The following is a 72,089-nucleotide window of genomic DNA, read 5'->3' on the forward strand; positions in this document are numbered from 1 at the left end:
ATGTAAATTGCGATAAATTAAATGTTAATCAGTTAGCTGGGAACAGTTAGCTAGGAACAGTTAGCGTGAAATCTTAACAATATTTCAATTAGTTAATCTGTTTGTTTCTAACAAATTTTATTATATCCAATGTTTTCTTCATTATGCCACTTGTTGGATTCTGATAGGTCAAAATCCAAATATGATATTTGAATGGAAATGGTTATTCTGTGGTGAACGGATACGTATATCGGTAGTTGTATGTAGGATAGTAAATGACCGTTGAATCGGATTCGAAGTATGTACAGTGTAACTTATTAATGTGAAATCTAAATATTCCTCGGGTACTACCTACCCGTTAAAATATTTTTCATCATTAACAGTTTGTACGAAAGAAGTTTTAATTACAATCTTTATGAAAATATACTTGCATATATATTTTCTTCGGATGTAATTATGATTTTAATGAGTCAATAGGATATTAAACTCATTTAATTTATTGTTAATACTAGATTACATAATCTCTAAAACTTTAGAAATTACATAATCGCCATGTCGAACGAAGATAAATGAGGTAGAACGATATGTAAAGCGAAGATAATCGATGTAAAACGATATGTAGAACGGAGATAAAGTAGATAGATCGATACGTAAAACAATGATTAGGCTCGAGGTACAGAATGAGATGTTGAAGCAGGTGATGTTGAAACTTGGGTTGTTGGTGGTACTGGTGTTGATGTTGGTGCCGATGATGTTGATGGAGCTGTTAAGTTTTGCACCATATTCTCCAAAACTACTACTCGAGCGCGAAGTTCGTTGACTTCTTCTACTAACCCTGGCCGATTATTAGTGTGAGATGGAGGTTGGATATCTTCTCTAGTTCCGTTAATGGTAGCCTCAAGACGAAAAATTCTTGCAACGAGGGTATAAACAGTATTGCGAACAGGTTCGCCGGTGAGCGGGTCGAGTACTCCGACATTAGGCGGTAGATTCGGCTCATGATATGGAGTACCTTCTTCATTTCTCCATAGAGTAAGTATTTTGCGAACCCATCCCCACTTTCTAAAGAATTCACGGTAGTTGATCGGTTGGTGCGCTCCCGTCACACTATCTTCGGAGTCAGAGGAACTTTGCCGATTCGTGGAGGCCATCGTACGCGATTACAAAAAGATTTTTGGTATGAAAAGCTTAGTGAGAGCAATGAGAGTTGGATGGTATACTCAATGCATAATATGCATAAATATATATAGTACCAGGATCCCTTAAATTACGGAGAAATTTACGGGAAATATTAGGCAAAGTTTACCGTAATAGATACGCTAGGATATGAATTTGTCTATACACTATCAATTCAGTAAATGCAATAAGACGTGTCTAGACTTAAGCAGGCAATTCCTAAAGATGATAAGCAGATAGTTTCCGACTAGGAATGATAAGCAAAACTTTTTGTCATGCAGACACGGTCAAAGTCCAGACTCACTAATGTATCCTAACAACTACCAGTTAGACACACTAATGCAAGGCCTAGTTCACTAAGACCACCGCTCTGATACCACCTGTGAGGACCCGTCCTTATCCCCCTGGACGAAATCTTCAACATTTGGTTCCATTGCGATGATCGACTCCAAGTAATGTCTTTAGTATGAGCTAATGCACAGCGGAAGACTTAATTCGTACCTGAGAATGAACATGCTTTAAAATGTCAACATAACGTTGGTGAGATATATAGGTTTGATGCTAGCAGCGTTATAACTATGGACCACAAGATTTCATATATAAACATTTTAATAAAAATATTCTAAGTGGTTGAGCACTTGGTAACCATACTTAACATTTAATCACGTCGCATATTCCCTTTATTATGAAATCTTACTACACCGTACCAAGTGTAGTTACGAAACGAAGTACTGTGCAACCGTTGAATACTGGTCGTCCAGTCCGGTTGGGGTTGTCAGGCCCGATAGATCTATCAACAGGATTCGCGTTTACAATACCGCTGTAAATATTAGTTACCAAGCTACAGGGAAGTATGCCAGTGGTACAACTCAACGTAGAATTTATTTTTTTTGATCACTTGTGTCCATAACGAAAATCATTTATAAAAACAGCGCATGTATTCTCAGCCCAAAAATATTTAGAGTTTAAAAGGGACTATATACTCACCTAATGTATTTTGTAGTAAAAATACATATAACACCATTGGTAACTTATAAGGTTGGCCTTCGATTCACGAACCTATATCATTTATATATATATTAACACATATGGTAGTAATCGAACAAATTTAGATATTATTATTAATTGTTATTTTATTATCTCGTATGTTTTATTAAATAAACTATATTTATTTTTATATACATCAAGTAGAAAATTAATATAATATAGTTTTATTAAGTATATTTTTTATATATAACTAACTTTTATTCTAATAATAATGATAATACTAGTGGTAAAAATGATATTGCTAATTTTAATAAAATTGATATCTTTAATGATAATAATATAATAATAATTTTAATAAATAAATAAAATGATACTTTTAATAATAATATTATTTAAATAAAATGATAAACTTATTAATAATGATAATTTCAATAATAATAATAATAATAATAATAATAATAATAATAATAATAATAATAATAATAATAATAATAATAATAATAATAATAATAATAGATAAAGAAAAATGGTTATACCCTTTAATAGGCCTCCTAAAAAGATTTGCCCGCGACGGGACTCGAACCCGTGACCTCCTGCTCACACCCAAACACACCAATCAATTGAGCTAGTGTGTCTTTCTATTTTATTTCATTAACTAACTGAATATAATCCGTAGTTCTTTATTATCAAGACTACACATATTTAATTCGGCCCAACATCAATTTCATAAGCCCAACAGGAAATCTAGAATTCGACCCACATAAGTCATTTGGCCTGCTGTTAAATGAAAAGGGGGCAAAAAGGCGCAGCAGACTGGAATCGAACCTAGGACCTTTCACTAAGCATCACACCAAAGAAACCACTCGACCAAGCTTGTTTTTCTGAAATAACTCACCACTTTAATCTATTAAACCCGTATTCGGCTTGTGTTGGCCCAACTTCATAAATCCTACGGCCCACTCTTTAAAATCTATCTAGCAAAATCCATAAAAACTTTTGTGGCCTGAATGCTTTTGGTTAACATCAAAAAAAAGTAAACTGAGGTGCACGTTTAACACTTTATTTTTAAAAAAAAAAAATTATATAATAACAATAGTGGCAAGTGACGGCTTTTGTGGTTTTCCTTCGGATTAATACAGCAAAAAAAATTTACATAAACTAAATAGTTGGTGTTGGGTTCGGTGTAAGATAGAAAACAAATAATAGGAGCTGTAACTACAATTATAGAATCAACATAACGGTTTTAATAAGGTTGTTTGTAGTTCAAGGGTGGTGGTTTATGGTGGTTTGTAGGGTGGTAGTCGTGAGTGGTGGTTAAAGAAGGTGGTGTTGTTCGTGATAGAAAAGAACCCCAAAAAAAAAATAGGAGTGTTCGGTTTAGATGTCGAGATGGTTGGTTCACGAAGGTTGTAGAGGGTGATGACCAAACAAGGAAGGTGATGATCAATGAAGAAGGTGGTAAATGGTGGTTTTTCGGATAAGAGAAAAGAGAGATAAGGATGGTTCACGATGATAGATATTGTGTTTAATGATCGAAACATACTCGACGTTTTTTTTGTGTGGTTGTGGGTGATGGATGACCGTGGGTGTGCCCAAGAGATCGAGAGAGAGAGGGAAGAGATCGAGAGAGAGAGAGGGGAGGATGATGGTTGCTCTCTTCTTCTATATGCAGGTAAAGTATATATATATACAAATTATAATTATAATATTAATATTAATTAATAATAATAATAATAATAGACTAAATCAACTTTTACTCATGTGGAAAAAAAAAACAGTATAGACTCTCGTGATATTCCTTTGTATTTTTCCTAAGACAGTTTTCACGGAGCGTGTCCATTGCTAAACAGTTAGTGTATAAATGTGTTCCTAAAAATCCCAAACTTTTAGATTAATTATATTTAATCATTTCACTCATTAACTGGTAGAAACCTGATCAAAAATGGTTCGTTAATTATTTATTGTCTGTTCCAAATAACGTGTACGGAGTACTAAAACTTAAACTAAAAAATAAAAATAAAAAATATTTTTATCAAACCTATAATTTTCGTGATCAAATTACACTCCAACTTTTATTTTTAATCTTTCATGAACATGTACAATATTTATATTAAAGCTAACAAAACATCAACTGAGTGTTACCGACGTTTACCAATTAAGCTCAAAATCATTTATCTTTAATATACGCTCTTTCTTTTAAAAAGTTTAAGTAACTAATTGTGTTGATTATATCTCTTTTTTTTTTAAAAATAAATATAATATTATATATTTACAAGTATTAACATAAATATCTATATATATATTTAATAACATAATCGTATTTTACATATTTATTTCCTACCATTAAATCATATAATATTTCAATTAATATTCTAAATTATTATTATTTATATACATTTAATTTTATATGTATTTATTTACAAATTGTTGTTCGTGAATCGTCGGGCTTGGTCAAGAGGGTAACTAATTATCCAGATATAGATTTCAGACTTTCTAAACTCAACATTAGGGTTTTTGCTTATCGTGTCGGAAACGTATATAGATTAGGGTTTAAATTTGGTCGGAAATTTCCGGGTCATTACACTATTAGACATTAACTAATCAAACATAATATCTCTAGGTTGAGATCTCCGTGTTCAACATTCCGATCATATAACTTGCGTGGAATATCTATCTGTTATTAAGGTGAACTTCATAGCCCCACTTTTTAACTTTCTCTATTTACTTATTTTTAAACTTTGGGGTGAGACACATGCTTGCTTTCAAACTGTTTTACGCTTAGACACAAGTACATGAAAACTTTATTTTGATTAGTTCAAACTGTGCTAACATACTTTGATTCATGCTAAATCCCTACCATGATATCATTAGTTGCTACGTATAAAGGCAAGCTTAGTTATTGTGAATAGCTCTATGGAGAGTGACGTCTCTATCCGGATGACCGTTGGTCAATGGATACATAATAATGATGCACAACACGAACCTAATGTGTATAGGGTAACTTATGGTTAGTATCGATATCATATACACCAGCACTACTACCGAACTGATTAAACTCTATAACTAAATCTTGTGGTCTAAAAACTTGTTATAATTATTAAACCTATGTTGTTCACTCAACCATTTTTGGTTGACACTTTAAGCATGTTTTGTCTCAGGTGAAGATTGCTAAAGATTATTTGCTATTTGGACTTTGCTGCTTTTGGAGTCCGCATATATACATTCATATTATTGCATTGGAACTTAAAGTATACAATTGTAATGACTTAGTACATTCCGCTGCTTTAGTGCATTGGTTATCAAACAAAACATCTCATATAGAGTCGTTCTCGTTTCTACATACTTGTGTTGTGATATTGTGAAGTCATATTTCCCCGGCCCAATTTGGGGGGTATGACAGGATGTTACAATACCTACTCCTTAAAAGAAATTTCGTCCCGAAATTTAAGTAGGCGTAGTAGTCGTTGTTTCTTCCTCGAGAGCTTGCGTTTCTAAATCCGCGAATAAATAGGGATACTTTCTTTGCATTTGATCTTGTCTTTCCCAAGTAAACTCGGGTCCCCTTTTGGCATTCCAACGAATTTTAACAATCGGAATTCTACTTTGTTTTAGCGTCTTGACGGAGGTGTCCACAATTTCAACCGGTTCCTCCACAAAATGAAGTTTGTCATCAATAGTAAACTCCTCGAGAGGGACGACGACGTCGGGTTCGGCAAGACACTTCTTCAAGTTTGATACATGAAAGGTAGGATGAACGGAGCTCAGTTGAGGCGGAAGATCTAAACTATAAGCAACGGTTCCAACACGCTCCAAGATTTCGAAAGGACCAATATACCGCAGATTTAGCTTCCTGCGTTTCCCGAAATGGATTACACCTTTTCAAGGCACGACTTTTAACATTACGTGGTCACTGACTTGAAATTCGAGGTCGTTGAGTCTTTTGTCGGTATAGCTCTTTTGACGATTACGGGCCGTCCTAAGCCTATCTCGGATTTGAACGATCTTCTCAGTTGTTTCATGAATGAGTTTGGGTCCGGTGATTTGTGTGTCACCTACTTCGGCCCAACAAAGAGGTGAACGACATTTGCGGCCATATATTGCTTCGAATGGTGTGGCGTTAATACTCACGTGATAACTATTGTTGTAGGAGAATTAGGCAAGAGGAAAGTGCTTGTCCCAAGCTTTTCCGAAATCGATTACGCAAGCTCGTAGCATGTCTTCCAAGGTTTGAATTGTGCGTTCACTTTACCTGTCGGTTTGCGGATGGTATGCGGTGCTCATGTCTAATCGCGTTCCCAACGCTTCTTGTAAAGTACGCCAAAAACTAGAAACAAAACGGCCATCTCGGTCGGAAATAATCGATAATGGTACACCGTGACGGGCTACGATCTCTTTCATGTAAAGTTGTGCAAGTTTCTCCATTTTTTCGGTTTCCTTCATGGCTAGGAAGTGGGCGGATTTGGTGAGACGATCTACAATAACCCAAATAGTATCATAACCACTCGCCGTTCTTGGTAGTTTTGTGATAAAATCCATCGTTATTCTCTCCCACTTCCATTGTGGGATTTTGGGTTGTTGATGTAGTCCGGACGGTCTTTGGTGTTCGGCTTTGACTTTAGAGTAAGTTAGGCACTTTCCAACATAAGTAGCAACGCCCCTTTTAATGTTCGGCCACCAATATTGTTCCTTCAGGTCGTGGTACATCTTATTAGCACCGGGGTTAATTGAATACCTTGACTTATGGGCTTCGTCTAGAATAAGGCTTGGCAAGTCCCCATAACTAGGCACCCAAATTCTTCCAGCGAAATATCAGATTCCGGTCTCCTTTACTTCGAATCGATAGGTGAGGACGTTCAAGCGTTCAAGAGAGATGTTTTCATCCTTGAGAGCCTCGTCTTGGGCTACACGAATTTGATTATTGAGATTGGTGTGGATGGTGATGTTTAAAGCTCGGACACGAAGAGGCACCGCTCTTTCTTTTCAACTTAAGGCATCGGCTACTACATTTGCCTTCCCGGGATGGTAACGAAGCTCACAATCGTAATCGTTCAAAGTTTCAATCCACCGTCGTTGTCTCATGTTTAGTTGTTTTTGATCGAAGATGTGTTGAAGGCTTTTATGATCGGGGAAGATAGTACTCTTGGTTCCATAAAGATAGTGTCTCCACATTTTGTGTGCAAAGACAACGACTCCAAGTTCGAGATCATGTGTCGTGTAGTTCCGTTCATGAATTTTTAGTTGTCGAGAGGTATAAGCAATGACTTTCTTTCGTTGATTCAATACACACCTAAAACCATGTTTCGAGGCATCACAATACACAATAAAAAATTATCATTGCCTTCGGGAAGTGACAAGATAGGAGCGGTGGTTAGCTTTGTCTTCAAGATTTGAAATGCGGACTCTTGTTCGGTTGCCCAAACGAATTTCTTTCCCTTGTGAGTTAACGCGGTTAAGGGACGAGCAATCAAGGAAAAATCTTCGATGAACCTACAGTAATACCTGACGAGGCCTAAGAATTGACGAATGTGAGTAGGTATATTGAGTTTTCCCATTTGCTAATGGCTTCGATTTTTGCGGGATCGACTTTAATACCTTGGTCACTCACGACATGACCAAGAAATTGAACTTCCTTTAGCCAAAATTCACACTTGGGGAATTTGGCATAGAGTCGTTCCTGTCTAAGGAGTTCGAGCAAGAGTTGAAGGTGTTGTTCGTGTTCTTCTTCGCTTTTAGAATAGATCAAGATATCATCGATGAAAACAATAACGAACTTTTCGAGATACGGTTTGAACACGCGGTTCATTAGGTCCATGAACACTGCCAGTGCATTAGTTAGACCAAAAGGCATGACAAGGAATTCGTAACTACCATAGAGAGTCCGAAAAGCGGTTTTGGAGACATCTTCACCCTTAACCCTTAGTTGATGATAACCCGAACAGAGATCGATTTTTGAATATACACAAGAACCTTGTAATTGATCAAAGAAGTCGTCGATGCATGGAATAGGATATCGGTTCTTAACCGTCAATTTATTTAGTTCACGATAGTCGATTCACATTCATAGGGATCCATCTTTCTTCTTAATGAATAAAATCGGAGTGCCCCATGGTGAATGGCTAGGTTGGATAAAACCACGGTCAAGTAGTTCTTGAATTTGACTTTGCAATTCTTATATTTCAGATGGAGCAAGTCTATACGGTGCACGTGCTACGGATGCGGCTCCCGGAATATGATCGATTTGGAATTCAACCGGTCGATGAGGTGGAAGTCCCGGAAATTCCTCAGGAAATACATCGAAAAAGTCACTAACAATTGGCACATCATCGATATGCTTCTCATCAGCCTCGACTTTCTTAACGTGGGATAGAATCGCGAAACAACCTTTACGAAGGTATTTTTCAACTTTAAGGCCCGAGACGAGGTTGAGTCCAGTGCAACTCTTATCGCCATAGACAATCACCAGTTTACCACTCTCGATAGGAATTTGAATCGCTTTAAGATTGCAAAGGATGTGAGATTTCATTTTGGCTAACCAATCCATACCAATGATTACATCGAAGCTCCCTAGTTCTATAGGTATCAAGTCAATTTCAAACTCTTTACCCATTAAGTTTAACGTACACCCCCGATAAAATTGGTAGGAACTCAATAGTTTCCCGTTGGCCAATTCAATGGTGTAAGCAGTATCTAATGGAAGTGGTGGAGTGCTAAAAGAATGAGTCAAAGTCTTGGATACAAAACTCTTATCGGCACCCGAATCGAATAAGCAAGAGACATAAGAATTGTTGAGAAGAAACGTACCCGTGACTAGTTCATTGTCATCTCGGGCTTCCTCGGTGTTAATGTTGAAAGCTCGGTCGTGCGTATTGGGGTTTTCTTTCTTCTTTGGGCATGCATTTCTATAATGACCCGTTTGGCCACATTCGTAACAAGTGACCGTCTTTGGTGTATTGGGCCCTTTTCGAGCGACGGGGGCATCACTTTTACAATCGTTGGCCTTATGGCCACTTCCTTGGCACCGGTGGCAAATTAGCTTGCCACATTCACCAAAGTGATGCTTGTCGCATTTGTTGCAAAGAGGTAGGTTTCCGGCATAACCCTTCTTGCCGTCGGAGGTGAAACGCTTCTTGGCGAAGTTGTTGTTGTTGTTGTTGCTTGATTGGGGGCTTCCCATTTTCTTTTGTTGCCAACCGATTTAACCTCCACCTTAGGTGCTAGTACTACGATTTCATCCACCGTTTCAATCAATTGGCGGGCCATCTTTAAATCTTCTTGTAATTTGGCGGGTTTGGATGACATTACCCCATATTTGATGCTCTTAGGAAGGCCATCCATGTAAAGTTCAACTTGTAGGGGCTCGGGATTTACAAGGTTTGGACACATTAGAGCTAGATCGGCAAACCGTTGATTATAAGCGTTGAGGTTGTTTCTGACCGCTTTCAAACCTCTTAGCTCGCTTTCGAGCCTTCGAGTCTCTTCTCAGGGAAAGTATTCGGTGATCATCTTCTCTTTTAAATCGGTCCAAGAGAGAGCGTGAGCTTCATCGGTACCCACCGATTGTACATACATGTTCCACCACATGAGAGGGATACCGGCAAAAGTGTTGGTGGAGTATTTGATCTTGTCTTTGCCCCGGCAACTGCTTATGCTAAAAACGGATTCTGTTTGCTCAAACCATCGAGTAAGAGCAACCGGTCCTCCGGTCCCATCAAAAGTGTGAGGTTTGCACCTCATGAAAGCTTTGTAGGAGCATCCCTCGTTTGAGTTACCGGCCCCATTGTTGTTGTTATTGTGGTTGTGGTTATTGTTTTTGTTGTTGGATGAGTGACCGGCCATGGCCGCATCTACGGCGGTGGCTATCATTCGTTGAAGAGCTTGTTCGGGAGTTTCATTGAGTGGGACTCGGCGAGGAGGCATTATTTCTTCAAGATACAAGAATATCGTTGATTAGTATTCTCAATAATACTAATCGTGATATGAAATAAAGATAGAAAATTTTCCATGACTCGCCCTAAATTCTTTATGTTATAATGTCAGAACGTCCATATGAGTCACCGTAATATAATTCTGGAAATTATATTACCCTAATTCATATGTGCATTCGACATTACCTCATAAAGTCAAAGTGGGGTGTCAATCAAATTAAACTACTTGAGATTAAGATAAAATAAGAGTTAGATATGAATAGAAGAGTTCGAGTATAAATGCACTAGTAGTCAAGTAATTCCTACTTCAAGTCTATATGCCGGTTGTAGTCTAGACTCACTAATGTACCCTATGACTCGGGGTTGACACCAATGAACTTTAAATCCCTACAACCAACGCTCTGATACAATCTGTAGCGACCCGACAAAATCGTCATTGACGACGCCGTCTACTTAGGTCCCGTTACGTGGTCATAAGTCATTAAAATGACGTTTGACCAAAATATGTCGCATTCATTTCAAATGTAAAGATGTTTCAAGTTTACAAAAGTAGTTCAACGACTAGTTACATTACAATGTTTAACGTACAAATGAAACCTATGCGACACAATTTAAAAGTAAGTCAAAAGATGCTCCATGTATGCATGTATACTCGACATCCAAGCAAGTATCAAAAAATGGTGAGCGGAAACATGTATCACAAAACGTTCAAGGACCTGAGAAAAACATTGAAATCTGTCAACGAAAAATGTTGGTGAAATCATAGGTTTAAGTAAGTAAGTGAGTAAGTACAAATGAACCGCAAGATTTATAACATTGAAATAATAGTAAACCATTCTAAAATTTGTTATCGCGAGCACCTAATTATCAAGGCTCAACTTTCCACGAACCCCATCACAATAATGTTAGAACATACACTATTTCTCGAAAATATATTTCATCTGAATAACGGTAGCGAACCGTCTGAATGAGGGTTTGTCAAACCCATATTGCCATACAACATAAGTTCTCGCTTACACCAGGCAAGTGTAACTAATGATAATCGAATTGAGGATTTTGTTCTAACTCGTATGTAGAATGTTTGTTTTCGTACTTGTGTTCACTTTGTAAAATGAAACGTTTATGTTTTCTCATCTCAAATGTAAGTTAAAAAGAGTAAAATTGGGACTATGATCTCACCTTGAATGCACGAATGTAAATGTAATTCACAAGTAAACGTGTGCAAGAACGAATGCTAGTCTTGACCTAAATAAGTAGGTCGTATCAATAACGATAAACACGGTTGGTCAAAGTTGTTCAATTAGTCCTATGGTTCGTTACGACTCGATTATATATTACATGTAAATCACATTGTCAAGTTTCATGCAAGATATAAGTATAAAAGCATGTTAGAACGATTGCATAATTGTTTGGTTAAATTTGAATAAAAGGCAACTTTGGTCAAGTCAAAGTCAATGAAAAAGTCAACACGTTCAGGTCGGGTCCCGAACTATTTTTCTGAGGTTTTTAATCATATATATGCATGTTGGCCAAGCTTCATGTTAATCGGAGGTGCGTAGCATAGTTAGAATTAAAAAAAAGTAAAATTTTGGACAGCCGATATCGGAGCGCCACTCAGGGCCCCTGGAGCGCCGCTCAGGGTGTCTGTTCAGCAAATCTGGGCAGTTTTGATTAATGCACGAATCCAACTTCAAACAACCATTACTAATGAACCGTAAACATTTAAAACACGTATCTTATATCGTTGGAAAGGTAATTTAACTAGGAACACAACTAAATGCCTTTCATCAATCAAATTCATCTTTTACAATAACCAATTTCTCGTCAAGTGATCCTTAAAGGTCCATTTTTAAAGTTTCAAGTTCATAAATTGCATAAGATGCTTCGGGAACTTAATACACACATATAATACGCCGTTTCGTAGGTAATCACGCATACAATACTATCAAACACTTACAAACAACATTGCAAAGTATTCAATCCATTAAAATTCCATTTTACTTCTATCAAACCCTAATTCAAAATCACAAATTTAACAATCAAGTTTATGTAGTTTTTTTCTAAGTCAGCCTACATAGTAAGTTGAAGCTAGTGATGCTAGTAACACATTTAATACATGCACTTTTAACATCTAACAACATTTAAGCAACCAAAACTCAAGATTAAACACACCCGTTTTCAAGTTATGCTAGTTACATCAAAATGACAAGAACAAGCATACAAATCATACATTCATGTTAGACTTGAGCCATAGACACTAATTAACACGTCTATAAGTTAAAAACATCAAGAACAAAGAATCTAGTGTTTTTAGAAAGTTACCCAAAGTAGATGAAATCGGTATGGAATTGAAGAGGAAGATGCAAGGGTTCCAAATATGTAATTTGTTTTGCAAAACACTTGCTAGATCAGAAATAGATGATGAATCTTTAAATTGGGTGTTTAAGAGCAAAAGTTGAAAGTAGTAAAGAAGGAGGATGAAATGAATGGAGGAGATGGATGTTGACCATTTGACCTAGTCATATCTTTGGTCACATGGCAACATTGGTCCCTCAAGTTTAAAGCGGGTGCGCGAATTACCTAAACGAGATATTTTAAAACGCGTGTTAACGGAAGATGTTATAATTATATAACGGACTTTAAATAGATAGACTGAAAGTAAACAGAAAAAGGCAGGATGTTACACAACAATGTGTGGTTTCTTAGAATTTTCTTCCTCGGAATCTTGTTCCTCCTCAGATTCCTTTTCTTTCCCGAATTCCTCTTCTTCCTCCGAATCCTCTTGGTATGGGTAGTCAAACAAAGGGTTTATTGTAGCGTTGGAATCGTGCTCGTCCTCCTAGGGCTCAAGTTGCCCAGCAGACTCAGACAATACCTCATCATCAATATAAATGACGTGTTGAAAGTGTGTGGTAGTGCTTAACTTATTCTTCAAGTTTTAAATTTATAAAACCTTTTATTATTACACTTTAACACCCTAACGAGCAACAAAACCTGATCAGATGTAGTAATTTGGGTTATCGTCCCAAGAGAGCGTAGATGCAGATAAGTGTTGTTTTATTATTTAATTCTTATTAAAGAATTAAAGATATGTTTTTATGTCTTTTTATGGAATAGATTCTTTTCTCTTAGGAAAGAGATGCTTTAAAGATAAACAAAACAATAAAGTAAAGCAAGGAATTGAAGATTCAAAATAAGTAAATAAAAGTAAAAGTAGTCACATGAACAATCAACTCATACGGGAATCATATTATGCAAGTTTCATAACTTATATTAACACAACGCAGAATAACAATCATAGACCAATTATTATCCGTTAATAGGTTAAGCTAGTGTTGCATATCATTCAACAAGTAGGACTTAAATTATATGCTAGATATGTGATGTGCATAACTAACAAATTATATGCTAGATATGTGATGTGCATAACTAACATCTTAATTCTTCATGTTCAATTCAATTACATGATACACATTAATCTTGTGATGAGGATCAATATGCAAATAGACTGACAAATCATATAAGCTATTAAACACTAAGTAGATCAACTCAAGTTAATAGCTGAAAGTCAATTACTACTAAGTTCCCATGCAATCATTAATTAAACAAATATAAACAAAGGTTCTTCGATTAAGCCTAACAATATCAAATTCTATTATATAAGCGTAATTCAAATCAAAAAAGTTTATCACTATTAAAATTTTTAACTTAGTTGCATGCAATCCAATCTAACAAGTTTGATGGACTAGATCTAAAAAAGTAGCGTGAATCGTATAATAGATCATCGGATCAAGTACTAATCAAACCTAAAATCATGTTATTTAATCATTAATCATGTCAAACAAGTGTATTTAAGCAAAACAGATTCGAAAAATTTCAAACATCATTACAGAAACTCGACCATACAGATATGGAAAAGAACCAGGAACTGTACGGATAAAGCACACGAAGCTGGCGGCTTCCTTCCAACCAAGCCGGAGGCTTGGAAAGTGAGGCCAGCGGCTTCATCTGATTCCCAGATGAAGTTCAGTTTTCGTCCACATAACAACTATGAACGTTTAGTTCATAGCAGAAGACGAACGAAAATAATTAAATTAAATAAAATAGATAAAACGATAAAGTAAAGATAGAATCATACCTTAAAAAGGTAGATGTAAAAAACTTGAATTAAAAACTTGGATGAATCTTGATAACAATGAATAAATCTAACCTAAGGGTTTAGAGAAAACCCTAAAAAGAAAAACGAACTAAACAAAATTATTGAAATTCTGAAAACTGCATATAAAAACTGAGACCAGAGGCCTTTATTTATAGTGTTCAGGGACGGTGGCCAAGCCCGCAGCTTCAATGGGAAGCCGACGGCTTGCCTTAGGTCGGTGACTCCTTCTGCAAGTTTAATTTAATCCGCAAGCTCAAATCTTTAACCTTCATAACTAATCCGGCAGCTTCAGGGAAGGTCGACGGCTACAAAGATCCGCTAAAGCTTCTTGATTTTATTTCCATTTTTGTCGACAAGTTGAGAAACCGTGTTCATTAGGCCGGCGGCTTCAGGATGAAGCCGACGGTTTCCTTTGCTTTTTACTTGATCAACAAGTTCTTTCAATTTTACAGAGATTCTGGAACATTCTGGCATATTCAACTCCAAGCCGGCGGCTTCCTTTAATCCTTGCCGGCAGCTTCCTTAGCCTTTCTGCAATTTTCTCTATTTTTGATCCTGTTTGATACATAACTTTGATAAAATCATTAGAAATACCTTTTCCCCTTTTTACCCATTTTAGGGTGTTTTGTATTAAAATGACTCTAAAATACTAAGATAACTCCTCAAAATATTATCAAAAAACTGTATAATTTAGGAGTTATCAAATTCTCCATTAAACCTTTACTTGTCCTCAAGTAAACCTTATAAATTATACCATGGGTATTAAAGTAAAATTGCAAAGTCAATAATATGCCTTAATAAGAAGTTTGTATTTATTATTCGTAAGAACTAGTCTGAACCAGAGCAAGGATTACAAGAAGTCCTAATGTTTATTAAATCAAATTTATACAAGTTGGTCATCATTGGACTCTTTTATTTTCTAACTATAATTTTTAAAAGTGTATGGTTCTCATTGGAACTCTTTTCTTTTATTGGCCTTCATTGGGCTCTTTTTCCTTTTTCATTTCTTTTGCTTCTATGCTTAGCTTTTAGCTTCACACTTGGCAATTTTTCTAAATTGGCCCTTATTTGGACTCTTTTGCTGCCTCAGTGGTCCATGCTTATTATGCCATATGGTAGTGGCTATAAGTTTGCACTCGTTTTACAATTTTTGGCTTTTAAATTCTTATCTTAAACAAGTAATCTGATCTCGAAATTGAGAGTAGTTCTATTATTAACATTAAGATTAAGTTAGTAAAAAGACATAAGTTTGACTAAGAATTTCTACTTTTGAAAATTTTAAAATTATACCCATTTTTTCAACTTTTTCGGGAAAATTCATAGTATCTTTTTAATCTTTTAAGTGATTAGTCACTTTCCTCCTCACACTTAGATTATTCAATGTCCTCATTGCATTTATAATAAAAGAATGTAATAAATAAAGGACATAATTGAGAATAAGGGAAAGAGTGATGTTATTTGATTGTAGGATCATAGAATGATTTGCGGAGCACTTTTGCGGACTTCTTTTAAATTAAATATAAATAACTTGACAGAATATTAAATAATGCAAAGTATAACACAAACATAATATTTTATTAATAACTTTCATCACTTAAAAAATTTAACATTTAGGAGCTATATTGCTCTTACATTCATAATTAAACAAGTAAAACAATAAAACACTCAGAAATGACATAGTCCTAATAAACATATATAGGGATAGGTAGTTTTGATTATAGAGTCGGTTGCGTGACTCTTTCTTCTAATGGAATTACTCCTTAGGCCTATTTTCCCCACACTTATTCTTTTCATACTCATTATATTTCCTTTTCAAATTCGATCTTGTAACTATAGGTAGGGTTTCACTATTGTTTCCTTGATGAATAATAATAGTATTATTGAAATAATTGATGATGGCTTTGGATGTGGACAAAAATGGTGTTCCAAAAAGAATAGGTGTAATTTTATTTTCCACCATGTCCATGATAAGAAAATGAACAAGAAATTTAGTTAACCTTATTTGATCTTATAATTTTTCACAATACCCATCGAACGACTCGTACATGTGTTACCATAGCAAACAATTCCATCTATAGGTTCTAGCGTGATTAATTTTAATCGATCAAACATACTAAAAGGCATAATATTTGCACTAGACCCACTATCAACTAACGCATGAATAGATGTTGAAAAACTGATTTCACAAGGGATATGAAATTCTCCTAAATCAGCACGAATTATGGGAAAGTCGGAAATCAAAATTTTGATTGCATCTAATGGCACTTCACTAACATCTTTCTCTTCCCTACCCAAATTATCATCTTGAGTTCTATTATTACAAGGAGGAATATATTCCCAATGCTTATCTCCTTTTAGTGGCTCAACAAACTTTACGACTTCCTCAGTTTCATCATTATATTTTTGTACCTTGCGAATTGTTTCTTCAACTATCTTTTCCACATATTCATCTAAATAAGTGTCTTCCTCCTAAATGGATTTAGAATTAGTAGCCATATCCTCTTCGTCAGAATCAGAATATCCACCATTCATTTCTTCTATCTCTTTGGACAATTCTTCCTCAGTTAATTCATATTCCCACATTATATCAGCTCTTCTATAATCTACATATTCACTAATTGCTTTTCTTCCAAGATGATCTCTTTCAGATATACCCTTAACAGTTTCTCTAAACTCATTATACTCTGGATCATTTTTTCTAGGTCCTTTATCAAAATCATACTCAGACCCATCAGAACCATCACTGTCATCTTTATTAATAAGAGTAACTGCATTTACTTTCTCAAAGCAAACCTCCTTAGAAACTTCAGAATCAGCAGGAACTTTACCCTCGACAAGTTTGAATAACTTGGCAACATTGCGCTCTAAGTTTTGAATGGATGCTTGATAATTATTTTGCACTTGGGAAAGTTGAGCCTTTATGTTATCATTAGCTTTATTTTGATTTTTGATGAAAGTGAGGATACTTTCTTCAAGATTAGACTTCTTGTCAATTTGAGCATTAGAAGAATTTAGAAAGAAGGGTGCTCTAACAGGAAAGAAACCAGGTAGGTTTTTATTATTAGCAGGTGAGATGACCCGTCCTAATCCATAAGGACGAATACAATAACATATGATTACATTGCAAGGTGTTTGACCTCTATATGATACATTTTAAAAACATTGCATTCGTTTTAAAAGACAAACTTTCATTACATCGAAAGTTGACAGGCATGCATACCATTTCATAATATCCAAACTATAAATGACCTAATCTGTCATTTACTTTAATTATAATCTTTATTGAACTCAGCGACTTGAATGCAATGTCTTTTGAAATATGCCATGAATGGCTCCAAGTAATATCTTTAAAATGAGCTAATGCACAGCAGAATATTTCTATAATACCTGAGAATAAACATGCTTAAAAGTGTCAACCAAAAGATTGGTGAGTTCATTAGTTTATCATAAATAATCATTTCATAATTTTAATAGACCACAAGATATTCATTTTTAAATAATATGCCGGTCTGCTCAAGGCTAAAAATCATGCATATGAAGAACACCTGATGGGAATACGGAATGTGCAAAACAATCTCACCGGCGGTAGCTAATGCAAAAAATGCAAAACAATCTCACCGACGGTAGCTAATGCAATCAAGATGTAAAACAATCTCACCAACGGTAGCTAATGCAATCAAAATGCAAAACAATCTCACCGATAGTAGCTAATGTAATCTTTATAGAAATTGAACCATTGAATCCAGATAATTCTATCATAGAATGTAGTTCATGTACTTGTGTCTATTTTTTCAAACATTTATAAAACAGCACATGTATTCTTAGTCCCAAAAATATATAATTGTAAAAGCATTTAAAAAGAGAGTAATGAAACTCACCATACTGTATTTCGTAGTAAAAATACATATGACGGCATTAACAAATGCAAGGTTGGCCTCGGATTCACGAACCTATATTAAGTATATATATATATATATATATATATATATATATATATATATATATATATATATAATGGTCAATATTTGTCTAACAATTAAGGTCAGGTCATAGTGTACCACAATCCTAATGCTCGAGATCAATATGCAAAAGTCAATAAAAGTCAGTTTGACGAAAATGACTTTAAAAATCAATACATGTTTATTATATATAACTTAAATAGTCATTTTATATATTTAAAATATATTTATCATATTTTATTAAAGTAAATAATACAAATCATTTATTAATAAATAAAATTGTATATTAAAATTTTATATATGATAAAAAATATATATATATTTTTATATATCTCGAGTAATAAAATTTATATAATTCACTCAAAATCATAAACATATAGTGGTATGTATTATTAATGTTATTATATTACGTGTGGTAAAAATATCTTTGTATTGCATATTTATTTGACAAAATAATATTAATAATAATAATGAGTAAAAGTTGTATTATTTTGTAATAATAATAATGATAATATTAATAAAGATAATGTTATTAAAAGTGTTTAATATAAATAAAAAAGGTAATAATAATGATATTAATAATACTAATAAAATTGATAATAACGATAATTTTAAATAAAACGGTAGTTTTAAATTCTATACTTTTAATAATACTATATTCTTAATAAAAATGATAATTCTTAATAATAATAATAATTTTTTTAATAGAATGATAGTTTTAATAAAAATGATAAATTTTAAATGATAATTGATAGTATCGATACTTTAATATTAGTAAAAGAAAAATAATATAATTTATTTTAATAATAATATTTACTATATATAATAATTATCATAATAAAAATAGTAATAATAATATTCTATAAAAATAATTCTATCAAAATGATAATTTTAATAATAATCCTAATATGATAATAATGATAATATTTTATAATAAAAATGATATTCCTGTTAGAAATGATAATTTTAATAAAAGTGATAATCTTTAATATTAATGATACTTTTAATAATATTAATAATGATGATAAAAATAATAAAATGATAGTTTTTATAAAAATGTTACTTTTTAATAATAACGATAATTTCAGTAATAATATCAATACTAATAATTATAATAATAACAATAATAATAATAATAATAATAATAATAATAATAATAATAATAATAATAATAATAATAATAATAATAATAATAATAATAATAATAATAATAATAATAATACTAATAATACTAATAATAACCTTAGTGATAATAACGATAATGATAATAGTAATAACAATAATTTATAGATAATAATAATAATAACGACGATAATAATAATAATTATAATCATAATAATATTAGAGTTAACGATAATTCAGTTGACCATATCTTTAAATCCGTTCATCGAAATCGCATGACTTCTAAATGAAAAGTTAATAATTTTTCGACAGCTTTCCAACGACATGCATATCATATACTTTATCTCAGTAGCGTATGTATTAAATTCATGATTTATCATAAACTATATAACGACGAAAATAAACATACAAGCATGCATAATCCTAAATACTCGAGCACTAGTCAAGGATACACTATTAATATATAAAAGATAAGATATGAATGCTCACGTATCAATATTGAGATTCAATATTGCAGGAAAGTACGTATACGAGTCGGAATGATAAACACTAGATTGACCTCACGAGCATACCCCCGAACAATACCCATAACCTCCATAGCTATAACCCATAATTTCCTTAGCTCTATCCCGCTCGAAAACCCGTTTTGAAAACACTTGAGCAGATCAATAATAATAATAATAATTATATTAATAATAATAAAATAAGATTAATAATAATAATATTAATTAATAATAATAATAATAATATTAATAATAAATAATAATAATAATATTAATAATAATAAAATAAGATTAATAATAATAATATTAATCTTAATAATAATAATAATAATAATAATAATAATAATATTAATAATAAATAATAATAATTCAGAGCATTAGATAGATGGATGTATGTGAGTGTGTGAGAATAAACCGAACTCGATCAATTTATAGAAGTTGCCTGACACAACTTGCCATGCGATCGCATGGCTCTATGGTGTAAATCCCATGCGATAGCATGGGTCATCTTTACAGCTCATGTTCCATTAGCTATGGCTGCCGACACTCGTTTTAATATATATATATATATATATATATATATATATATATATATATATATATATATATGTATATATATATATATATATATATATATATATAATTTATATAATTATATATATTATATTATATTTACGAGCAGAGTCGACTTGTAAAATTAGTTCCAATGACTTGTACATTTATGCTCGACTCATGTCCTGGTTTCGATTTTTCGAACGTTACATCGTACACGTTAATAATTTGCATTATATATTTCGTGACTCGTACCCTTGACAAAATATAGAATTAATTCATAAATAAACTACATCACTCGGAGTGTTACTTAAATATTTGAGCGTTATGATCATTTTCGTCTATAAGTCGACATCTTGTTATATATACATATGAATATATATATATATATATATATATATATATATATATATATATATATATATATATATATATATATATATATATATATATATATATATAATAGTTTTATTTTAACTCAAAACTTTCTATAACTAAATTAATATTAAATTTTATTACATTGTAAAATATATATATTTATTTCAAGATATAAATTTGAAATATTTATTTAACAATATAATATATAGTTTTTCAAAACTTAACTATATTTCAAAGTTCATTTATAATCGTTTAAGTAATGGAAAATATTATGTTAAATTACGTTTACGTTTTTGAAACAATATATATATATATATATATATATATATATATATATATATATATATATATATATATATATATATATATATATATATATATATATATATGTAATTTATAATTCAAAGCTTTAATTTAAGTTCTTTAAAACTTATGAACAAATTATCTTATAAAACATTTTAATAATAAAGTTCTTTTTAAACTAAAAATGTTTTTGTACGTTTGAAACTAAATCAAATAAATATGATAACTTTTTTTTCCAAAACTAAATATATATTTAAGAATCATTTTGTTAAAAGGTTACAATAATGGAAATCGTTATATCATAAAATGTTTTAGCAAAGTAACTTATATATTCAACGTAAGTTCAAAGTTTTTAAATTAGAGTTCATTGGTGAAGCGTGGGATAAAGTCCAAAGGTACACGAACGTATGAAATCATTTTAAGGTAAAACGTCGATATCTACGTTCTAAGTTATCTATATTCCATAACTTTACTTTCACCTTAAATATTATGAAAGCTAATAATTACTGTATCAAAAGTCACGAGGAAAATATTGTAAAGCATGTATTGGCTATCTTTTGTCTATCTCTCGTTAAGTGACACTTTGTTCTTACTTGTAAATCACTTTACCATTTATTCCGAATATCTTTAAAAAGAAACGATTTCTCAAATCAACGTGGACCTCACAAGGTAGACCCCTAATCATATCACAATGTAACTGATAACTCAATCATTTGATATTATCTTTTTAATTTCGTCGATAGATATATTAAACATATATCGAAACAAATACGTTCATGTAAAGTATTATACATCTAATACTTTGCTAACGTTTTCAATTAATATAACCATATATATTATATACATACATATCTCTATACACATAAATGTTCGTGAATCGTCGAGCACGGTCAAAGGGTAACTGATTACATGAATATAGTTTCGAAATTTTTGAGACTCGACATTACAGACTTTGCTTATCGTGTCGAAATCATATAAAGATTAAGTTTAGACTTGGTCAGAAATTTTTAGGTTGTCACAGCAGGATAAGGTGTATTATAATTATTTAGGTAGTTTGGGTTTCCTTGAAATTGATTCACATACGAAACATTCTCGACTTGCTCCATAGTAACACTAGAAACACAATCTTTCGTAGCATGAGGACCTTGGCATTTTTCACAACCTACCTTAATCATATGCATTTCTTTGGTAAGCTTTTCAATCTGCCTTCCTAGATTACCCTGCTGCACATTCATAGCCTTAACCATATCTTCAAAATCATAACTAACAGATTTTACCGAACGAGAAATATCTAAGTCTTGATGCCATTCATGGGAATGAGCAGCCAACTTATTAATTAGTGTTTCAGCTTCCTCGGCAGTTTGACTCATAATTTTTCCTCCAGTAGATGTATCAATCTCTCTTTATGTAGCAATATCACAACCTTTATAGAAAGTAGTTACCTTTTTAAAACTATCCAAACCATGTTGTGGACAACTTCTAAGCATTTGACCAAATCGAACCCAAGTAGAATAAAGAGACTCGTTAGTTTTCTGAAGAAAATTAGCAATTTCAGTTTGAAGGGTGACAGTTTTGGATGCAGGAAAGAATCAAGTGAGAAGTTTTTCAACCATCGTATCCCAACTTGAAATGTCCCGTTCATATTGATTATAAACGTTCCATATTAATTGATTTCGTCGCGAGGTTTTGACCTCTATATGAGACGTTTTTAAAAGACTGCATTCATTTTTAAAACAACCATAACCTTTATTTTATCGATAAAGGTTTAAAAAACATTACGTAGATTATCAAATAATGATAATCTAAAATATACCGTTTACACATGACCATTACAAAATGGTTTACAATAAGAATATATTACATCAAAAAAATAAGTTTTTTGAATGCAGTTTTTACATAATATCATACAAGCATGGACTCCAAATCTTGTCCTTATTTTCATATGCAATAGCGGAAGCTCTTAATAATCACCTGAGAATAAACATGCTTAAAACGTCAACAAAAATGTTGGTGAATTACAGGTTTAACCTATATATTATCAAATCATAATAATAGACCACAAGATTTCATATTTCAATATACATCCCATACATAGAGATAAAATTCATTCATATGGTGAACACCTGGTAACCGATATTAACAAGATGCATATAAGAATATCCCCTATCATATCGGGAAATCCTTCGGACATGATAAAAACGAATTCGAAGTACTAAAGCATCCGGTACTTTGGATGGGGTTCGTTTGGCCCAATAGATCTATCTTTAGGATTCGCGTCAATTAGTAGATCGGTTTACTAATTCTTAGGCTACCAAGCAAAAGGGCATATTCAACTTCGATCATTCACCCATATAATGTAGTTTCATTTACTTGTGTCTATTTCGTAAAATATGTATAAAACTGCATGTATTCTCATCCCAAAATATTAGATTTTAAAAGTGGGACTATAACTAACTTTCACAGATTTTTACTTCGTCGGGAAGTAAGACTTGGCCACTGGTCGATTCAGGAACCTATAATAAATATGTACATATATATCAAAGTATGTTCAAAATATATTTACAACACTTTTAATACATTTTGATGTTTTAAGTTTATTAAGTCAGCTGTCCTCGTTATTAACCTACAACTGGTTGTCCATAGTTAGATGTACATAAATAAATTAATATATATTATCTTGAATCAATCCATGACCTAGTGTATACACGTCTCAGGCTATATCACAACTCAAAGTATATATATTTTTGGAATCAACCTCAACCCTGTATAGCTAACTCTAACATTACTGCATATAGAGTGTCTATGGTTGTTCTAAATAATATATATAGATGGGTCGATATTATATGTCAAAATATTTGCATACGTGTCTATGGTATCCCAAGATTACATAATATATTAGAATACATTTAGAATACAATATAAGTTAGCTAGGATATGATTTGTATAGAATTGTTACAATATTTCCCGTAGCTACAACAATCAAAAAATATCCAATCTTGTTTTACCCATAACTTCTTCGTTTTAAATCCGTTTTGAGTGAATCAAATTGCTATGGTTTCATATTGAACTCTATTTTATGAATCTAAACATAAAAAGTATAGGTTTATAGTCGTAAATATAAGTTACAAGTTGTTTTTGTAAGAGGTAGTCATTTCAGTCGAAAGAACGACATCTTGATAACCATTTTGAAAAACATACTTTCACTTTGAGTTTAACCATGATTTTTGGATATAGTTTCATGTTCATAAGAAAAATCATTTTCCTAGAAGAACAACTTTTAAATCAAAGTTTATCATAGTTTTTAATTATCAAACCCAAAACAGCCCGCGGTGTTACTACGACGGCGTATGTCCGGTTTTACGGTGTTTTTCGTGTTTCCAGGTTTTAAATCATTAAGTTAGCATATCATACAGATATAGAACATGTGTTTAGTTGATTTTAAAAGTCAAGCTAGAAGGATTAACTTTATTTGCGAACAAGTTTAGAACTAACTAAACTATGTTCTAGTGATTATAAGTTTAAATATTCGAATAAGATAGTTTTATATGTATGAATCGAATGATGTTATGAACATCATTACTATCTTAATTTTAGTAGGTAAACCTACTGAAAATGAGAAAAAAATAGATCTAGCTTCAAAGGATCCTTGGATGGCTTGAAAGTTCTTGAAGCAGAATCATGACACGAAAATAAGTTCAAGTAAGATTTCCACTCGAAATAAGATTTTTATAGTTATAGAAATTGAATCAAAGTTTGAATATGAGTATTACCTTGTATTAGAAAGATATATTAATGTAAATAAGAAAGATTTCTTGAGGTTGGATGATCACTTTACAAGATTGGAAGTAAGCTAGCAAACTTGGAAGTATTCTTGATTTTATGAAACTAGAACTTATAGAATTTATGAAGAACACTTAGAACTTGAAGATAGAACTTGAGAGAGATCAATTAGATGAAGAAAATTGAAGAATGAAAGTGTTTGTAGGTGTTTTTGGTCGTTGGTATATGGATTAGATATAAAGGATGTGTAATTTTGTTTACTTGTAAATAAGTCATGAATGATTACTAATATTTTTGTAATTTTATGAGATATTTCATGCTAGTTGCCAAATGATGGTTCCCACATGTGTTAGGTGACTCACATGGGCTGCTAAGAGCTGATCATTGGAGTGTATATACCAATAGTACATACATCTAAAAGTTGTGTATCGCACAAGTACGAATACGGGTGCATACGAGTAGAATTGTTGATGAAACTGAACGAGGATGTAATTGTAAGCATTTTTGTTAAGTAGAATTATTTTGATACGTGTCTTGAAGTCTTTCAAAAGTGTGATAATACATATTAAAAAATACATGTATATACATTTTAACTGAGTGGTTAAGTCATCGTTAGTCGTTACATGTAAATGTTGTTTTGAAACCTTTAGGTTAACGATCTTGTTAAATGTTGTTAACCCATTGTTTATTATATCTAAAGAGATGTTAAATTATTACATTATCATGTTATTATGATATATTAATATATCTTAGTATGATATATATACAATTAAATGTTGTTACAACAATAATCGTTACATATACGTCTCGTTTCGAAATCATTAAGTTAGTAGTCTTGTTTTTACATATGTAGTTCATTTTTAATACACTTAATGACATGTTTACTTATCATTTATCATGATTAAACATAGTGTATCAATATCTTAATATGATTCATATGTATTTAGTAAGACGTTGTTATAACGATAATCGTTATATATATCGTTTCGAGTTTCTTAATTCAATAAAATCAATTTTATGTATATAACTCATTGTTAAAATACCTAATGAGATACTTACTTATCATAATATCATGATAACTATATATATGTATATTCATATATATGTCATCATATAGTTTTTACAAGTTTTAACGTTCGTGAATCACCGGTCAACTTGGGTGGTCAATTGTCTATATGAAACCTATTTCAATTAATCAAGTCTTAACAAGTTTGATTGCTTAACATGTTGGAAAAACTTAATCATGTAAATAACAATTTCATTTAATATATATAAACATGGAAAAGTTCGGGTCACTACAGTACCTACCCGTTAAATAAATTTCGTCCTGAAATTTTAAGCAGTTGGAGGTGTTGACGTATCTTCTGGAAATAAGTACGGGTATTTCTTCTTCATCTGATCTTCTCATTCCTAGGTGAACTCGGTTCCTCTACGAGCATTCCATCAAACCTTAACAATTGGTATCTTGTTTTGTTTAAGTCTTTTAACCTCACGATCCATTATTTCGAAGGGTTCTTCGATGAATTAAAGTTTTTCGTTGATTTGGATTTCGTCTAATGGAATAGTGAGATCTTCTTTAGCAAAATATTTCTTCAAATTCGAGATGTGGAAAGTGTTATGTACAGCCGCGAGTTGTTGAGGTAACTCAAGTCTATAAGCTACTGGTCCGACACGATCAATAATCTTGAATGGTCCTATATACCTTGGATTTAATTTCCCTCGTTTACCAAATCCAACAACGCCTTTCCAAGGTGCAACCTTAAGCATGACCATCTCTCCAATTTCAATTTCTATATCTTTTCTTTTAATGTCGGCGTAGCTCTTTTGTCGACTTTGGGCGGTTTTCAACCGTTGGTGAATTTGGATGATCTTCTCGGTAGTTTCTTGTATTATCTCCGGACCCGTAATCTGTCTATCCCCCACTTCACTTCAACAATTCTGAGACCTGCACTTTCTACCATAAAGTGCTTCAAATGGCGCCATCTCAATGCTTGAATGGTAGCTGTTGTTGTAGGAAAATTCTGCTAACGGTAGATGTCGATCCCAACTATTTCCGAAATCAATAACACATGCTCGTAGCATGTCTTCAAGCATTTGTATCGTCCTTTCACTCTGCCCATCAGTTTGTGGATGATAGGCAGTACTCATGTCTAGACGAGTTCCTAATGTTTGATGTAATATCTGCCAGAATCTTGAAATAAATCTGCCATCCCTATCAGAGATAATAGAGATTGGTATTCCATGTCTGGAGATGACTTCCTACAAATACAGTCGTGCTAACTTTTTCATCTTGTCATCTTCTCTTATTGGCAGGAAGTATGCTGATTTGGTGAGACGATCAACTATTACCCAAATAGTATCAAAACCACTTGCAGTCCTTGGCAATTTAGTGATGAAATCCATGGTAATGTTTTCCCATTTCCATTCCGAGATTTCGGGTTGTTGAAGTAGACCTGATGGTTTCTGATGCTCCGCTTTGAACTTAGAACATGTCAAACATTCCCATACGTATTTAGCAACATCGGCTTTTATACCTGGCCACCAAAAATATTTCTTGAGATCCTTGTACATCTTCCCCGTTCCAGGATGTATTGAGTATCTGGTTTTATGAGCTTCTCTAAGTACCATTTCTCGCATATCTCCAAATTTTGGTAACCAAATTCTTTCATCCCTATACCGGGTTCCGTCTTCCCGAATATTAAGATGCTTCTCTGATCCTTCGTGTATTTCATCCTTTAAGTTTCCCTCTTTTAAAACTCCTTGTTGCGCCTCCTTTATTTGAGTAGTAAGGTTAGTGTGAATCATTATATTCATAGATTTTACACGAATGGGTTCTCTGTCCTTTCTGCTCAAGTCGTCGGCTACCACATTTTCCTTCCCTGGGTGGTAACGAATCTCAAAGTCGTAATCATTCAACAATTCAGCCCACCTGCGCTGCCTCATGTTCAGTTTTTTCTGATTAAATATGTGTTGAAGACTTTTGTGGTCGGTATATATAATACTTTTGACCCTATATAAGTAGTGCCTCCAAGTCTTTAATGCAAAAACAACTACGCCTAATTCCAAATCATGCGTCGCATAATTCTGTACGTGAATCTTCAATTGTCTAGACGCATAAGCAATTATTTTCGTTCGTTGCATTAATTCACAACCGAGACCTTGCTTTGAGGTATCACAATATATCACAAAATCATCATTCCCTTCAGGTAATGACAATATAGGTGCCGTAGTTAATTTTTTCTTTAACAATTGAAACGCTTTCTCTTGTTCATCTTTCCATTCAAATTTCTTCCCTTTATGCATTAATGCAGTCAAGGGTTTTGCTATTCTGGAAAAAGTCTTGGATGAACCTTCTGTAGTAACCAGCTAGTCCTAAAAACTGGCGTATGTGTTTTGGAGTTTTTGGGGTTTCTCACTTTTCAACGGTTTCAATATTTGATGGATCCACCTGAATACCTTCTTTGTTCACTATGTGACCGAGGAATTGAACTTCTTCCAACCAAAATGCACACTTTGGAAACTTAGCGTACAGTTTTTCTTTTCTCAGCAACTCTAGCACTTTTCTCAAATGTTCTTCGTGCTCTTGATCATTCTTCGAGTAAATAAGTATGTCATCGATGAAAACAATGACAAACTTGTCAAGATATGGCCCACACACTGGGTTCATGAGGTCCATGAACACAGCTGGTGCGTTAGTCAATCCAAACGACATAACCATAAACTCGTAATGACCGTAACGCGTCCTAAAAGCAGTCTTTGGAATATCATCCTCCTTCACCCGCATTTGATGATATCCAGAACGTAAATCGATCTTTGAATAAACAGACGAGCCTTGTAGTTGATCAAATAAGTCGTCGATTCTCGGTAGTGGGTAGCGGTTCTTGATGGTAAGTTTGTTCAACTCTCGGTAGTCGATACACAATCTGAATGTACCATTTTTCTTCTTGACAAACAAAACAGGAGCTCCCCATGGTGATGTGCTTGGTCGAATGAAACCACGCTCTAAAAGTTCCTGTAACTGACTTTGTAATTGTTTCATTTCGCTGGGTGCGAGTCTGTATGGAGCACGAGCTATTGGTGCAGCTCCTGGTACAAGGTCTATTTGAAATTCAATGGATCGATGTGGGGGTAATCCGGTAATTCTTTCGAAAATACATCTGGAAATTCTTTTGCGACGGGAATATCACTGATGTTCTTTTCTTCAGGTTTAACTTCCTCGATGTGTGCTAGAATGATGTAACAACCTTTTCTTATTAGTTTTTGCGCCTTTAAACTACTAATAAGATTTAATTTTCTCCGTACACCATTAAAGGTTTTCCTTTTTCACGCATAATGCGAATTGCATTTTTGTAACAAACGACCTCTGCTCTCACCTTTTTCAACCAGTCCATGCCAGTTATTATGTCAAAACTCCCTAATTCGACTGGTATTAAATCAATTTTAAACGTTTCATCCCCCAGTTTAATTTCTCTCTCCCGATATATATTATCTGCTGAAATTAATTTACCGTTCGCTAATTCGAGTAAAAATTTACTATCCAAAGGCGTCAATGGGCAACTTAATTTAGCACAAAATTCTCTACTCATATAGCTTCTATCCGCACCCGAATCAAATAAAACATAAGCAGATTTATCATCAATAAGAAACGTACCCGTAACAAGCTCCGGGTATTCATGTGCTTCTGCCGCATTAATATTGAAAACTCTTCTACGGCCCTGCCCATTAGTATTCCCCTGATTCGGGCAATTTCTAATAATGTGGCCCGGTTTTCCACATTTATAACAAACAGCGTTGGTATTACTTGCTCCGACACTATTCGTTTCGGCATTACTTATTCCGACATTATTTGTTCCTTTAGTTCTGTTAAACTTTGGTCCGTAGACTTCACACTTTGTCGCACTATGACCATTTCTTTTACACCTGTTGTAATATGTAGTGCAAAACCCCTGATGATTTTCTTCACACCTATGACCTGGCTGTTTTTGGTTTTTATTGCCGATGTTGTTATTGAGGTTGTTGTTGGGATTGTTATTGTTGTTGAAACGATTGTTGTAGTTATTGTTGTTGGGATGTTTGTTGTAGTTATTGTTAGGATTGCGGTTATTGTTGCGGTTGTTATTGCGGTTGTTGGGATAGTTGTTGCGATTGTGGTTGTAATTGTTGTTGTTGTTGTTGTTGTTGTTGTTGTACTGGTGACTCTTGTCACCGTTTTCCTCCCACTTCCTCTTGAGTTGTTTCGTGTTGGCTTCTTCGCCCGCCTGCTCTTTAATTCTTCCCTCAATCTAATTTATGAGTTTATGAGCCATTCGACTTGCCTTCTGTATAGAAGCAGGCTCGTGTGAACTCACATCTTCTTGAATCCTTACTGGTAACCCTTTTACAAATGCGTCGATCTTCTCTTCTTCATCTTCGAATGCTCCCGGACACAATAGGCACAACTCTCTGAATCGTCGTTCATATGTGGTAACGTCAAACCCTTGTGTTCGTAACTCTCTAAGTTCTGCCTTGAGTTTATTGACTTCGTTTCTAGGACGGTACTGCTCGTTCATCAATTGCTTGAATGCCGACCACGATAGTGCGTAAGCAGCATTTTGTCCTACCTGTTCAAGATAGATGTTCCACCACGTTAACGCAGTACCTGTGAAGGTATGCGTAGCGTACTTAACTTTGTCCTCTTCAGTACACTTACTTATGGCAAACACCGATTCGACTTTCTCGGTCCACCGTTTCAATCCAATTGGTCCTTCGGTTCCATCAAATTCCAAAGGTTTGCAGGCAGTGAATTCTTTGTAGGAGCATCCTACAGAATTTCTTGCACCGTTAGCTGCATTGATAGATTTAGAGTTATTGTTGGTATGTAGCGCAGCCTGTACTGCGGCTATGTTTGCAGCAAGAAAGGTACGAAATTCCTCTTCGCTTATATTCATGGTGTGTCGAGTAGTTGGTGCCATTTCCTTCAAAATAGCCAACTGAATCGAGTTAATCATACAGAATATTAAGAGTAGCATAATATGAACTCATTTATAAAAGTTTTTTCTTCATATTAGCGTTTTATAAGTTTAAATTCGGGTACTACCTACCCATTAAGTTCATACTTAGTAGCTAATATACAATTCAACTACTACAATTCCATATGAAAAACTGATTATAATAATATATCACATAAAAATATTCTTCAAACTTACAACTTCGCTATATTACATATAACATGAAATATAGTACACTTTGATACAGGACAGTTTTGAAGATAAATCTAGTTAATACGCAAGTTGTTCAGCAAAGGAAACAAGTCATGTATTCTGGTTTTACTAAGACGACTTCCCATCCTGGGTCTTGTGGAAAATAACTGTTATAACCATTGGCTAGGCAGCATGTTGTAATGTCGTCAAAAGGACGAGGGTTTCATAATGTCCAACAGCCCCGTAATAATCTAAAAACCTCGTTTCTCACCCCAACTACTGAATCCGTCACTTGTGGGAAGGTTTTATTTAAAAGTTGCAATCCGATGTTCTTTTTCGCACTTTGGTAAGAAGCGAACATCACTAACCCATAAGCATAACATGCTTCTTTATGTTGCATGTTAGAAGCTCTTTCTAATTCATGAAATCCTATGTTGGGATATGTTGAGTCAAAATAGGTTCTTAACCCGTAGCGTAAAATTGCATTTGGGTTCCCCGCATTTAACGCTTTAAAGAAAACAACGCGTAACTTACAGTCTCCCCAATGTGATATACCCCACCTATTAATGGAAAGCCTTTTATAAACTAAAGCATTTCTGGAAAGTCTTTCAAATGCTTGACAAGTTAATTTTGCCATAATTGATTGTGCTGATGAATTCTGATCGACTCTAGACAAGATTTCCTCAATCATATCCTCTGGTAGATCTTCTAAAATATTCAGTTGTCTACCCTTAACGTCCATTTTGTTTTTATACTGTAAAATAGACAAGGATTAGATTCGTAAAAGATAATTAACAAACAATACAAGCAATGTTTACATTGAACATAAAAGTACAAGCACACTACAATACATATAATACACATCATGATTACAACCCTCTAATTTGAATCACTTGTTTCTTCTTCTTCGGACTTGGTTCGTTTTCCTAATTTTCTAGGAATATATGGTGTTCCTCTAATACGAGTCATCATTTTCCACAATGGTTTAGAAAAACCTGGTGGTTTAGAGGTTCTCGGGTCATTGTTACATTTTAGGAAATACGGATGTTGCCGATACATATAAAGTTCATCGGGGTTGGAATCGGGTTTCTCTATTTTTATAACTTTTCCCTTATTATTTTCTTTCGCTTTATTAAATTGGGTCGAGGTAATTTCTATAACATCATCGGAATCCTCATCGGGATTCGATTCATCGAAAAATTGGTAATCTTCCCAATATTTTGCTTCCTCGGCGGAAACACCATTGACCATTATTAACTTTGGTCCGTTGGTTGAGGATTTTCTTTTATTTAATCGAATTACTATAGGTATCAATATTTCTTCCTTCGGAACCTCTTCTTCTTCCAGTTCCTCCTCTTCCGGTTCCTCTTCTTCCGATTCCTCCTCTTCCGGTTCCTCCTCTTCTGATTCTTCTTCGGAAATTTGTGAATCTTCCCAAAATATATTCGACTCTTCATTATTATTAGATGAATCGATGGGATTTGTACTAGTGGTAGACATCTATCACACAATATCAAACACATTAAGAGGTTAATATATCACATATTATTTACATGTTAATAATATATAGTTTCCAACAAAAGTGTTAAGCAACCATTTTTAAAGAAAACAAGGTCGAAGTCCAGACTCACTAATGTATCCTAACAAACTCGATAAGACACACTAATGCAAATTTCTAGTTCTCTAAGACCAACGCTCGGATACCAACTGAAATTTCCCGTTCATATTGATTATAAACGTTCCATATTAATTGATTTTGTCGCGAGGTTTTTGACCTCTATATGAGAGGTTTTTAAAAGACTGCATTCATTTTTAAAACAACCATAACCTTTATTTTATCGATAAAGGTTTAAAAAGCATTACGTAGATTATCAAGTAATGATAATCTAAAATATACCGTTTACACACGACCATTACATAATGGTTTATAATAAGAATATATTACATCAAAAAAAAATAAGTTTCTTGAATGCAGTTTTTACATAATATCATACAAGCATGGACTCCAAATCTTGTCCTTATTTTAGTATGCAACAGCGGAAGCTCTTAATAATCACCTGAGAATAAATAAGCTTAAAACGTCAACAAAAATGTTAGTGAGTTATAGGTTTAACCTATATTATCAAATCATAATAATATACCACAAGATTTCATATTTCAATATACATCCCATACATAGAGATAAAATTCATTAATATGGTGAACACCTGGTAACCGACATTAACAAGATGCATATAAGAATATCCCCTATCATTCCGGGAAATCCTTCGGACATGATAAAAACGAATTCGAAGTACTAAAGCATCCGGTACTTTGGATGGGGTTCGTTAGGCCCAATAGATCTATCTTTAGGATTCACGTCAATTAGTAGATCGGTTTACTAATTCTTAGGATACCAAGCAAAAGGGGCATATTCGGCTTCTATCCTTCACCCATATAATGTAGTTTCATTTACTTGTGTCTATTTCGTAAAATATTTATAAAACTGCATGTATTCTCATCCCAAAATATTAGATTTTAAAAGTGGGACTGTAACTCACTTTCACACATTTTTACTTCGTCGGGTGTAGTGACCCGAACTTTTCCATGTTTATATATATTAATTGGGATTGATATTTATATGATTAAATGTTTCCAACATGTTAAGCAATCAAACTTGTTAAGACTTGATTAATTGAAATATGTTTCATATAGACAATTGACCACCCAAGTTGACCGGCGATTCACGAACGTTAAAACTTGTAAAAATGACATGACGATATATATATGGATATACATATGGTTAACATGATATTATGATAAGTAAGTATCTCCATAAGTATATTAACAATGAGTTATATACATATAAACAAGACTACTAACTTAAGGATTTCGAAACGAGACATATATGTAACGATTATCGTTGTAACGACATTTAAATGTATATATATCATATTAAGATATATTAATATATCATAATATCATGATAATATAATAATTTAACATCTCATTAGATATAATAAACAATGGGTTAACAACATTAATTGAGATCGTTAACTTAAAGGTTTCAAAACAACACTTACATGTAACGACTAACGATGACTTAACGACTCAGTTAAAATGTATATACATGTAGTGTATTTAGATGTATTAAAATACTTTTGGAAGACTTCAAGACATATATCAAAACACTCATACTTAACGAAAATGGTTACAGTTACTTTTCCATTCTTTTCTTTCATCAAGAATTCTAGTCGTATTCTTACCCGTATTATACACAGCTTCAAAACGTACTTACTATGAGTATATACCAATAGGAACTAGCATGGGATTCCACTCTTGATTATGTCATGTATGACTAATCAATTTTAACTTCTACCATGAGCTAGTCAACTAACTAGAACTCCTTTTAATCCCACTCACCACTCACCAATTACCACTCATCATTCACTCCATTTCACTTCCAATTCTCTTTCTAATTCTCTCTCAACACACACACACTATTATGAACGTATTTTTCCAGTAGTTAATCATCATCTTCATCAAAAATCACTTCAAGAATCAATCTATAATCATCATAGGAAGAACACTTCAAGAACACTTCAAAAATCCCTTCAAGTTTACTAATTTACTTCCAAGCTTTCTAATCCATTCCAAGTAATCATCTAAGATCAAGAAACCTTTGTTATATACAGTAGGTTATCTTTCTTATTCAAGGTAATATTCATATTCAAACTTTGATTCAATTTCTATAACTATAAACTATCTTAATTCGAGTAAAAATCTTACTTGAACTTGTTTTTGTGTCATGATCCTACTTCAAGAACTTTCAAGCCATCCAAGATCCTTTGAAGCTAGATCATTTCTTGTCACTTTTAGTAGGTTTACCTACTAAACTTGAGGTAGTAATGATGTTCATAACATCATTCGATTCATATATATAAAACTATCTTATTCGAAGGTTTAAACTCATAATCACTAGAACATAGTTTAGTTAATTCTAAACTTGTTCGCAAACAAAAGTTAATCCTTCTAACTTGACTTTTAAAATTAACTACACACATGTTATATATCTATATGATATGCTAACTTAATGATTTAAAACCTGGAAACACGAAAAACACCGTAAAACCGGATTTACGCCGTCGTAGTAACACCGCGGGCTGTTTTGGGTTAGTTAATTAAAAACTATGATAAACTTTGATTTAAAAGTTGTTATTCTGAGAAAATTATTTTTATTATGAACATGAAACTATATCCAAAAATTATGGTTAAACTCAAAGTGGAAGTATGTTTTCTAAAATGGTCATCTAGGCGTCGTTCTTTCGACTGAAATGACTACCTTTACAAAAACGACTTGTAACTTATTTTTCCGACTATAAACCTATACTTTTCTGTTTAGATTCATAAAATAGAGTTCAATATGAAACCATAGCAATTTGATTCACTCAAAACGGATTTAAAATGAAGAAGTTATGGGTAAAACAAGATTGGATAATTTTTCTCATTTTAGCTACGTGAAAATTGGTAACAAATCTATTCCAACCATAACTTAATCAACTTGTATTGTATATTATGTAATCTTGAGATACCATAGACACGTATACAATGTTTTGACCTATCATGTCGACACATCTATATATATTTCGGAACAACCATAGACACTCTATATGTGAATGTTGGAGTTAGCTATACAGGGTTGAGGTTGAATCCTAAATATATATACTTTGAGTTGTGATCAATACTGAGATACGTATAAACTGGGTCGTGGATTGATTCAAGATAATATTTATCGATTTATTTCTGTACATCTAACTGTGGACAACTAGTTGTAGGTTACTAACGAGGACAGCTGACTTAATAAACTTAAAACATCAAAATATATTAAAAGTGTTGTAAATATATTTTAAACATACTTTCATATATATGTATATATTGTTATAGGTTCGTGAATCAACCAGTGGCCAAGTCTTACTTCCCGACGAAGTAAAAATCTGTGAAAGTGAGTTATAGTCCCACTTTTAAAATCTAATATTTTTGGGATGAGAATACATGCAGGTTTTATAAATGATTTACAAAATAGACACAAGTACGTGAAACTACATTCTATGGTTGAACTATCGAAATCGAATATGCCCCTTTTTATTAAGTCTGGTAATCTAAGAATTAGGGAATAGACACCCTAATTGACGCGAATCCTAAAGATAGATCTATTGGGCCTAACAAACCCCATCCAAAGTACCGAATGCTTTAGTACTTCGAAATTTATATCATATCCGAAGGGTGTCCCGGAATGATGGGGATATTCTTATATATATGCATCTTGTTAATGTCGGTTTCCAGGTGTTCACCATATGAATGATTTTTATCTCTATGTATGGGATGTGTATTGAAATATGAAATCTTGTGGTCTATTGTTACGATTTGATATATATAGGTTAAACCTATAACTCACCAACATTTTTGTTGACGTTTAAAGCATGTTTATTCTCAGGTGAATACTAAGAGCTTCCGCTGTTGCATACTAAAATAAGGACAAGATTTGGAGTCCATGTTTGTATGATATTGTGTAAAAACTGCATTCAAGAAACTGATTTCGATGTAACATATTTGTATTGTAAACCATTATGTAATGGTCGTGTGTAAACAGGATATTTTAGATTATCATTATTTGATAATCTACGTAAAGCTTTTTAAACCTTTATTTATGAAATAAAGGTTATGGTTTGTTTTAAAAATGAATGCAGTCTTTGAAAAACGTCTCATATAGAGGTCAAAACCTCGCAACGAAATCAATTAATATGGAACGTTTTTAATCAATAAGAACGGGACATTTCAGTTGGTATCCGAGCGTTGGTCTTAGAGAACCAGAAAATTTGCATTAGTGTGTCTTATCAAGTTTGTTAGGATGCATTAGTGAGTCTGGACTTCGACCGTGTTTTCTTTAAAAATGATTGCTTAACATTTTTGTTGGAAACTATATATTTTTAACATATGAATATTATGTGATATATTAATCTCTTAACGTGTTTGATATTATGTGATAGATGTCTACCTCTAGAACAAGTCCCATTGACTCACCTAATAATAATGAAGAGTCAAATGTAAATTGGAATGATTCGTGGACTGATTCACAAGTTCCCGAAGAGGAACCGGAAGAAGAGTCGGAACCGGAAGAAGAATCGGAACCGGAAAAAGAATCGGAACCGGAAGAAGAAATAGAACCGGTGGGGGAAATAATAAAACGGTTAAGTAAAAGAGAATCCTCAACCAACCGACCAAGGTTAATTATGGTCAATGGTGTTTCCGCCAAGGAAGCAAAATATTGGGAGGATTACCAATTCTCCGATGAATCGGATTTCGACAAGAATTCCGATGATGTTATAGAAATTACCCCAACTGAATTTAAAAAGGCAAAAGAAAATAATAAGGGAAAGGGCATAAAAATAGAGAAATTTAATACCAACCCCGATGAACTTTATATGTATCGTCAACCCCCGAAGTCCTTAAGTTGTAACAATGACCCGGGAACCTCTAAACCACCAGGTTTTTCTAAACCAATGTGGACAACGACGGCTCGTATTAGGGGAACATCATATATCCCTAGAAACTTGGCAAAACGAACCAAAACCGAACAAGAAGAAACGAGCGAGTCAGAATAAGATAGTTGTATTCGTGTGGTGTAATATATGTAATATAGTGTGCTTATGCTTTATGATATATGTAAAAATTGCTTGTATTAATAAGTATTTTTTTTATGAATCTAACTCTTGTCTATTTTACAGTATAAAAACACAAAATGGATAGACAACCCAATATTTTAAGAGGCCTACCCGGAGACATGATTGATGAAATCTTGTCTAGAGTCGGTCAGAATTCCTCGGCACAACTATTTAAGGCGAGATCAGTTTGTAAGACATTCGAAGAACGTTCTAAGAATGCATTGGTTTATAAAAGGCTTTCGTTCGAAAGATGGGGGATATCACATTGGGAAATCCATAAGTTACGATGTGTTTACTTTGACGCATATATTGCGGGGAACCCAAATGCTATTTTACGCAACGGGTTAAGAAATTATTTTGACTCAGTATATCCGAATATAGGACTTCGTGATTTAGAAAAAGCGGCTAACATGCAACATAAAGAAGCATGTTATGCTTACGGGTTAGTAATGTTCGCTTCTCACCAAAGTGAGAACAAGAACATCGGGCTACAACTATTAAACAAAACGTTCCCACAAGTGATGAAGTCAGTAATTGGGGTAAGAAATGAGGTTTTTAGGTTATTACGAGACTGTTGGTCATTACGTAAACCTCGTCCCTTTGACGATGTTACAACACGCTGTCTTATCAACGGCCATAACGGTTATGTTCCACAAGACCAAGGATGGGAAGTAGTCCTAGTAAAACCAGAATGCATGACTTGTTTCTGGACGTATGAATTACGTGTCTTTATTGCCTTTGCTGAAAGTCTTGTGTACTAGCTAGAATTATCTTCACAACTATCTTGTATCAAAGTTATTGTGTGTTATATTTCATGCTTTATGTAAAATAAGCGGTATTGTAAGTTTGTAAAATATTGTATAAAAGTTTGAACGCGAAATATTATTACAATCAGTTTTTCATATAGAATTGTAGTAGTTGAATTGTATATTAGCTACTAAGTACGAACTTACCGGGTAGGTACTACCCGAATTTAAACTTATAAAACGCTAATATGAAGAAAAAGCTTTTATAAATGAGTTCATATTATGCTACGAAATACTATTAACTACTCTTAATATTCTGTATGATTAACTTGTTCCATTTGACTATTTTGAAGGAAATGGCACCGACTACTCGACACACCGTGAATATGAATGAAGAGGAATTCGGTACTTTTCTAGCTTCAAACATAGCCGCAGTACAGGCTGTGCTACATACCAACAATAACCTTGGATCTGGCAGTACAGGAAATCGTGTAGGATGCACCTACAAAGAATTCACTGCCTGCAAACCTTTGGAATTTTATGGAACCGAAGGACCGATCGGATTGAAACGGTGGACCGAGAAGGTCGAATCGGTGTTTGCCATAAGTAAGTGTACTGAAGAGGACAAAGTGAAGTACGCTACGCATACCTTCACAGGTTCTGCGTTAACATGGTGGAATACCTATCTAGAGCAAGTGGGACAAGATGATGCATACGCACTACCGTGGTCAGCATTCAAGCACTTGATGAACGAGAAGTACCATCCCAGAACCGAGGTCAATAAGCTCAAGACAGAACTTAGAGGGTTACGAACCCAAGGATTTGATATTACCACGTACGAAAGACGATTCACAAAATTGTGCCTATTGTGTCCAGGAGCATTCGAAGATGAGGAAGAGAAGATCGACGCGTTTGTGAAAGGATTACCGGAAAGAATCCAAGAAGATATAAGTTCACATGAGCCCGCCTCCATACAACAGGCATGTAGAATGGCTCACAAACTAGTGAACCAGATTGAAGAAAGAATTAAAGAACAGACTGCTAAATAGGCCAATGTGAAGCAAGTCAAAAGAAAGTGGGAGGAAAATGGTGATAAGAATCACCAATACAACAACAACAGCAATTACAACAATAATCGCAACAATTATCCCAACAATCGCAACATCAATCGCAACTACAACAAACGGCCCAACAACAACAACAACAACAACAACAACAGCAACTACAACAATCATCCCAACAACAATAATAACCGCAACAACAACAACAATCAGAAGCAGCTATGCCAAAGGTGTGAAAAGTATCACTCGGGGTTCTGCACCAAATTTTGCAACAAGTGTAAAAGAAATGGTCATAGCGCGGCGAAGTGTGAGGTCTACGGACCAGGGGTTAATAGAACGAAAGGAACAAATGGTGTCGGAACGAGTAATGGCGGAGCAAGTAGTGTCAGAGCAAGTAGTGTCGGAGCAAGTTATGCCAATGTAGTTTGTTATAAATGTGGAAAACCGGGCCACATTATTAGAAATTGCCCGAACCAGGAGAACACGAATGGACAAGGCCGCGGAAGAGTTTTCAATATTAATGCGGCAGAGGCACAGGAAGACCCGGAGCTTGTTACGGGTACGTTTCTTATTGACAATAAATCTGCTTACGTTTTATTTGATTCGGGTGCGGATAGAAGCTATATGAGTAGAGATTTTTGTGCTAAATTAAGTTGTCCATTGACGCCTTTGGATAGTAAATTTTTACTCGAATTAGCAAATGGTAAATTAATTTCAGCAGATAATATATGTCGGAATCGAGAAATTAAACTGGTTAGCGAAACATTTAAGATTGATTTGATACCAGTAGAGTTAGGGAGTTTTGATGTGATAATCGGTATGGACTGGTTAAAAGAAGTGAAAACAGAGATCGTTTGTTACAAAAATGCAATTCGCATTATACGAGAAAAATGAAAACCCTTAATGGTGTACGGAGAAAAGGGCAACACGAAGCTACATATTATTAGTAATTTGAAGGCACAAAAACTAATAAGAAAAGGTTGCTATGCTGTTCTAGCACACGTCGAGAAAGTACAAACTGAAGAAAAGAGCATCAATGATGTTCCCATTGCAAAAGAATTTCCCGATGTATTTCCGAAAGAATTACCGGGATTACCCCCACAGCGATCCGTTGAATTTCAAATAGATCTTGTACCAGGAGCTGCACCAATAGCTCGTGCTCCTTACAGACTCACACCCAGCGAGATGAAAGAACTGCAAAGCCAATTACAAGAACTTTTAGAGCGTGGTTTCATTCAACCAAGCACATCACCGTGGGGAGCTCCTGTTTTGTTTATCAAGAAAAAAGATGGTACATTCAGGTTGCGTATCGACTACCGAGAGTTGAACAAACTTACCATCAAGAACCGCTACCCACTACCGAGAATCGACGACTTATTTGATCAACTACAAGGCTCGTCTGTTTACTCAAAGATTGACTTACGTTCCGGGTATCATCAAATGCGGGTGAAAGAAGATGATATTCCAAAGACTGATTTCAGAACACGTTACGGTCATTACGAGTTTATGGTCATGCCGTTTGGTTTAACTAATGCACCAGCTGTGTTCATGGACCTTATGAACCGAGTGTGTGGACCATACCTTGACAAGTTTGTCATTGTTTTCATTGATGACATACTTATTTACTCAAAGAATGACCAAGAACACGGTGAACATTTGAGAAAGGTGTTTGAAGTATTGAGGAAGGAAGAATTGTACGCTAAGTTTTCAGAGTGTGCATTTTGGTTGGAAGAAGTTCAATTCCTCGGTCACATAGTGAACAAAGAAGGTATTAAGGTGGATCCGGAAAAGATAGAAACTGTTGAAAAGTGGGAAACCCCGAAAACTCCGAAACACATACGCCAGTTTTTAGGACTAGCTGGTTACTACAGAAGGTTCATCCAAGACTTTTCCAGAATAGCAAAACCCTTGACTGCATTAACGCATAAAGGGAAGAAATTTGAATGGAATGATGAACAAGAGAAAGCGTTTCAGTTATTGAAGAAAAAGCTAACTACGGCACCTATATTGTCATTGCCTGAAGGGAATGATGATTTTGTGATTTATTGTGACGCATCAAAGCAAGGTCTCGGTTGTGTATTAATGCAACGAATGAAGGTGATTGCTTATGCGTCTAGACAATTGAGATTCACGAACAAAATTATATGACGCATGATTTGGAATTAGGCGCGGTTGTTTTTGCATTAAAGACTTGGAGGCACTACTTATATGGGGTCAAAAGTATTATATATACCGACCACAAAAGTCTTCAACACATATTTAATCAGAAACAACTGAATATGAGGCAGCGTAGGTGGATTGAATTATTGAATGATTACGACTTTGAGATTCGTTACCACCTGGGGAAGGCAAATGTGGTAGCCGATGCCTTGAGCAGGAAGGACAGAGAACCCATTCGAGTAAAATCTATGAATATAATGATTCATAATAACCTTACTACTCAAATAAAGGAGGCGCAACAAGGAGTTTTAAAAGAGGGAAATTTAAAGAATGAAATAGCCAAAGGTTCGGAGAAACATCTTAATATTCAAGAAGACGGAATCCGGTATAGGGCTGAAAGGATTTGGGTACCAAAATTTGGAGATATGAGAGAAATGGTACTTAGAGAAGCTCATAAAACCAGATACTCAATACATCCTGGAACGGGGAAGATGTACAAGGATCTCAGGAAATATTTTTGGTGGCCGGGTATGAAAGCCGATGTTGCTAAATACGTAGGAGAATGTTTGACGTGTTCTAAGGTCAAAGCTGAGCATCAGAAACCATCAGGTCTACTTCAACAACCCGAAATCCCGGAATGGAAATGGGAAAACATTACCATGGATTTCATCACTAAATTGCCAAGGACTGTAAGTGGTTTTGATACTATTTGGGTAATAGTTGATCGTCTCACCAAATCAGCACATTTCCTGCCAATAAGAGAAGATGAAAAGATGGAGAAGTTAGCACGACTGTATTTGAAGGAAGTCGTCTCCAGACATGGAATACCAATCTCTATTATCTCTGATAGGGATGACAGATTTATTTCAAGATTCTGGCAGACATTACAGCAAGCATTAGGAACTCGTCTAGACATGAGTACTGCTTATCATCTACAAACTGATGGGCAGAGCAAAAGGACGATACAAATGCTTGAATACATGCTACGAGCATGTGTTATTGATTTCGGAAACAGTTGGGATCGACATCTACCATTAGCAGAATTTTCCTACAACAACAGCTACCATTCAAGCATTGAGATGGCACCGTTTAAAGCACTTTATGGTAGAAAGTGCAAGTCTCTGATTTGTTGGAGTGAAGTGGGGGATAGAAAGATTACGGGTCCAGAGATTATACAAGAAACTACCGAGAAGATCATCCAAATTTAACAACGGTTGAAAACCGCCCAAAGTCGACAAAAGAGCTACGCTGACATTAAAAGAAAAGATATAGAATTTGAAATTGGAGAGATGGTCATGCTTAAAGTTGCACCTTGGAAAGGCATTGTTCGATTTGGTAAATGAGGGAAATTAAATCCAAGGTATATTGGACCATTCAAGATTATTGATCGTGTCGGACCAGTAGCTTATCGACTTGAGTTACCTCAACAACTCGCGGCTGTACATAACACTTTCCACGTCTCGAATTTGAAGAAATATTTTGCTAAAGAAGATCTCACTATTCCGTTAGATGAAATCCAAATCAACGAAAAACTCCAATTCATCGATATAATGGATCGTGAGGTTAAAAGACTTAATCAAAACAAGATACCAATTGTTAAGGTTCGATGGAATGCTCGTAGAGGACCCGAGTTCACTTGGGAGCATGAAGATCAGATGAAGAAGAAATACCCGCATCTATTTCCAGAAGATTTGTCAACACCTTCAACAGCTTAAAATTTCGGGACGAAATTTATTTAACGGGTAGGTACTGTAGTGACCCGAACTTTTCCATGTTTATATATATTAATTGGGATTGATATTTACATGATTAAATGTTTCCAACATGTTAAGCAATCAAACTTGTTAAGACTTGATTAATTGAAATATGTTTCATATACACAATTGACCACCCAAGTTTACCGGCGATTCACGAACGTTAAAACTTGTAAAAACGACATGACGATATATATATGGATATACTTATGGTTAACATGAGATTATGATAAGTAAGTATCTCCATAAGTATATTAACAATGAGTTATATACATATAAACAAGACTACTAACTTAAGGATTTCGAAACGAGACATATATGTAACGATTATCGTTGTAACGACATTTAAATGTATATATATCATATTAAGATATATTAATATATCATAATATCATGATAATATAATAATTTAACATCTCATTAGATATAATAAACAATGGGTTAACAACATTAATTGAGATCGTTAACTTAAAGGTTTCAAAACAACACTTACATGTAACGACTAACGATGACTTAACGACTCAGTTAAAATGTATATACATGTAGTGTATTTAGATGTATTAAAATACTTTTGGAAGACTTCAAGACATATATCAAAACACTCATACTTAACGAAAATGGTTACAGTTACTTTTCCATTCTTTTCTTTCATCAAGAATTCTAGTCGTATTCTTACCCGTATTATACACAGCTTCAAAACGTACTTACTATGAGTATATACCAATAGGAACTAGCATGGGATTCCACTCTTGATTATGTCATGTATGACTAATCAATTTTAACTTCTACCATGAGCTAGTCAACTAACTAGAACTCCTTTTAATCCCACTCACCACTCACCAATTACCACTCATCATTCACTCCATTTCACTTCCAATTCTCTTTCTAATTCTCTCTCAACACACACACACACTATTATGAATGTATTTTTCCAGTAGTTAATCATCATCTTCATCAAAAATCACTTCAAGAATCAAGCTATAATCATCATAGGAAGAACACTTCAAGAACACTTCAAAAATCCCTTCAAGTTTACTAATTTACTTCCAAGCTTTCTAATCCATTCTAAGTAATCATCTAAGATCAATAAACCTTTGTTATATATAGTAGGTTATCTTTCTTATTCAAGGTAATATTCATATTCAAACTTTGATTCAATTTCTATAAATATAAACTATCTTAATTCGAGTAAAAATCTTACTTGAACTTGTTTTTGTGTCATGATCCTATTCAAGAACTTTCAAGCCATCCAAGATCCTTTGAAGCTAGATCATTTCTTGTCACTTCCAGTAGGTTTACCTACTAAACTTGAGGTAGTAATGATGTTCATAACATCATTCGATTCATATATATAAAACTATCTTATTCGAAGGTTTAAACTCGTAATCACTAGAACATAGTTTAGTTAATTCTAAACTTGTTCGCAAACAAAAGTTAATCCTTCTAACTTGACTTTTAAAATTAACTACACACATGTTCTATATCTATATGATATGCTAACTTAATGATTTAAAACCTGGAAATACGAAAAATACCGTAAAACCGGATTTACGCCGTCGTAGTAACACCGCGGGCTGTTTTGGGTTAGTTAATTAAAAACTATGATAAAATTTGATTTAAAAGTTGTTATTCTGAGAAAATGATTTTTATTATGAACATGAAACTATATCCAAAAATTATGGTTAAACTCAAAGTGGAAGTATGTTTTCTAAAATGGTCATCTAGACGTCGTTCTTTCGACTGAAATGACTACCTTTACAAAAACGACTTGTAACTTATTTTTCCTACTATAAACCTATACTTTTCTGTTTAGATTCATAAAATAGAGTTCAATATGAAACCATAGCAATTTGATTCACTCAAAACGGATTTAAAATGAAGAAGTTATGGGTAAAACAAGATTGGATAATTTTTCTCATTTTAGCTACGTGAAAATTGGTAACAAATCTATTCCAACCATAACTTAATCAACTTGTATTGTATATTATGTAATCTTGAGATACCATAGACACGTATACAATATTTCGACCTATCATGTCGACACATCTATATATATTTCGGAACAACCATAGACACTCTATATGTGAATGTTGGAGTTAGCTATACAGGGTTGAGGTTGATTCCAAAATATATATAGTTTGAGTTGTGATCAATACTGAGATACGTATACACTGGGTCGTGGATTGATTCAAGATAATATTTATCGATTTATTTCTGTACATCTAACTGTGGACAACTAGTTGTAGGTTACTAACGAGGACAGCTGACTTAATAAACTTAAAACATCAAAATATATTAAAAGTGTTGTAAATATATTTTAAACATACTTTGATATATATGTATATATTGTTATAGGTTCGTGAATCAACCAGTGGCCAAGTTTTACTTCTCGACGAAGTAAAAATCTGTGAAAGTGAGTTATAGTCCCACTTTTAAAATCTAATATTTTTGGGATGAGAATACATGCAGGTTTTATAAATGATTTACAAAATAGACACAAGTACGTGAAACTACATTCTATGGTTGAATTATCGAAATCGAATATGCCCCTTTTTATTAAGTCTGGTAATCTAAGAATTAGGGAACAGACACCCTAATTGACGCGAATCCTAAAGATAGATCTATTGGGCCTAACAAACCCCATCCAAAGTACCGGATGCTTTAGTACTTCGAAATTTATATCATATCCGAAGGGTGTCCCGGAATGATGGGGATATTCTTATATATATGCATCTTGTTAATGTAGGTTACCAGGTGTTCACCATATGAATGATTTTTATCTCTATGTATGGGATGTGTATTGAAATATGAAATCTTGTGGTCTATTGTTACGATTTTATATATATAGGTTAAACCTATAACTCACCAACATTTTTGTTGACGTTTAAAGCATGTTTATTCTCAGGTGAATACTAAGAGCTTCCGCTGTTGCATACTAAAATAAGGACAAGATTTGGAGTCCATGTTTGTATGATATTGTGTAAAAACTGCATTCAAGAAACTGATTTCGATGTAACATATTTGTATTGTAAACCATTATGTAATGGTCGTGTGTAAACAGGATACTTACGTAAAGCTTTTTAAACCTTTATTTATGAAATAAAGGTTATGGTTTGTTTTAAAAATGAATGCAGTCTTTGAAAAACGTCTCATATAGAGGTCAAAACCTCGCAACGAAATCAATTAATATGGAACGTTTTTAATCAATAAGAACGGGACATTTCATCGGGAAGTAAGACTTGGCCACTGGTCGATTAATGAACCTATAACAAATATGTACATATATATCAAAGTATGTTCAAAATATATTTACAACACTTTTAATACATTTTGATGTTTTAAGTATATTAAGTCAGCTGTCCTCGTTAGTAACCTACAACTGGTTGTCCATAGTTAGATGTACATAAATAAATGGATATATATTATCTTGAATCATTCCACGACCCAGTGTATACACGTCTCGGGCTAGATCACAACTCAAAGTATATATATTTTTGGAATCAACCTCAACTCTGTATAGCTAACTTTAACATTATTGCATATAGAGTGTGTCTGGTTGTTCCAAATAATATATATAGATTGGTCGATATGATATGTCAAAACATTTTCATACGTGTCTTAGGTATCCCAAGATTACATAATATATTAGAATACATGTATAATACAATATAAGTTAGCTAGGATATGATTTGTATAGAATTGTTACAATATTTTCCGTAGCTACAACAATAAAAAAATATCTAATCTTGTTTTACCCATAACTTCTTCGTTTTAAATCCGTTTTGAGTGATTCAAATTGCTATGGTTTCATATTGAACTCTTATGAATCTAAACAGAAAAAGTATAGGTTTATAGTTGGAAATATAAGTTACAAGTCATTTTTGTAAGAGATAGTCATTTCAGTCGAAAGAACGACGTCTTGATGACCATTTTGAAAAACATACTTCCACTTTTAGTTTAACCATGATTTTTGGATATAGTTTCATGTTCATAAGAAAAATCATTTTCCCAGAAGAACAAATTTTAAATCAAAGTTTATCATAGTTTTTAATTATCAAACCCAAAACAGCCCGCGGTGTTACTACGACGGTGTATGTCCGGTTTTACGGTGTTTTTCGTGTTTCCAGGTTTTAAATCATTAAGTTAGCATATCATATAGATATATAACATGTGTTTAGTTGATTTTAAAAGTCAAGTAAGAAGGATTAACTTTATTTGCGGACAATTTTAGAACTAACTAAACTATGTTCTAGTGATTACAAGTTTAAATCTTCGAATAAGATAGTTTTATATGTATGAATTGAATGATCTTATGAACATCATTACTACCTTAATTTTAGTAGGTAAACCTACTGAAAATGAGAAAAAATAGATAGCTTCAAAGGATCCTTGGATGGCTTGAAAGTTCTTGAAGCAGAATAATGACACGAAAACAAGTTCAAGTAAGATTTTCACTCGAAATAAGATTGTTATAGTTATAGAAATTGAATAAAAATTTGAATATGAGTATTACCTTGTATTAGAAAGATATCTTACTATAAATAAGAAAGATTTCTTGAGATTGGATGATCACTTTACAAGATTGGAAGTAAGCTAGCAAACTTGGAAGTATTCTTGATTTTATGAAACTAGAACTTATAGAATCTATGAAGAACACTTAGAACTTGAAGATAGAACTTGAGAGAGATCAATTAGATGAAGAAAATTGAAGAATGAAAGTGTTTGTAGGTGTTTTTGGTCGTTGGTATATGGATTAGATATAAAGGATGTGTAATTTTGTTTACTTGTAAATAAGTCATGAATGATTACTAATATTTTTGTAATTTTATGAGATATTTCATGCTAGTTGCCAAATGATGGTTCCCACATGTGTTAGGTGACTCACATGAACTGCTAAGAGCTGATCATTGGAGTGTATATACCAATAGTACATGCATCTAAAAGTTGTGTATCGTACAAGTACGAATACGGGTGCATACGAGTAGAATTGTTGATGAAACTGAACGAGGATGTAATTGTAAGCATTTTTGTTAAGTAGAATGATTTTGATAAGTGTCTTGAAGTCCTTTAAAAGTTTGATAATACATATTAAAAAACTACATGTATATACATTTTAACTGAGTGGTTAAGTCATCGTTAGTCGTTACATGTAAATGTTGTTTAGAAAGCTTTAGGTTAACGATCTTGTTAAATGTTGTTAACCCATTGTTTATTATATCTAAAGAGATGTTAAATTATTACATTATCATGTTATTATGATATATTAATATATCTTAGTATGATATATATACAATTAAATGTTGTTACAACAATAATCGTTACATATACGTCTCGTTTCGAAATCATTAAGTTAGTAGTCTTGTTTTTACATATGTAGTTCATTTTTAATACACTTAATGACATGTTTACTTATCATTTATCATGATTAAACATAGTGTATCAATATCTTAATATGATTCATATGTATTTAGTAAGACGTTGTTATAACGATAATCGTTATATATATCGTTTCGAGTTTCTTAATTCAATAAACTCAATTTTATGTATATAACTCATTGTTAAAATACCTAATGAGATACTTACTTATCATAATATCATGATAACTATATATATGTATATTCATATATATGTCATCATATAGTTTTTACAAGTTTTAACGTTCGTGAATCACCGGTCAACTTGGGTGGTCAATTGTCTATATGAAACCTATTTCAATTAATCAAGTCTTAACAAATTTGATTGCTTAACATGTTGGAAACACTTAATCATGTAAATAAAAATTTCATTTAATATATATAAAAATGAAAAAGTTCGGGTCACTACAGTACCTACCCGTTAAATAAATTTCGTCCCGAAATTTTAAGCAGTTGGAGGTGTTGACGTATCTTCTGGAAATAAGTACTGGTATTTCTTCTTCATCTGATCTGCTCATTCCTAGGTGAACTCGGGTCCTCTACGAGCATTCCATCAAACCTTAACAATTGGTATCTTGTTTTGTTTAAGTCTTTTAACCTCACGATCCATTATTTCGATGGGTTCTTCGATGAATTAAAGTTTTTCGTTGATTTGGATTTCGTCTAATGGAATAGTGAGATCTTCTTTAGCAAAACATTTCTTCAAATTCGAGATGTGGAAAGTGTTATGTACAGCCGCGAGTTGTTGAGGTAACTCAAGTCGATAAGCTACTGGTCCGACACGATCAAAAATCTTGAATGGTCCTATATACCTTGGATTTAATTTCCCTCGTTTACCAAATCGAACAACGCCTTTCCAAGGTGCAACCTTAAGCATGACCATCTCTCCAATTTCAATTTCTATATCTTTTCTTTTAATGTCGGCGTAGCTCTTTTGTCGACTTTGGGCGGTTTTCAACCGTTGGTGAATTTGGATGATCTTCTCGGTAGTTTCTTGTATTATCTCTGGACCCGTAATCTGTCTATCCCCCACTTCACTCCAACAATTCCGAGACCTGCACTTTCTACCATAAAGTGCTTCAAACGGAGGCATCTCAATGCTTGAATGGTAGCTGTTGTTGTAGGAAAATTCTGCTAACGGTAGATGTCGATCCCAACTGTTTCTGAAATCAATAACACATGCTCGTAGCATGTCTTCAAGCGTTTGTATCGTCCTTTCGCTCTGCCCATCAGTTTATGGATGATAGGCAGTACTCATGTCTAGACGAGTTCCTAATGCTTGCTGTAATGTCTGCCAGAATCTTGAAATAAATCTGCCATCCCTATCAGAGATAATAGAGATTGGTATTCCATGTCTGGAGACGACTTCCTACAAATACAGTCGTGCTAACTTTTCCATCTTGTCATCTTCTCTTATTGGCAGGAAGTGTGCTGATTTGGTGAGACGATCAACTATTACCCAAATAGTATCAAAACCACTTGCAGTCCTTGGCAATTTAGTGATGAAATCCATGGTAATGTTTTCCCATTTCCATTCCGGGATTTCGGGTTGTTGAAGTAGACCTGATGGTTTCGGATGCTCCGCTTTGACCTTAGAACACGTCAAACATTCCCCTACGTATTTAGCAACATCGGCTTTTATACCTGGCCACCAAAAATGTTTCTTGAGATCCTTGTACATCTTCCCCATTCCAGGATGTATTGAGTATCTGGTTTTATGAGCTTCTCTAAGTTCCATTTCTCGCATATCTCCAAATTTTGGTATCCAAATTCTTTCATCCCTATACCGGGTTACGTCTTCCTAAATATTAAGATGCTTCTCCGATCCTTCGTGTATTTCATCCTTTAAGTTTCCCTCTTTTAAAACTCCTTGTTGCGCCTCCTTTATTTGAGTAGTAAGGTTAGTGTGAATCTTTATATTCATAGATTTTACACGAATGGGTTCTCTGTCCTTTCTGCTCAAGGCGTCGGCTACCACATTTGCCTTCCCTGGGTGGTAATGAATCTCAAAGTCGTAATCATTCAACAATTCAACCCACCTGCGCTGCCTCATGTTCAGTTGTTTCTGATTAAATATGTGTTGAAGACTTTTGTGGTCGGTATATATAATACTTTTGACCCTATATAAGTAGTGCCTCCAAGTCTTTAATGCAAAAACAACTGCGCCTAATTCCAAATCATGCGTCGTATAATTCTGTTCGTGAATCTTCAATTGTCTAGAAGCATAAGCAATTATTTTCGTTCGTTGCATTAATACACAACCGAGACCTTGCTTTGAGGCGTCACAATATAACACAAAATCATCATTCCCTTCAGGTAATGACAATATAGGTGCCGTAGTTAATTTTTTCTTTAACAATTGAAACGCTTTCTCTTGTTCATCTTTCCATTCAAATTTCTCCCCTTTATGCATTAATGCAGTCAAGGGTTTTTCTATTCTGGAAAAAGTCTTGGATGAACCTTCTGTAGTAACCAGCTAGTCCTAAAAACTGGCATATGTGTTTTGGAGTTTTCGGGGTTTCCCACTTTTCAACGGTTTCAATATTTGATGGATCCACCTGAATACCTTCTTTGTTCACTATGTGACCGAGGAATTGAACTTCTTCCAACCAAAATGCACACTTTGAAAACTTAGCATACAGTTTTTCTTTTCTCAGCAACTCTAGCACTTTTCTCAAATGTTCTTCGTGCTCTTGATCATTCTTCGAGTAAATAAGTATGTCATCGATGAAAACAATGACAAACTTGTCAAGATATGGCCCACACACTCGGTTCATGAGGTCCATGAACACAGCTGGTGTGTTAGTCAATCCAAACGACATAACTATAAACTCGTAATGACCGTAACGCGTCTTAAAAGCAGTCTTTGGAATATCATCCTCCTTCACCCGCATTTGATGATATCCAGAACGTAAATCGATCTTCGAATAAACAGACGAGCCTTGTAGTTGATCAAATAAGTCGTCGATTCTCGGTAGTGGGTAGCGGTTCTTGATGGTAAGTTTGTTCAACTCTCGGTAGTCGATACACAATCTGAATGTACCATCTTTCTTCTTGACAAACAAAACAGGAGCTCCCCATGGTTATGTGCTTGGTCGAATGAAACCATGCTCTAAAAGTTCCTGTAACTGACTTTGTAATTATTTTATTTCGCTGGGTGCGAGTCTGTATGGAGCACGAGCTATTGGTACAGCTCTTGGTACAAGGTCTATTTGAAATTCAATGGATCGATGTGGGGGTAATCACGGTAATTCTTTCAAAAATACATCTGGAAATTCTTTTGCGACGGGAACATCACTGATGTTCTTTTCTTCAGGTTAAACTTGCTTGATGTGTGCTAGAATGACGTAACAACCTTTTCTTATTAGTTTTTGCGCCTTTAAACTACTAATAAGATTTAATTTCGCGTTGTTCTTTTCTCCGTACACCATTAAAGGTTTTCCTTTTTCACGCATAATGCGAATCGCATTTTTGTAACAAACGACCTCTGCTCTCACCTTTTTCAACCAGTCCATGCCAATTATTATGTCAAAACTCCCTAACTCGACTGGTATTAAATCAATTTTAAACGTTTCATCCCTCAGTTTAATTTCCCTCTCCCGATATATATTATCTGCTGAAATTAATTTACCGTTCGCTAATTCGAGTAAAAATTTACTATCCAAAGGCTTCAATGGGCAACTTAATTTAGCACAAAATTCTCTACTCATATAGCTTATATCTGCACCCGAATCAAATAAAACATAAGAAGATTTATCGTCAATAAGAAACGTACCCGTAACAAGCTCCGGGTATTCCTGTGCTTCTGCCGCATTAATATTGAAAACTCTTCCACGGACCTGCCCATTAGTATTCCCCTGATTCGGGCAATTTCTAATAATGTGGCCCGGTTTTCCACATTTATAACAAACAGCGTTGATATTACTTGCTCCGAAACTATTCGTTTCGATATTACTTATTCCGACATTATTTGTTCCTTTAGTTCTGTTAAACTTTGGTCCGTAGACTTCACACTTTGTCGCACTATGACCATTTCTTTTACACCTGTTGCAATATGTAGTGCAAAACCCCTTATAATTTTCTTCACACCTATGACCTGGCTGTTTTTGGTTTTTGTTGCCGTTGTTGTTATTGAGGTTGTTGTTGGGATTGTTATTGTTGTTGAAACGGTTGTTGTAGTTATTGTTGTTGTTGGGATTTAACAAGTTCATATATCTTAAAACCTTTTAAGAATCATAATAAACGGAAGCGTGTAATAACCAATTCTATTTGTTATCTTTAAACCAATTAAAGTTAAATCCCATCTTGGATCAAGTTGTGAATATTATGCTTACAAATTAACAAGAAAAGATAGAGTTTTATACCTCCTTAAAACTAAGTTTAAGGGCTGTCCAAAATGGTAGTAGAATGATGAACAAAAGTGTAGAACTTCAAGCTTTTGATCCTCCAACACCACCCCTAAGTTAGCTATACTTGGTAGCCTCAACACCCTTGTTAATCTAGCTTGAAACCCACTTCTTTGTGCTGAAAATTTCGGCCAGCAGCAACAATAAAAGATGATGATGAATGCTAGCTTCTAATGGTGAAACCTCAAGGGATTATACCCCAAACTTATAACCAACACCTTGTAAATTGGTTAGGATTTTGTTACACTAGAAAATGAGCTTCCAATAAACTCAAAGTCACCTCTCTCTTGCTTGAAGAATTCGGCCAGAATTGGAACAAGGAAGAAAGAGAGCTTATTTCATCTTACTTGATGTTTGAATGCATGTATGTATTATCTTTTGGTCAAGGAACAAGTACATTAGGCTTTGTGCATTTTGAAACTTACAAAAGTAGCATGGGTGGACCTCTTGGTCCTCACAAAAACCGTCCCCCCATGGGGATGTTTATAAAATTAGTCTTTTTAAATTTATAAAACAAGTTCCACCATGTATATGTTACTTGTTCCAATTTAATTTCCATTTTATAAAACCTTTTATAAAATGTATCATAACACAACTATTAATCTTACAAATGATTAATACCATATCATATAAATTATCCAAATAATTTATCTCAAGTAATAATATTTTAGAAAACCGATTTTCTAAAGTCCAAGTGTCGCGTATTTATTTAACGACCTAATCGTTAAGATTAAATACATTTAAGGTGTTGGTAAGTTTGTTATTGGGTATGACCCGACTTGGATCATAACATGCTAGCCACGTTAATTTAATATGTCTCTCGGGCATACGAAATACCTTCAATCTCCCACTTGCACGAGAAACATAAGAAATTAATGCAAGTGATGGATACAGCCTAACACACCGTCCATCACCCCTAATATGTTATGACTTTGTGCCATTCAATAACATCATCCCTTTCGAGTTCCCATCTCGAATATGATTAGGTGAATCTTTCATTATATCCTTTCATCCTAGATGTCATGTTAAATCCAAGAGATACAGAGTGATCACTCTCTTATAGATTTAACTTTTCAGGCCTTAGACATCTGACTCTCAACGAATAAGAGGGACAAATTCCATCTTGACTACACACGTCCTAGATATACACTTTGTAATATACCTGAGTTCTTCCTTATGTACTACCATATTTCAGAATAGCGAAGGAAAGAATCAAGGCATAATACTCGGTGAATATTAGAACCCAATATGTATCTCAGGTCAGAGGATACAATGATATTCGCCTTTACTCAAGATTACATGTGATCAACCACGAAGGCTCCATACAGTAAATCTTGAGAGCGGGTCTTCCAATATTTGTGTCCCACAAATATCTATGAACTTTGGTTGCAACCTTGCCCCACATTCAGTCCTTGAATGTATACCAATCCAAGTTCATAATAGTCTAAACCTCACACTTGTTCCCACAAATGTGATCAACTACGGATTTTAGAATAATAGCTTATTCATGGATAAAATATGCAAATAGGAACATGACTCAAAATAAATTAAACCATAATCATATTAATGAGTTTGAACAAATTCGTTCCATTACAATACATAAAGTAGATCATCTCCAATCACTAGAATATCGAAGCCCTAATGCACAAACATGTCCCTCATGTTTTGGCCCATGTAAAAGCTTCGTGAGTGGATCCGCAACATTATGATCTGTGTGAACTTTGTGAATACATATCTTTCCCTTTTCAACCTCATCCCTGATGTAGTTGAATCTCCGCTCAATGTGACGAGTCTTTTGATGAGCACGAGGTTCCTTGATTTGAGCAATCGCACCCTCGTTGTCACAAAAGATCTCAAGAGGGTCCTGAATGGAAGGGACCACTCCTAAGTCGTCGATGAATTTCTTCATCCATACAGCTTCCTGAGCTGCCAGTGAGGCGGCAATGTACTCCGACTCTGTAGTGGATAACGCAACAACCTCCTGTTTCGAACTCTTCCAAGAGACCGCACCACCATTTAACATGAAGACATAACCGGATTGTGATCGAGAGTCATCTCGATCAGTTTGGAAACTCGCATCCACGTAACCTTTTACAGCGAGTTCCTCCTCACCAGACCCGTATATTAGAAACATATCCTTAGTCCTCCTAAGGTATTTCAGTATACTTTTAACAGCAATCCAATGACTGTTTCCTGGGTTGTTCTGGTATCTACTTGTCAAGCTTAGAGCGCATGACACATCCGGTCTAGTACATATCATTGCATACATGATAGACCCAATTGCAGATGCGTATGGGACTTTCTTCATTCTATCTTGTTCATCTTTCGTGGTAGGACACTGAGATGAACTGAGAACGGTTCCTCTTTGAATAGGTACCAAACCTTTCTTAGAGTTTTCCATCTTGAACCTTTTCAAGATTTTATCAATGTATGTACTTTGACTTAAACCTATCAATCTCTTGGATCTATTCCTATAGATCCCTATCCCCAATATGTATTGTGCATCTCCAAGATCCTTAATGGAGAAGCAACTCTTTAGCCAAGTTTTGACTCCTTGCATTGTGGTAATATCATTCCCAAATAATAATATATCATCCACATATAGTACAAGGAACATGATAGTGCTCCCACTAGCTTTCTTATATACACAAGCTTCATCACCATTTTTAATGAAGCCAAATTTCTCGGCTTCCTCATTAAAACGATGATTCCACATTCTAGATGCTTGTTTCAATCCGTAGATTGACTTCTTTAACTTGCATACCTTTTTAGGATATTTTGGATCAACAAAACCTTCAGGCTGGACCATATAGACATCTTCCATAAGATATCCATTTAGGAAAGCGGTTTTGACATCCATTTGCCATATTTCATAGTCGTAGTGAGCAGCAATGGCAAATAATATCCTAATAGACTTTAGCATTGCCACTGGCGAGAAAGTTTCATCATAATCGACCCCTTGAGTTTGAGTGAAACCTTTTGCCACAAGTCTAGCTTTATAAGTATCCAAGTTTCCATGTATGTCCGTTTTCATCTTGAAAAGCCATTTGCAATCAACTAGCTTAGAGCTAGGAGGTTGCTCAACAAGTTCCCACACTTGGTTTTCATACATGGATTGCATCTCGGCGTTCATGGCTTCCTGCCATTTATCTTTATCAATCCTTGATAAAGCATCTTCGTAGTTTGTCGGTTCATCCAAATCAACCGTATAGCAACCATCTACTAGAAACCCATATCTTTCGGGAGGATTACTAATCCTACTAGATCTTCGAACGTCTTGTGTATTTTGATCATCCATTTGATCACTATCAACATTTTCATGTTGAGTGCTAGTGTCAACCAATTGTGTATCATCTACTTGATCTTGAACCTCTTCAAGATCTATCTTCCTTTCACTATTTCCTTCCATTAGGAACTTAGTTTCAAGGAATTCCGCCTTCCGAGCAACAAATACATTCTGCTCGGATGGATCATAGAAATAGTATCCCATATCATCCTTGGGATATCCTATGAAGATACACTTCGTGGATCGAGCATTCAACTTATTAGGGACGTAACGCTTAGGATAAGCTTCACATCCCCATACATTTAAGTATGATAGAGATGGAGGTTTACCAAACCACATCTCGTGAGGAGTTCGTTCCACTTTCTTGGTTGGGGCCATATTTAAAATACGGGCCGCGGAGCTTAGACAATAACCCCAAAATGATAGAGGCAACGAGCTTCTTGCCATCATAGATCGAACCATATCCATTAGGGTTCGGTTCCTCCTTTCGGAAACTCCATTTAACTGGGGTGTTCCGGGTGGAGTAAGTTGTGAGATAATCCCACAACTCCTAAGATGATCTTGGAAGGCATCGCTTAGGTATTCACCTCCTCTATCGGTACGAAGTACCTTAATTGTCCTATTGAGTTGATTTTGTACTTTTTTTTGATATTCTTTGAATGCTTCAAACGTTTCGTCCTTGTGTCTTAATAAGTAGACATATCCGAAACGACTAAAGTCATCAATGAAAGTAACAAAGTATCTTTCACCATTCCTAGTCATGGGTTTAAAGGGTCCACATACATCCGAATGTATTAATCCCAATAAATCTTTAGCCCTTTCATAGGTCCCTTTAAAAGGTGCTTTGGTCATCTTGCCTTGTAAACAAGACTCACATACTTCAAACGAATCCATTTCATTTGATTTCAAAAGTCCATTCTTTTGAAGTGTATGTATTCGGTTCTTGTTTATGTGACCAAGGCGACAATGCCATAAGTAGGAATCACTCAAATCCCCTTTGAGTTTCTTGGTGCTTGTATGGTACATTGAGCTACTAGATGATGTGTCATCATGAACCAATTCATAAATTCCATTTGAAGGTGAAGCCTTGAAATAGAATACATTATCTAAATAAATATGGATATCATCATTAACAAAATTAAGATAAAACCCACATTGTTTCAAACGGGAAATGGAAATAATGTTTCGACATAAATCGGGTGCATACAAAACATCTTTCAAAATAAGTTCCAAACCACTTGGAAGCTTTAACACAAAGTCTCCTTGAGCCTTCACTGGCACTTTGGCTCCATTACCCATGTAGAGACTCGATGTTCCCGTTTGCTTGCTACTTCTTTTGAACCCCTGCAATGAATTGCAAATGTGAGTTCCACATCCAGTGTCTAATACCCATGTATTAGAAGAAGTAATACTAAGCTCTATATATACCATATATATATTACCTGAGGTTTGCCCTGCATCCCTCTTCTCCTTCAACTCCTTAAGGTAGACCGGACAGTTTCGTTTCCAATGACCCATCTCACCGCAACCGAAACATGGGTCTTCCTTGGGGTTTGCCTTCTCGGCTACCTTTTGCTTCTTAGCCTTGTTCTTGGTTGGGGTAACCATCTTCCCCTTCCCTTTGCCTTGATGGGCGGGTCCTTTCCTCTTAGCCACCTTTGGCTTAGAGGCGTTACCTTTGGATCCACCTTGATCGATTGCTAACACGGGTAAAGCCCTTTTACCCATGCTAGTTTCGGCCGTTCTAAGCATACCGTGAAGCTCACCTATGCTCTTATCCATCCCATTCATATTGTAATTAATTACAAATTGATCAAACCTTTTTGATAGGGAGTTAAGGATAAGATCGGTGGCTAACTCATTGGATATGTTTAGGTTAAGTCGGTTAGCACGATCGATAAGGCTTTTCATCTTGAGTACATAAGATGAAACCGATTGGGTATCGTCCATACGACAAGCATGTAGCGCCCGAACCGTTTCGAAGCGCTCGACACGCGCTTGTTGGAGGAACATCTCCTTCAATTGCGTTATCATGTCGTATGCACTATGGTGCTCGAAATCCTTTTGGAGTTCGGGTATCATAGTCCCAAGCATTAGACATGAGACTTGAAGGGAGTCGTGGCAATACTTATCGTAAGAGGCCATTGCCTCCACATCATTCTCATCCGGTTGATCGGGAATGGGGTCCTCAAGTACATACGCTTTATCCTCATGTTTGAGGACAATCCGAAGATTGCGGAACCAATCCATAAAGTTGGTATGGTTGAGTTTGTCTTTCTCTAAGAGAGACCTTAATGATAGGTGGTTTAGGTTAAGTGGTGCGTTTGGAATGTTGTTGTTGTTATTGGCGGCCATCTACAAAATTAACAAAGTTCGTTTAAGTATCGATTTTAATTTAACATTCAATACCCTTTAAATCAAATTGAATTATTAAATTCTAGAATCCAACGGTAAACCAAATTTCGGTTAGGTGACCTTCATCCCGCAATTTGATTTAGCTAGGTAGTCAATAAATGACAATTGCAATCCATTTGCAACTTCTAGAGTATGGGATCATGCAATCCTTTTGCATGGCATATTTATCCCATCAACGCCTATTTGTTCCTCATGCTTCGGTGACCCTAAGTTCATGATTCCCAAATCAAGTCGTCCTACTTGTATAGACTTGTAAATTTAACATACAAGTGGTTAGGTGACCTTTATCCCACAAGCATGTGAAATTTACCTTAATCATATTAGTTTGCTCATAACGGTTAGGTGACCTTTATCCCATCATGAGTTCCCTAATACTTTTAAGTGTCACACAATAGGATGGCGTTAAACTTGTTTACCTTGTTAGTAAAAGGGATTTTAAGTTTTCGTTAATTCTAGTTTGAGAAAACTTTTATGCCATACACCAACATGCATTTAGTGTATGGTACTTGTGAAAAACCAATTTCATGTCTTGTAATTGAGCCAATTACTTGATATAAACCATTTTATATACGTTATCCTTTTCTTGTTCTTAATAACCATTTATTAAGGGTTTTGGTTGCTATTTTAATTTAACCATTTAAATTGCCGTTTTGCATGTACTTAGAACGTCTAATTTAACCAATTAAATTGTCGTTTTGTTTGTTGTTATCTTCTGATTAATTGTATCAACCAAACATGCAAAACAATAATCATACAAACAACCACACATGCAAAATAAGCGTGTTCACAATCTAGCCACTTTGGTGGACATTTGTTTAGCCGAAAACAAATGTCACCGGGTTAAGGAGTAATAATACAAAGTAGGAGATTACAATCTCCCACTTAACCTTGCATCCAAATGCTCCTTGTGTTCTTCAAGTCTTCATCATCTTGTTCTTCATTTTTACAAAATATGTATCCTAATACATTTTTATCTAGAAAATGAAATACAACCTATTCTATTTTACATACCAAATGTAAAACAAATTACATAGCCAAACTAATAATTATTACATGCCAATTGAATGAATAATATTACATACCAAATGAATATAACAAATCAACCAAATATAACATGCAATCAACACAAGGTCAAGGCTAGGATTGTGAACTTTAACATGCAACAAAATATGACCAAATGATAGAGCTCAAAACCCAATTTTGAACCCTAATAAATTCGGCCATAATGAAGTACCAAACCAAAACCAACAATTTTTGCATTCTTCTTTCATGCATGTACTTAGAATGCAAATATAGTGGGTTTAAAACAATAATTCGAAGCATATTTCAACAACTTCGGCTCTAGATACCATTGTTGGGATTTAACAAGTTCATATATCTTAAAACCTTTTAAGAATCATAATAAACGGAAGCGTGTAATAACCAATTCTATTTGTTATCTTTAAACCAATTAAAGTTAAATCCCATCTTGGATCAAGTTGTGAATATTATGCTTACAAATTAACAAGAAAAGATAGAGTTTTATACCTCCTTAAAACTAAGTTTAAGGGCTGTCCAAAATGGTAGTAGAATGATGAACAAAAGTGTAGAACTTCAAGCTTTTGATCCTCCAACACCACCCCTAAGTTAGCTAGACTTGGTAGCCTCAACACCCTTGTTAATCTAGCTTGAAACCCACTTCTTTGTGCTGAAAATTTCGGCCAGCAGCAACAATAAAAGATGATGATGAATGCTAGCTTCTAATGGTGAAACCTCAAGGGATTATACCCCAAACTTATAACCAACACCTTGTAAATTGGTTAGGATTTTGTTACACTAGAAAATGAGCTTCCAATAAACTCAAAGTCACCTCTCTCTTGCTTGAAGAATTCGGCCAGAATTGGAACAAGGAAGAAAGAGAGCTTATTTCATCTTACTTGATGTTTGAATGCATGTATGTATTATCTTTTGGTCAAGGAACAAGTACATTAGGCTTTGTGCATTTTGAAACTTACAAAAGTAGCATGGGTGGACCTCTTGGTCCTCACAAAAACCGTCCCCCCATGGGATGTTTATAAAATTAGTCTTTTTAAATTTATAAAACAAGTTCCACCATGTATATGTTACTTGTTCCAATTTAATTTCCATTTTATAAAACCTTTTATAAAATGTATCATAACACAACTATTAATCTTACAAATGATTAATACCATATCATATAAATTATCCAAATAATTTATCTCAAGTAATAATATTTTAGAAAACCGATTTTCTAAAGTCCAAGTGTCGCGTATTTATTTAACGACCTAATCGTTAAGATTAAATACATTTAAGGTGTTGGTAAGTTTGTTATTGGGTATGACCCTACTTGGATCATAACATGCTAGCCACGTTAATTTAATATGTCTCTCGGGCATACGAAATACCTTCAGTTGTTGGGATGTTTGTTGTAGTTATTGTTAGGATTGCGGTTATTGTTGCGGTTTTTGGGATATTTGTTGCGATTGTGGTTGTAATTGTTGTTGTTGTTGTTGTACTGGTGACTCTTGTCACCGTTTTCCTCCCACTTCCTCTTGAGTTGTTTCGTGTTGGCTTCTTTGCCAGCCTACTCTTTAATTCTTCCCTCAATCTAATTTATGAGTTTATGTGCCATTCGACTTGCCTTCTGTATAGAAGCGGGCACGTGTGAACTCACATCTTCTTGAATCCTTACTGGTAACCCTTTTACAAATGCGTCGATCTTCTCTTCTTCATCTTCGAATGCTCCCGGACACAATAGGCACAACTCTGTGAATCGTCGTTCATATGTGGTAACGTCGAACCCTTGTGTTCGTAACTCTCTAAGTTCTGCCTTGAGTTTATTGACTTCATTTCTAGGACGGTACTGCTCGTTCATCAATTGCTTGAATGCCAACCACGGTAGTGCGTAAGCAGCATTTTGTCCTACCTGTTCAAGATAGATGTTCCACCACGTTAACGCAGTACCTGTGAAGGTATGCGTAGCGTACTTAACTTTGTCCTCTTCAGTACACTTACTTATGGCAAACACCGATTCGACTTTCTCGGTCCACCGTTTCAATCTAATTGGTCCTTCGGTTCCATCAAATTCCAAAGGTTTGCAGGCAGTGAATTCTTTGTAGGAGCATCCTACACAATTTCTTGCGCCGTTAGCTGCATTGATAGATTTAGAGTTATTGTTGGTATGTAGCGCAGCCTGTACTACGGCTATGTTTGCAGCAAGAAAGGTACGAAATTCCTCTTCGCTCATATTCATGGTGTGTCGAGTAGTTGGTGCCATTTCCTTCAAAATAGCCAACTGAATCGAGTTAATCATACAGAATATTAAGAGTAGTCAATAGTATTTCGTAGCATAATATGAACTCATTTATAAAAGCTTTTTCTTCATATTAGCATTTTATAAGTTTAAATTCGGGTACTACCTACCCGTTAAGTTCATACTTAGTAGCTAATATACAATTCAACTACTACAATTCCATATGAAAAACTGATTATAATAATATATCACATACAAATATTCTTCAAACTTACAACTTCGCTATATTACATATAACATGAAATATAGTACACTTTGATACAGGACAGTTTTGAAGATAAATCTAGTTAATACGTAAGTTGTTCAGCAAAGGAAACAAGTCATGCATTCTGGTTTTACTAAGACGACTTCCCATCCTTGGTCTTGTGGAAAATAACTGTTATGACCATTGGCTAGGCAGCATGTTGTAATGTCGTCAAAAGGACGAGGGTTTCATAATGTCCAACAGCCCCGTAATAATCTAAAAACCTTGTTTCTCACCCCAACTACTGAATCCGTCACTTGTGGGAAGGTTTTATTTAAAAGTTGCAATCCGATATTCTTTTTCGCACTTTGGTAAGAAGCGAACATCACTAACCCGTAAGCATAACGTACTTCTTTATGTTGCATGTTAGAAGCTCTTTCTAATTCATGAAATCCTATGTTGGGATATGTTGAGTCAAAATAGGTTCTTAACCCGTAGCGTAAAATTGCATTTGGGTTCCCCGCATTTAACGCTTTAAAGAAAACACGGCGTAACTTACAGTCTCCCCAATGTAATATACCCCACCTATCAACGGAAAGCCTTTTATAAACTAAGGCATTTCTGGAAAATCTTTCAAATGTTTGACAAGTTAATTTTGCCATAATTGATTGTGCTGATGAATTCTGATCGACTCTAGACAAGATTTCCTCAATCATATCCTCTGGTAGATCTTCTAAAATATTCAGTTGTCTACCCTTAACGTCCATTTTGTTTTTATACTGTAAAATAGACAAGGATTAGATTCGTAAAAGATAATTAACAAACAATACAAGCAATGTTTACATTGAACATAAAAGTACAAGCACACTACAATACAGATAATACACAACATGATTACAACCCTCTAATTTGAATCACTGGTTTCTTCTTCTTCGGACTTGGTTCGTTTTCCTAATTTTCTAGGAATATATGGTGTACCTCTAATACGAGCCGTCGTTTTCCACAATGGTTTAGAAAAACCTGGTGGTTTAGAGGTTCCCGGGTCATTGTTACATTTTAGGAAATACGGATGTTGCCGATACATATAAAGTTCATCGGGGTTGGAATCGGGTTTCTCTATTTTTATACCTTTTCCCTTATTATTTTCTTTCGCTTTATTAAATTGGGTCGAGGTAATTTCTATAACATCATCGGAATCCTCATCGGGATTCGATTCATCGAAAAATTGGTAATCTTCCCAATATTTTGCTTCCTCGGCGGAAACACCATTGACCATTATTAACTTTGGTCCGTTGGTTGAGGATTTTCTTTTATTTAATCGAATTACTGTAGGTATCAATATTTCTTCCTCCGGGACCTCTTTTTCTTCCGGTTCCTCCTCTTCCAGTTCCTCTTCTTCCGGTTCCTCCTCTTCCGATTCTTCTTCGGGAATTTGTGAATCTTCCCAAAATATATTCGACTCTTCATTATTATTAGATGAATCGATGGGATTTGTACTAGTGGTAGACATCTATCACACAATATCAAACACATTAAGAGGTTAATATATCACATAATATTTACATGTTAATAATATATAGTTTCCAACAAAAGTGTTAAGCAATCGCTTTTAAAGAAAACAAGGTCGAAGTCCAGACTCACTAATGTATCCTAACAAACTCGATAAGACACACTAATGCAAATTTTTGGTTCTCTAAGACCAACGCTCAGATACCAACTGAAATGTCCCGTTCATATTGATTATAAACGTTCCATATTAATTGATTTTGTCGCGAGGTTTTGACCTCTATATGAGATGTTTTTAAAAGACTGCATTCATTTTTAAAACAACCATAACCTTTATTTTATCGATAAAGGTTTAAAAAGTATTACGTAGATTATCAAGTAATGATAATCTAAAATATACCGTTTACACACGACCATTACATAATGGTTTACAATAAGAATATATTACATCAAAAAAAATAAGTTTCTTGAATGCAGTTTTTACATAATATCATACAAGCATGGACTCCAAATCTTGTCCTTATTTTAGTATGCAACAGCGGAAGCTCTTAATAATCACCTGAGAATAAATAAGCTTAAAACGTCAACAAAAATGTTGGTGAGTTATAGGTTTAACGTATATTATCAAATCATAATAATATACCACAAGATTTCATATTTCAATATACATCCCATACATAGAGATAAAATTCATTCATATGGTGAACACCTGGTAACCGACATTAATAAGATGCATATAAGAATATTCCCTATCATTCCAGGAAATCCTTCGGACACGATAAAAACGAATTCGAAGTACTAAAGCATCCGGTACTTTGGATGGGGTTCGTTAGGCCCAATAGATCTATCTTTAGGATTCGCGTCAATTAGTAGATCGGTTTACTAATTCTTAGGATACCAAGCAAAAGGGGCATATTCAGCTTCGATCATTCACCCATATAATGTAGTTTCATTTACTTGTGTCTATTTCGTAAAACATTTATAAAACTGCATGTATTCTCATCCCAAAATATTAGATTTTAAAAGTGGGACTATAACTCACTTTCACAGATTTTTACTTCGTCGGGAAGTAAAACTCGGCCACTGGTCGATTAATGAACCTATAACAAATATGTACATATATATCAAAGTATGTTCAAAATATATTTACAACACTTTTAATACATTTTGATGTTTTAAGTATATTAAGTCAGCTGTCCTCGTTAGTAACCTACAACTGGTTGTCCATAGTTAGATGTACATAAATAAATTGATATATATTATCTTGAATCAATCCACGACCCAGTGTATACACGTCTCGGGCTAGATCACAACTAAAAGTATATATATTTTTGGAATCAACCTCAACTCTGTATAGCTAACTTCAACATTATTGCATATAGAGTGTGTATGGTTGTTCCAAATAATATATATAGATTGGTCGATATCATATGTCAAAACATTTGCATACGTGTCTTAGGTATCCCAAGATTACATAATATATTAGAATACATGTATAATACAATATAAGTTAGCTAGGATATGATTTGTATAGAATTGTTACAATATTTCCCGTAGCTACAACAATAAAAAAATATCCAATATTGTTTTACCCATAACTTCTTCGTTTTAAATCCATTTTGAGTGATTCAAATTGCTATGGTTTCATATTGAACTCTTATGAATCTAAACAGAAAAAGTATAGGTTTATAGTTGGAAATATAAGTTACAAATCGTTTTTGTAAGAGGTAGTCATTTCAGTCGAAAGAACGATGTCTTGATGACCATTTTGAAAAACATACTTCCACTTTTAGTTTAACCATATTTTTGGATATAGTTTCATGTTCATAAGAAAAATTATTTTCCCAGAAGAACAACTTTTAAATCAAAGTTTATCATAGTTTTTAATTATCAAACCCAAAACAGCCCGCGGTGTTTCTACGACGGTGTATGTCCGGTTTTACGGTGTTTTTCGTGTTTTCAGGTTTTAAATCATTAAGTTAGCATATCATACAGATATAGAACATGTGTATAGTTGATTTTAAAAGTCAAGTTAGAAGGATTAACTTTATTTGCGGACAATTTTAGAACTAACTAAACTATGTTCTAGTGATTACAAGTTTAAATCTTCGAATAAGATAGTTTTATATGTATGAATTGAATGATCTTATGAACATCATTACTACCTTAATTTTAGTAGGTAAACCTACTGAAAATGATAAAAAAATAGATAGCTTCAAAGGATCCTTGGATGGCTTGAAAGTTCTTGAAGCAGAATCATGACACGAAAACAAGTTCAAGTAAGATTTTCACTCGAAATAAGATTGTTATAGTTATAGAAATTGAATAAAAATTTGAATATGAGTATTACCTTGTATTAGAAAGATATCTTACTATAAATAAGAAAGATTTCTTGAGATTGGATGATCACTTTACAAGATTGGAAGTAAGCTAGCAAACTTGGAAGTATTCTTGATTTTATGAAACTAGAACTTATAGAATCTATGAAGAACACTTAGAACTTGAAGATAGAACTTGAGAGAGATCAATTAGATGAAGAAAATTGAAGAATGAAAGTGTTTGTAGGTGTTTTTGGTCGTTGGTATATGGATTAGATATAAAGGATGTGTAATTTTGTTTACTTGTAAATAAGTCATGAATGATTACTAATATTTTTGTAATTTTATGAGATATTTCATGCTAGTTGGCAAATAATGGTTCCCACATGTGTTAGGTGACTCACATGGGCTTCTAAGAGCTGATCATTGGAGTATATATACCAATAGTACATACATCTAAAAGCTGTGTATTGTACGAGTACTAATACGGGTGCATACGAGTAGAATTGTTGATGAAACTGAATGAGGATGTAATTGTAAGCATTTTTGTTAAGTAGAAGTATTTTGATAAGTGTCTTGAAGTCTTTCAAAAGTGTGAGAATACATATTAAAAATCTACATGTATATACATTTTAACTGAGTCGTTAAGTCAACGTTAGTCGTTACATGTAAATGTTGTTTTGAAACCTTTAGTTTAACGATCTTGTTAAATGTTGTTAACCCATTGTTTATTATATCTAACAAGATGTTAAATTATTACATTATCATGATATTATGATATATTAATATATCTTAGTATGATATATATACAGTTAAATGTTGTTACAACGATAATCGTTACATATATGTCTCGTTTCGAAATCATTAAGTTAGTAGTCTTGTTTTTACATATGTAGTTCATTGTTAATACACTTAATGACATGTTTACTTATCATTTATCATGATTAAACGTAGTGTATCAATATCTTAATATGATTCATATGTATTTAGTAAGACGTTGTTATAACGATAATCGTTATATATATCGTTACGAGTTTCTTAATTCAATAAACTCAATTTTATGTATATAACTCATTGTTAAAATACCTAATGAGATACTTACTTATCATAATATCATGTTAACTATATATATAATCATATATATGTAATCATATAGTTTTTACACGTTTTAACATTCGTGAATCACCAGTCAACTTGGGTGGTCAATTGTCTATATGAAACCTATTTTAATTAATCAAGTCTTAACAAGTTTGATTGCTTAACATGTTGGAAACACTTAATCATGTAAATAAAAATTTCATTTAATATATATAAACATGGAAAATTTAGAGTCACTACACAACTAGTAATATCTCATTCAGGTAACGAGTTTAACCATTCCCTAGCTTCATCTTTTAGTGACCAAGGGAAGAGACGAAGATAGATGACATTACTTTCCACATTATTAATGTTAAACAGATTGCAAATATCTTTAAAATTCCGAATGTGAGCATTAGTATCTTCCTTTTTAGTACCCCTAAATTGGTTATCCTTAAGCAAATGAAAAATAGGACCTTTAATATCAAAATTTTCTTTTATAACAGGCTGAGTAATAGCATGACCTAATCCTTCCCGACCCGCTTTCATTAAGCTTCCATTGAATCAGTCATTTCAATTTCTAAACCAAAAAGAGATATCAAATTAGAATCAGGACTAGACGATGGACTAGATAATGAATCATCATTAGAAGTAGTTCCTTCATTGAAATTTAATTTCTTAACAATATTCGAATCCTTAGAAGGTTTAAATAATATATCGGGATTTGGTAACATATATTGTAAGACTAGTTTCTTGGATCGAGTATTCATGTGATCTAAAATCATAAAAAGAAATGTTTTAGAAAAATTTTTAGACCTTAAAGGATATATATAATTAAGTTTTGATTTTATTCTAATTCCTCTTGTAATATTTAAGAAGTATATTAGCATATTAGTAAACTTTAAATATAATAAATATTAATGACATAATTAATAATATAAATATTAAATAATAACTTTTATCGCATAACAACGAATAATAAAACATACACGGCCTATTGAATCTTTCAATACTTAAGTGACCCGTCATCGTCTAGGTTTGAGCAGGAGCCTTTAAATCGGAACCCCAACATCCCTCCCCTAAAGGAAGACAGTCATCACATGTTTTCAAGAAATATCAATAACCAAAGTATATCTAATTTTCGTATTTAATGCGCTCCCCGGCAGCGGCGTCAAAAAGTAGATATGTTGAAAGTGTGTGCGGTATTACTTAACTTATTCTTTAACTTTTAAATTTATAAAACCTTTTATTATTACACATTAACACCCTAACGAGCAACAAACCCCGATCAGATGTAGTAATTTAGGTTATCGTCCCAAGAGATCATAGATGCGGATAAGAGTTGTTTTATTATTTAATTCTTATTAAAGAATTAAAGATATATTTTTTGTCTTTTTATGAGATAGATTCTTATCTCTTAGGAAAGAGATGCTTTAAAGATAAACAAAATAATAAAGTAAAGCAAGGAATTGAAGATTCAAAATAAGCAAATAAAAGTAAAAGTAGTTACATGAATAACCAACTCATACGGGAATCATATTAGGCAAGTTATATTAACACAAAGCAGAATAACAATCATAGACAAATTATTATCCCTCGATAGGTTAAGCTAGTGTTGCATATCCTTCAATAAGTAGGACTTAAAGCATATGCTAGATATGTGATGTGCAAAACTAACATCTTAATTCTTCATGTTCAAATAAATTACATGATACACATTAAATATGTGATGAGGATCAATATGCAAATAGACTGACAAATCATATAAGCTATTAAACACCAAGTAGATCAACTCAAGTTACTAGCTGAAAGTCAATTACTAATAAGTTCTCATGCAATCATTAATTAAATAAATCCAAACAAAGGTTCTTCGATTAAGCCTAACAATATCAAGTTCTATTATATAAGCGTAATTTAGATCAAACAAGTTTATCACTATTAAGCTTTTTAACTTAGTTGCATGCAATTTAATTAACAAGTTTGATGGATTATATCTAAACAAGTATCATGAATTGAATATTAGATCATCGAATCAAGTATTAATCAATCCTAAAATCATGTTATTTGATCATTAAGAATGGCAAATAAGTGTATTTAAGCAAAACAGATTCGAAACAATCCAAACATCATTACGGAAACTCAACCATACAGATCTGGAAAAGAACCAGGAACTGTACGGATAAAGCACACGAAGCCGAAAACTTCCTTCCAACCAAGCCGACGGCTTGGAAGGTGACGCCGACGGCTTCATCTGATTCCCAGATGAAGTTCAATTTTTGTCCACGTAACCACTATGAACGTTTAGTTCATAGCAGAAAACGAATAGAAACTATTACAATAAATAAAATAGATGAAACGATAAAGTAAAGATAGAATCATACCTTAAAAAGGTAGATGTAAAAAACTTGAATTAAAAACTTGGATGAATCTTGATTACAATGAATTAATCTAACCTAAGGGTTTAGTGAAAACCCTAAAAAGAAAAATGAACTAAACAGAATTATTGAATTCTGAAAACTACATATGAAAACTGAGACTAGAGGCCTTTATTTATAGTGTTCAGGGACGATGGCCAAGCTGGTGGCTTCAATGGGAAGCCGACGGCTTGCCTTAGGTCAGTGACTCCTTCTGCAAGTTTAACTTAATCCACAAGCTCAAATCTTTAACCGTCATAACTAAGCCGGCGGCTTCACGGAAGGCCGACAGCTTCAAAGATCAGCCAAATCTTTTTGATTTTGTTTTCATTTTTACTTGAACTTGGTCGATAAGTTAAGAAACCGTGTTCATTAGGCCGGCGGCTTCTGGATGAAGCTGGCGGCTTCCTTTGCTTTTTACTTGATCAACAAGTTCTTTCAATTTTACAGAGATTCAGGAACATTCTGGCATATTCAGCTCCAAGCCGGCGGCTTCCTTTTTACCTTGTCGGTGGCTTCCTTAGCCTTTCTGCGATTTTCTCTATTTTTGATCCTGTTTGATACACAACTTTTATAAAATCATTAGAAATACCTTTTTCCCTTTTTACCCATTTTAGCGTGTTTTGGTATTAAAATGAATCTAAAATACTAAGATAACTCCTCAAAATGTTGTCAAAAAATTGTATAATATAGGAGTTATCAATAGGGTGTGAGAGCACCCCGAGCAGCAAAAGAATTTTCGAATTCGGTATCCATATCGGAAGCACTAAAGTAAATATCACGAGAAGGGGTCATCTAGTTACACAGTTAGAACGCACTTACATCAGAATAGTTATTACACAAATATATTAGGCATATATATATATATATATATATATATATATATATATATATATATATATATATATATATATATATATATATATATTCTGCATGCAGTACCACATAATATCTTAAGGCTGGGTTTTAGTCTGGACTTACTAATACGTCCTATAACTCAGGAGGACACTCTATTGCAAGTGCTAGTTCTCTACAACCATTAGCTCTGATACCAAATGTAACACCCCGTGAAAGTCCATTAACGTTGCGTTAACCATCGGGTCCCACAGTAATGGTACAACCTCTAAATGAGACGTTTTCAAAAGTATTCGCATTTATCATTAACTGAAAAGTTTGAATCGTAATGTAAATTCCCGTTAAACAGTTACAAACCAAAGGTCATGTGGTGATAAATAGCGTCAATATGTTTAAAAGTTTAAATGCGAATAAATATATGTCTGAATAAAAGTTGGACTTCAGTAGCAAAAATGCATGCGACCTTTAAGCAAACAATGGAAGTAAATCATGTAAGTACCTGAGATAAAACATGCAAAATGAGTCAACATAAAGTTGGTGAATCTACAATTTTAAGTAAACATATACCAGTATGTTTCAGAAATCGCTTTTTTGAAATTAGTTATCAGAAATCTTTTATCAGTAATCAGTTTTCGAAATCAGTATTCAGAAAACAGTTATCAGTAATAAGTATCCGAAATCATTTATCGTAAATCGGATATCAGTAAACGTTTATCAATATTAGACCACGAGTTTTCGTACAACCCAGTTGTATAGCATATACATTCCTATGAGAACTTGCATACAAAGCTTAACACCATGATTAGTATACAACTACGCGATTTCCCTTATACTATCTCATTATACACCAGCTCAAGTGTACAGTTTACGAAGTAATACGCATCACAATATGTAGCAGTGAGGCTGTCAAACCTAACGGATCTGTCCCTATGATTCGCGCTTACAAAAAATAACTATAATATTCAAGCTAAGGGATTTCTGAGCAAAAATCATATGTATAAATTTTAGTACTTGTGTCCTACTTGTAAAACAATTTGAAAGTAGCATGTTATCTCATCCCAAAGTAAAAGTAGAAATGGGACTGTAGACTCACCTTAAGTGCTCTGATAAGTACTGCAAAAGCAAAGAAATGTGGGACATTTATAACCGTGTAATGCAATTTAGATATAATATCATGTGGTCAGATATGTCTATCTCAAATAGATATTTTCCATGGTGTGCGTTGTCCTAACGCTCAGTCAGACTTGATTAGGTTGTAAAAGTCAACAAATTGTCAACAGAGTTAATGCAAGTCAACAAAAGTCAAACTTGGTCAAGATGGTTGACCTAAGTCACACACATCAGTAGGTAATGCAATATTGGTCAATAGTTTAAACCATGTTCAATTGGTCACTTTCAGATTTCAGTCTCGTAGTTTCAGTAGTTTATGGTTACGTATCGTGTAAACAATTCGTTAACGACCAAATAGTGTACCATA

This window comes from Rutidosis leptorrhynchoides, chromosome 3, assembly GCF_046630445.1.
Source record: "Rutidosis leptorrhynchoides isolate AG116_Rl617_1_P2 chromosome 3, CSIRO_AGI_Rlap_v1, whole genome shotgun sequence".
In the NCBI taxonomy this organism is placed as follows: Eukaryota; Viridiplantae; Streptophyta; class Magnoliopsida; order Asterales; family Asteraceae; genus Rutidosis; species Rutidosis leptorrhynchoides.